The sequence below is a fragment of the Centroberyx affinis genome, unplaced genomic scaffold, assembly GCF_046629955.1.
Source record: "Centroberyx affinis isolate AG114_WGS23_722 - 3 ecotype Tasmania unplaced genomic scaffold, CSIRO-AGI_Caff_v1 ptg000511l_1, whole genome shotgun sequence".
Lineage (NCBI taxonomy): Eukaryota > Metazoa > Chordata > Actinopteri > Beryciformes > Berycidae > Centroberyx > Centroberyx affinis.
The window spans coordinates 42,355-114,443 of record NW_027279161.1 but is presented as its reverse complement, the minus strand read 5'-3'; the positions used below and the strand labels follow the sequence as shown (position 1 = coordinate 114,443).

Here is a 72,089-nt window from a genome sequence, read left to right as displayed (position 1 = left end):
TGCAGTGGAGCAAACAGATGGAACCTCTCCAAATGCTGCGATATGGCAACTTCGAGATGTCAGTTCTCCCTAAACAAACCTGAAGGCTTTCCACTGGGGCTGCCTTGTGTCACGCACAGCTCCAACCCATCAGCGTCACGCCCAAGTGCTCTTCTCTTCTCTTCTCTTCTCTTCTCTTCTCTTCTCTTCTCTCCTCTCCTCCGCCACCATCTGCTCCTAAGAACTGAATTACAAGTCAAATATTAGAGCATAACTTTGATCCAGACACATATTCCGTGCCAGCCCGGTGTCGTGAGCCAGCTAATCCCTGACACGCTAAATGAGTACCTGCTTTTCTAACCTTTGATCTGTTGGGGTTAGGACACGCACCGGTCCAATTAAAGCCCCGCTTTTATGAGAGGGCAACAACGTGCTCATTGAAAAGCACGGGGATTTAAGCTTTTTTTTATTACAATGTGAGGCTTGTTTCTCAGACAGCGTTCCTCAAGCATTGGGGATTAGGAATAAGGGGGGAAAATTGTGTTGGCCAGTTTTTAATGTACAGCCGCTTGTTGGCTCGGACTGCCCCGTAACATGCTTTAATTCTAACCCCTGGCCCTTGAGGACCCTAAAAACACACCACAGCCACCGCTAAGATTTCAGCCGCACTCTTTGAGGTTAATTTTGGCAAAGGGAACAGTCTTGTCTGTGAAAATAAGTTGTTAGATGCAGCCCCCGTAATAGAAATATACATTGTATTGTACAATATCTGAGATTATTCCTTGGTTAACGCTCTAAAATCATTTTGCTTGGATTGTAGCTACTGAGCACGCATAGCTGCACAGTTTTTTTTTTATTTGAGGTTTGAGGTTCAGAGTTTTTGGCAATGTGAGCAGTCTAGCATGTGAAAATATGTTATTAGCACACATATAGAACCATAAATGTAGGATATCAAACATACATATTCCAGTATAAGTATGCTTGGATTGTATAAACTGCCTGTGCAGGTCTGCTCCATACACAGCGCTCTGTCTTTGTGCTTTTCCTGCAGAATCAAGCAGCAACAGTTCCAGACCTCTGGTTAGGAGCCCCAAGGGAACACTGAGCCGTAATGGACAGAAAACTGATGAAACCTCCGTTCCCTGACAGCCCAGTGTTTAGTCGTATGTTGGGTAAGAAAGAGGAGGAGGAGGGCGGGGCGGGCCGCAAGTGTATGGATAACCGCTCACCAGGGCCTCAGTCAGGAGGACGAGATTCTAATAAGAAACCTCTCCATCCCCTCTGTTCACCATTTCAAACCAGCCCCTGCTTAACTGGTCACATTGGCGGAGATTAAAAAAAAAAAAAAAAGCAGCGAAGATCCAAAGGACCAATTTCATTTCAAAAACTCAATCCGCCAGCATATGGGATTTGCATAGCTAATTAGAGGCTGTCTTACCCTTTTTTTCTCCCCTCCTCTCGTCTCTCCTCCTCCTCTCCTCCTCCTCCTCGGCTCGGCTTTGTAGTGACAGCAAAGGGAGGCTGAGCCCCATGCAAAGACCTCTGAACCCAGCTTATCTGGCTAAACGAAACACCATGTTCCTAATGTAAACTATTTTGTAGCGCATCGCCCGGCGTCAATGTCAGCTTACGCTTCCTCGGGTGTTATTTTTGCTGAAAGTGCAGGGACGTTAGCCCTTAGGATCGGCCTACTTTTACAGCATAGGGAGGTTGTCGTCCTTTATGGCTTTATTTGGCTTGTGTAGTGCTATTCTCCCAGTGTGTTGAATGGTCTAAGGATTAGCGGTGTAGATTAGGCCATTCTCTTCTGCAGCGAGCTACATAGGGTGATTAGGAGACATCAGAGATAGGCGTTACATAGAGACATTCAACTGTATTTAATACTGCAGTGAATCTCTCTCACTCCTCAGAGAGAAACTCCCTCTCTCTCCCTCTTGTTCTCACTTTGACTTACACCATCCATCTTTTCCCGCTTTCTCTCTCTCTCTCTCTCTCTTTGTCTCCCTCTTTCTTTGTCTCTTCCTCAATCTCCCTCGCTCACTCCCTCTTCCTCTCCTCCTCCTCCTCCTCCTCCTCCTCCCCTCCTTTATCTTGGCGCCCGTATACACTGGAGGGGAGTATTAAAACACACAAGAAGTCACTGGAGACAGGTTAAATCGGCAGATGCGATGAAATGCACTGTACTTTCCCACTGAGAAATAACAAGGGAGGGGTAGGAAGGGGAGAAATAGAGAGAGACAGAGGCAGTGATGGGGAGGGGTGGGGAGAAACCGCAGCGATATGCAACCAAGTGTAATATTGCGAAGTCAAATGTGTATCACTCCATATAAGGCGTTTTTTCTGTAAAGCTTCACCCCTAATTAGACCTAAGTGCACTGTGGAACCGATGTGAGGCGAGGGTCTCATAATCGTAATAGAAATAATAATAGCCTGATGCATATGTAAATGATCAGAGGGAAGAATGATATTTGGATTGAGTGGAAAGGGATAACGAGGGTTCAGGAGTTCAGCGGGAGCATTAGAAAATAAAAATGGCTTCATGCTTATACCGCAGTGCCATTCCAAATGAACAATGGCTCTGCTATTGATTATCTATACTGTATTCTCGCGTAATGATGTTTTAACGATTCTAAGATTATAGATGAAGATAAATATTTGCCCTGATCTACTTCTCCATGTTAACTGTGTGTGTGTGTGTGTTGTTGTTTTTTTTTTTTTTTAAATCAGACACACAGGAATTCTGGGACTTCTGTGTGCGTCTCTGTCACCTATTACGTCACTGTAATCACCCATAATGGAAGTAATAGCTGCATTAAGGTACTTCTCTTAAAGTCTTTTAGTCCAGGTTTGTTGTCTCCATATCTGCCCCCCTTCCTCTCTCTCCCTCTCTCTCTCTCTCTCTCTCTCTCTCTCTCCCATTCCCTTTCTGTTTCGACCCCTCCAGTGCCTGGACTCCCCTCAGAATCTCCCGCGGCGCAGAGAGACTTTGCACTGTGTGTTTTCTTAATCATGTGCAAATTAGCCCCTCGTCGCCGATAAAATCCTCAAATCCCTTCGGCTTCCCCCGGTCCGTCCGGCCCGGGGAACGGGGCTCGTGCGAGCTGCAGCCGCTGGAAACTCCTGCCTCGCCGGCCCAATCGTTTATTTTCACTGTACCAGAGGAAAATACGCTCTGTTTGTGTTTGCGGATGTGTTTAAGGCCCTCGGTGTTTGGGTTGTAAACCCTCTTCTCTAGTCCGTTAATTCCGGGCCCAACATTGATTCGTGTAGCGGCTCCCGCTCTATGACTGTGTGTCTGTTTTGCTACATGTATCCTGAAGCCTGGTTTGTACAGTGGCTGCATGCTGCTGTATTGGTGTCTGTGTGGGCCTCCCCCTCTCTGTCTCGCACATCACAGCCGCTGGTTGTTCCTAGGCAAGCAGATCCCGAGTGAAGCCAGGTTGAAATAAATCACAGGCGGTTTTAATCAGAGTGAAGCAGCGCAGGCCAGGTCTATAAACGATGGGCCAAACTTAGTTCAACTTCCCCTCACCCTACTCCTCTCCCTGCTTTGCCTCCCTTCCATCTGTCTCTACCCCATTCCTTTTTCCCCTTTCTCTCTCTTTTAACAATGCCTTTCGCTCGCTCGTTCTCGCTTTCCCACTGTCACTTTCTCCCCTCCTCTCTCCACTATCTTACTCTCTCTCTCTCTCTTACTATCTCTGTGTCCTTGACTGCTGGGCTCCTCCTGTAAACAAGCCAGGAATCACATTTTGGCATTCCTGAAACAACTCTGGATTTGATTTTACAACCCAATTAAAGTCTGGCAGTAAATCAGCTGGGCCAAGCAACACTTCGTTATTCTTTTTCTTTTCTTTTTCTTTTTTTTTTTTTTGCAAGCACCTCAGGCAATATTTAGCGCTCCCTCGAGCCACAAGCCAATATGTGAACAGGTTCCCTTTAAAACCAATAAGGCAGAGAATAGGAGCTGTCTGATGAGGCTGTATACTGAGCGGAGACGCCACTGTGGGTGTCTCATCATGGCTTGGTGTGTCATGCTCATGCACACACACACACACACACACACACACACACACACAAACACTGATGCATGCATGATAAACACACTACCCGACGCATGCATGGTAAACACAATTAAACCATAGTGTACAGGCTTATGTATGCATACAATAATGATCATTGACATGCACTACTGTACACACACACACGCATGCATAAACAGATACACCCAGTCACAAACTTAAACAAACTTGCATATGTATGTACACATCTACAATCATTCATATGCACTGTACTCTCTCTGTCTCTCTCTCTCTCTCACACACACACACACAAAAACACGTACTCACACAGACTTGACTTGACTAGATATATGGTAAACCTGTCACTAAAAAGGAGGCATTTGATTCATCAGGAAAAAATCAATAGAGGAATATTCTCCACTCTGCCAGTCTCCCATTAATCTGCCGGTAGATTAAAATGTCACGCAGAGTAGCGAACGGGGGCTGCGGCAGAGTTGTTTTTCATGCGGCTCGTATGGCCCAGACAGTAATTGCATGCGCTAATCAATCAAAGGGATGTGCACGATTGTCATTTTTCATTACAGAGACAACAGGTTACGACAGCCTGTCAACTGTGCCGGAGAAATGTGTGTTAATGACTTATCAATAACTGGCGGCAGTATCTGTGACGTGCAGTGATTTGACAACGAATGACAGAGCGACGCCGTCACTCGCACTTCCAGGACTATTTACCTTATCGAGTCCGCTCACTGAAATGTATTCAGAAGGCTTTCTCGTTTCTATGAGGAGACCAGATCCAATGAAGTAACCAGAAATTGGATTTTCTGTCTACTGATTTTGGCTCATTGTTAAATATTTTCTGGCAAAGTGGGATACTTGCTGAATACATTTGTAAAGTATTTACAGTAAGTGGTGGAAGCAGAGCTCTGACTGGAAAACTCTGCAGACAGGGAAACATATAGGGGAAATCGCCCTGTGGTTTTAGATGAGCCAAATAAACTAATGTGATGATTCTGCTCAATATCTCAATAGCTGTCTTTCTCTCATGCACAGACACACACACACAAAACACACACACACATACACACACTCAGAGCCTAAAACACCCATATGCAAACAGCAGTTTGGCGTATATGCATGACGCCGTTATTAAGTGATGAATGTAGTGAGCACCTTACAAAGACTGGATGACAAAGTTAATTTGGCCCCAGCAGACATGTCAGAGCAATGAAGTTCCATTTTGCTGCCACTGCCTCACAAAGGCACCATTATATTGCGGCGAGACGTCGTTCATCCACAAGGCCGCTCACATGAAGGCTCCCAGCTCTTTTATTAAGTCTGTGGGACTCCTGTTGTAATGTTGGAGGCGTTACAGAGAGAGGTATGAGACTAATCAACCTCCAACTCAACTCCCAATGCCAAACAACTGCCACGGCTCTTTGACAAATAAAGGACGCAGCCTTGAAAAGTCCACAGGCTGGATTTGTGCTGTATCCATGTTTTTGCTTTGTTTGGGTTAAACAGCAAAAGTTACACGGGGAAAAATTAGAAATGGCAATTAGCGAAATAGAATGAGCACATATGGTCTGCTATGCATCATGATTTTTCTACCCCTGCTGAAAATTACCTCAAATGTTAAATGATGTGTCTCACTGCATAGTGTAGGTGTTGCGTGTTAAGAGTGGAATGTCCTGCCAAGGTCATTTTTGCATGGTCATTATGTCATGCTTCTCTCCGTCTCTCTGCAGTGCCTTTACCTTTAGCTGACGCTCCTCCTCAGGCCACACTTGGGATAAGACAGAGAGGGAGTGGAGTGGATAATACAACTAAGGTCAAAGGGCAAGAGGCGCCAGAGACTCTCGTGATTACATAGGTATCTCGACAATGTGCTGCTTTGTCTCCGCTGAAGGAGACCGATACAAGCGTGGAGTCAAAATAAGGTCACGTTTTTGGCATGGCTGAAATGATGGATAGCTGTCAAAGGGGGCCGATTCCACAACTGCTAGGGACCGAATCCACAGGGTCAAACCTGAGTGCCGCTTGTGATAACCCAGTCAACAGTTGTAGCCTGCGCAAATGCAGTGCTGTCACATGCCCGTGAAACACTCAATTCATTATGTTTTTGATGTGTTGTTTCAGCTGTGGCCTCCAGAATATTTCTACAAAGTAAACTCTGAGCGGAGAGGAGTCCCACCTGTAATAGTGAGAGTGCGACCTTTAAGGATTGTCTTGAATGGTTGATTTTTTTTTTACAGCTTTATAGAGTATAAAGAAATCCATTACACTCTACAACTTGTGCTGTTGTGTTAAGTTTGCACAAAATCGTTCAACGATGATCTGTTTGGGAGAGAATACCAGAAAGTTTATATTTGTACTCATGATTTCTAAAGCTTTCATCATTATTGCGAATTGTGATAACAACCATTACTGCCAGGCTGTACAGCTTGCTTGAGCTGCTTTCTATCAGCATATTTCATTATTTCCCTTCCCTGCTGTTTTTGATGCATAACTTACCAATCGACTATAGAGGACTTGTCAGATTTGTGCTCAAGAAATTGAACAAAATGAAAGCACAGAGCAGATCGTTGGGGCTACTGTGTGTAAAGGCAATTGCACTGCTGTTTTGCTAGCATTAAAATGTGTCATCACATCTGATACCACAACAGTCTATTAATGAGGAAATTAGGTGTAGTGTTTTTGATTCTCATGCACAAGTCAGACTTGTTCAAACTTGCCCCTGACCCTGAATTTGTAATATGAGCAGTTTTAATTATCTCAACTACTGTATACAGCCCCAATGGTTTTGTGAGGAAAGACCTATAAACTAAGGAAGAGAGAAAGGCAAAACAGGAGAGAAAGAGAGAGAAAGAGTATAGTTATCCAAGCAGCAGACATATATCCTATAATGAACTGCAATAAATCAGACAATGCATTGCAGTATGGGCTCATATTGAATCCATATGGTAACCATGAAGTTCTCCTAACGTCCCCCCTGATGTTGTCTCCAGCTGTGGACTGCTGTACCTGCCCAGTGGTGGTGGGACCTCCGCGTAGTAAGTAACATAATGGAGGTGGTGACTCATCAATGGGTGGCCCTTTCTTGTTGCCATATAACTCGGTGGTTTGAGCTACCTCCATTGGTGGCACTAAAACTCTCCTTATGATGGCCTTGTCAGCTGAAATCCCTGGGGAGAGCAGGAGTTAGCTGTGTGGCAGCGGGTCCACAGAGGCTGTAAAAAGGCTCTTGGGTCTGCAGGGGTTTGATGTGGTGGAGCAGAGGACGTAAAGGGCTTCTCAAGGCTCATCACAGACAGGCTGCTCCCACTGCATGCCCTTTCAAAACCACTTACAGATGCACACTTGCTCCCAGACTCCCTCATCATCTTGTAATCTGTGTAAGAGTGTGTGTGTATGTGTGTGTAGGGACGTTGGGGTTAAGAGTGCATCGCTAGCTATGCAATTCTTTGATACATGTGCTTCTCCAATTGATTCCCTGGAAAGGGATTTTAGTGTTGAAGTGTGTTCTGTAGCAGGAAATGAAGAGCACCCATGGGAGATGTTTTGGGCCTGAGTGAGAAGACTGCAAAGTTGAGCTAAAGATGCCATCTGGGATAGAGGGCAATTTAGTAGCAGACCACTCTTTCTCATTTAAATGCATGCAAAGTAAAGCCATGTGTTTATCTGCTTGTCAATAAAGTTTGAGTTTGACTGCACCATTGAACATAAGGGAAGCTATATTACATTTAGCACCTCAATGGGATGTTAGCATTGAATACACAACTTAAAAACTTCTAAGCTCTGTATTAACAGCACTTAAATCCCCCTTTCTCTGCTCTAATCCTTGCTTAGATTGTGCCTTGTGGAGGTTTAGGAGAACAAGCTCCTTGTTAGTATAACATGGGATTAAAGTGGGTGTGAAGTTGCTAAACCCTTTGGATTACAAAGTTTACTTTGACTTCATTCACACTGATATGCAACATTAGACTTTGCTTTTGTCTTGTCTAAAAGATTTAACTGGATCTAAGATCTGTCCTTTTATAAATTAAAAGAAACAGATAAAAGAGACTTAATTAGAGACTAATTATTTCTGCCTCATATAAATATTTGAATTCATATTTTTGGTCACATTTCCTCTTGTCAAAATGAGGACACAACCCATGTCTGTCTAGTTGTATGCTTCACAGAAGAAGCTTTTTTTCCCTCACTGGTTTGTTCTCACAAAAGATGACACTGCATTCCTGTGATTCCAGTTTCTCGACTGTCATGTAAGACAACCAACCAGGAATTTGTCGAAAAATGCACAAAGTGCAAAATATTTTAGCTGTCTGTAATTATTCTCCAATGGAAATTCTCTCTGTTCAAGGTCTCACCACAGAGTCACTTCCATCACAGAACAGCAACAAAAATGGAAGGAATGTGTGGGAATAAAAAAAAAACTAAAAAAAAAACTCACACAGGCACTTTCCAAAATAAAAATGTGCTACAAAGTGTCAACTCAAATACTACTAGCTGCAGCAGAGTGTGGGAGACCACAGTCTAAATATTATGCTAAGGCATCTGCGGGCAATGCCTGGCTGGCATTCCCTCAGAAATACCAGCAAAATGGTGTTATCAAAACAATGGTCTCATGGGATAATCCCCAGTCATTACTTATCCTCAACAGAGTGGAGAAGAGGAAAAATGGACATCATTCACTGAGGATGTACTGCAACCTGCAAACCTGCCTTGCCAATCATTAAAATAATTTGGACAAAATCTCTAATACTGCCAGGTGCTAAAAAACACATGCAGTCTTGATGCTGTAATGTGTGTCATATGATATCTCCTATTTCATATATAATACCGTTGAGATATCCTTTCCTTTTAAGTTGCAATGGCTGCGGCTGTTGAAAGTGAGGAGACAAGCATGCAAATAAAGCCATGGGGGGCATTTGAATATCGCTTCTCCTTCTTAACTGAACCCCTTGAGTCACCTTACATATGCAAACACAGGGGAGGACATGGCATACACACACACACACACACACACACACACACACACACACACACACACACACACACACACACACACACACACACACACACACACAGAAACACTACAGAACTGGGCAATATGCCAACTCCCATGGGCCTGATGCTCCTTGACCATAACACCCACACTTAACACCTCGGCCTGGTAAGCACACACCCTCAACAAAGACAAAGGCCAGCTGATACACCCCCTGTCTTCTTCATTTTGTCCATATCTGTCTGTCTTCCACCTCTGCCAATCTCCCCCTCTCAGGTCTGCTCTTCAAAAAGAACAAAATGATGATTAATGTGTTTACTCTAATTAATATACAGCTGTAGATTAGAAAGTACAGACTCGTCCCTCCAAAGGGATTTGGAGGGTAGGTAGTGTGTGTGTGTGTGTGTGTGTGTGTGTGTGTGTGTGTGAACAGAATGCGCAGGGGGATTCTGGTGGAGCTGTGTGAGGCAGACAGGTGGTGCTGATGGGGCTACGTGATTCACTTTGCTCCTTATTTGCATACATATGACAACCATCTGTGCTAATAGGCCCCTACGATGTCTCTATTAGGCTCCGTGCCACGTGGCTTTGCCTGAGCACCGCAGCGCTGTACCAACATTGTGCTCGTGTCCGTCGGCTTTATGCTCCACGCCAGCTGATGCCATCTAGTGAATGGAGCCGGGTAGGGGAGCTCTGATTTGGTGGGATACGAGTGCAGCAGGAAACCATATGGGCTCCAGACCTGGGTCAAATAGTATTTTTAGTGTTTGTTTGTAACAGCTTGCAGTACCAGATGAGTGGTGTTTGCCGCATAGGAAATTACAAAAAGTTTAGACCATTTGAAAGTCTATGTAGTGCACTTTTCTGTGACTAACAATTACGCTATCTGAGTTGTCTTGATGTCCAAAATCACCCATCCGATGTTACATGTAGATTAAAACAAATGGTAAGAATTATTATAAATACTATTGGCCAGGCTCTGTTTCACTTAAAACAAATGAGGAAAATATTTAACTGCCTTTAAAATAAATCCCCATTCTCTGCATGTATGTTGCTTTAGTATCGCAGGATTTTCACTGCTAGTTCCTCTTAGGCTGGAATAGTGCAGTGGGGCTGCAAGCATGTAAACAGTGTGACCTCTATGACTACCTTTGATTACATATTGTACCAGTTGTTGACTAAGAAACAATCTTTTGAGTGCCTGCCTTGCCTTGCATCACTGGAGTCCGTTACCTGAAAAAAAAAAAAAAAAAAAACACCTCCAAAGCCCCAATTAATTCCACAGTCCAACCTGTAAAAATAGAGCGAGTGAAGAGGTGGATACCCCAAACAATGATGAATTACTCTCAGGAAATTGACATGAAATTGCCCATAATGGTGTTTTAGCAACTCCGAGCAGCTTAAGTGCATGACAGTTCAGCTGGATGTGTCAGAATGGCACTGCTATTTCAAGGGTTTTCCATAAAGTGCTGTATTATTTTGTCCTTGACATGTGGCCTGGGAACATGATGGATGGTGAAAAGAGAACAGACATATCAGCTCAAGCGGGGCGTTGGTTCTTCAATTTTAGTTAATATGAGGGAATACTTTGATGTTTGCAATTACTGTGGGTTAGAAAAGTGTCTTCATCAGACACCTTTCACATGGTGGGGCAGTGTATATACATCTGCTCAGCTTTTTAAAAGGCTTATTAGCATTGTTCAGCTACCTGTGGACCTTGGTTTTAATGAAGAATGCAAACATTTCAAATTCCATTTAAAAGAAACAGAGGTACAAATGTAAAAAAAATGTAATGTAATTTGCTCCAAATGTGACATGGTTCTGATGAAGAGAAATAACCAACTGAATTCCAAATGTCAAAATATTCCCAGTGTAGACCGAGGCATCGCCGTCAAACAAGACCGACTGTTGGAGGTCCAAACACAATTATCTGTGGTCTGCAGTTGGAGAGGATAATTACCACCATTAAGACCACTGATGCGGTTTTGACATGGACCGACTCACTGAGCCTGTCAATCTGCCTGCATTGCTACTACATTGTTGTTTTATGAAAGTTGGGCGGTCAGTTTCACTCTAATTCTGGCTGTAAGGTTAATTCTACAGTTATTCAAAGTTGATTGTATTGAAAGTTGATTTACTTTTCTTCATTAATGTGTTTGGACTTCATTTGAGTTGTGGGTTTGACACCTTGAGATTACATTACAATACTGCAGGTGATAAATATGTAGCAGCACAGTGGATATAGGCTTATTCCAAACAGAAATGAGGAGATGAACTGTGCTAGAGGCCGCGGAGTAGTTTGGTGGGTAGACCAGAGGAAAAAATACGGGAAGTGATCCTCTTACAGTGAAATACAATCAAGGAGACAGTGAACATATTAGGCACAGAAAGAGATTGGTTGAGAAAGGGAAACCGGAGACAGAGAGAGAAAAAGAGCGAGAGAGAGAGTATCCGATGAGGGAAGACTGCCAACATCAGCACTCTATTTCACAGCAGAATCCAAGCTATTTTTCTCAGATTTTCCTCCAGCTTATATAAAGAAAACAATTCCGAGCTGTGTGTCTTGGAGATACATTAAAGTCGCTGAACTCGTTGAGTTGAAGTGGCGCCTCCAGAGGTCCGTCGCTGCACTTTGAGCAACTGTCTGCGTCTGTTCCATAAATTTCCTGCTAATGGAAAGAGAAAACAGAGGGGGCCAATGAAAGCACACTTGTTTTCTGCCATGATTCCTATATATTTACCCAGTCGAGAGACCTTGACCTTGAACAGAGGATTCACAAACTCTAACACCACAGTTACTGCACTGCACAATATAGCGATGATGATGAATATGATTAGTTAACTTGACCATCACGCCTTTTTTTGTTTTACCCTAATTTCTTCCTCTTAGTACCTGCCAATATACAGTCAATCATATATGATATGATACATATATTATACTGAAACATCTTACTGCAATTCAGACAGGGCAATTGTGTGTTTTGTCAAAATGATTGGAAGCATAGACCTTGATCACAGTATGTTGGTGTGATTTGTATTTTGTATTTTTTGTGTTGAAGCAAACAGATCCAGGATCATCAGGCTCCCTGCTTCCCTCATCCTGGGCATTTTACTGTAATCTTACACTCATGATGACTTCAGCAGAGGAGAGCTCCTTGATTGAGTATCTGGAAGACAGGAGTACTAAAATAACAAAAAAAAAACCCCACCTCTGACAAATTATCTTCCTCAGCCTTCTTCCTTCTCCTCCTACTCTTTCATTTTGTCTTCTCTCCTCCTCCACTTCATCTCTTCCCCTTTGTCTTCCTTCTCCTCCGGTTCCTCTTGTTGGTTACTAAAAGCCTGCGTAGGTGTGATGAGTTCAATTACCGTGGACCCATCATCTTAATATCATTTTCTCCCTCTCTTTTTCCTCCCTCCCTCTTCCTCCAATTTGACTCCTCATTTCCACCTTCCTCCTCCTCCTGCTGGCTACCGACAGCTTGCGTAGGTGTGATGAGTGAAAATACAGTGGGCTCCTGTTCTTGATATCACTTTGACTCCTCCTCCTCTTCCTCCTCCTCCTCCTCTTCCCTCCGCTCCTCCTGTTGATTAGTGACAGCTTGCGGAGGTGGGATGAGTTCCGTCTCCAGCTGCCCCTCTGGCCTCCTCCATCAGCGGTTTGGTCCGGCCAGCAGACTCCCAGGACGGTAATGACCACAGGACAGATGATGATAATAGCAGCCAGATTAAAGACATCTCATAGCTCATCCTCTTCTCACTTTCACTTTTCCTCTCTCTCTTCCCCCTCTCCCTCTCTCTCTGTCTCCCTCCATCCTAACCCCTAACATGTTTACGGCTCTACAATGGATGGGGCAAACACCGCTCGGCCTGGCAGGTCTCCCTTAATCAGCCGCTGAGGAGAATAAAGCCTTTTATTGGGGAGGGGAGGAGAGCGGTGCGGGCTAGGTGGCAAAATATACGGCATGGGGGTTAGAACAGGCTTACATGAGGCAGGGGAGTAAAGTTTCATGCTGTTGAGAGAAGCCGATAAACCAGCCGCCACTACTGGATCTTCCCAGTAACTTTGTTCATATACTTGCAAACTTCTTAGCCGTATCCTCAGGCGTACGCCAGCGATGCATATGAAAAGTGCAGACTGGAATAGGATTGAATATTATTAACTATAACCGGCGAACTCCACTCTGCCGAGAAGAGATTTAATTGGAGGTCTCCCCACCTACAACCGCAGGCGCCCCCGGGCCTCTCGTTGGCCCTAATCCTGTTGCGTAATGTTTTCTTGACGTTGTGCCCGGCTGAAAATCAATTAGCAAGCGCTGCAATCGCGGAGTGCAGGAAGACTCCTGGACACCGTCCAAGCCACTTAATTTGTTCCTGAACGGACAAGAATTATACTCTCCTCATAGTCCGCCGTGTTGGTTTTTCCTGTGTCAGTCTGTTGAATAGACACACTGTCTTCCATGCTGGTTGAACACCAGGTTATACCAAAAAATGTTTCCCCGGCCCCTTCCACCCGGATGATCTAATCAATGGTTGTTTTTCTCGGCTGGCTCGTCTTACACGGTGCGTTCAATCCCCCGAACGCCTCATAGTGTCTCCTCTTCCTACCGCCGCTCCTCTCCAATCTACTCCTCCTTGTCTTTGTTTTGCTTGGCCCAGGAGAACAGGCTGGGGAACGAGGGACTTGAGAGAGAAGGATGTTTGAGGAAAAAGTCGGCTAAAAGCCTATATTCTCTGTCCAAATGTGCCTGTCACTTACTGTATAGTGAAGGACGGACAGGAGCTAAATCATACACACCCAGCAGATTAATGTGGCCCTGTCTAGTTGAGAACAAGAGCCAAGGACATGGATACTTCCTTAGATTTACCCATCAATGGTGCTTCTGTTGGGAAATACTCATGTTTTGGTTTTTTAATTGTAATATGACAAATGAATGTGTGCTGTATGCAAATGAGGGAATTAGTGATTAAATAAGCAAAGCAGAACAGTGTGTAATGCACTGCAGTACAGAACTTCGTAACACTTAGTACAGAACGACAAACAGGCTAACACAGCCACAGGCACACACACACACACACGCACACATGCAAAGAGTTACACACTGTGTCACTGATGAGTCAAATGACCTCGCTGCCACGGGGGATGCTTATCTTGGAAGTGTCACTTTTATGAGCGAGGGGATGCAGCCATTAATAAAGGCAAGTGCCAGTGTCTCATTAGACTCGCAGTCCCAGTGCCAGCTCAACAGAGTGAGGGCAGCCATGCACAAGAACTAACAGGGTCATCAAACTGCGGGAGGACTCAGTCCCGACGCGCCGGGCTAACACTCAGGGAGAGTCCCGGCTGCTTAGCCTTCTCAGCTGTTTCTCAATGCACTCTCCCTGTGACAACGTTTCTATATCTGATGTCAATTTGGAGGAATAAAGGGTCAATTTGGAGGAATAAAACATAAAAGCTGTGGGGGAGTACTGTTCAGTTTCCAAATATTTGTTTCCCTGAGGACAGTTCAAGTTCTATTGGTCCTTTAAAAAGAAAGGCAAGTTTGCTCAATGTACAGTTCCAGAGAGAATTAGCTGGAAATGATGAACCCATTGATGGCTTTCTGAGTATGAGCTCTTTTTCTGGTTTAGAACAATTAGCTTGGTAATGGGGGGGAAAAGTTCAAAAGCTCCACAATGTGTATCTCACAATTTATTGCCAGTGGAGCGTCTCCAGACAATAGATCTTGATGACATCACCGATTAGAGCCTTGCTTCTGGAGTCTAGCTTGGAGGGTGAATTGGTCATATTCAGCGATAAGGTCACAGAAATAACATGTGAATTGTTGCATGTGAATTTCTGTCTAATGCCTTGAGATCTGGTGCAGCGACTGTAAGGAAGTCTGCTGTACGGCACGTCTGCACGACGGTGAGAGAGAGAGTGTTTATGTGAGTTTGATGCATGTGGGAAGCCCCCGCTTGCCAAATGTTTGGATTAATTAGGGGATCTCATCCCCCTGATGTCCTCTAGGAGGACGCGCTTTATCACTCTAGCCGCTGTCTGTTTACCAAAGGAGACTAACCAATCCAGGCTGAAAAATGTCAGGGCGACTGTTTTTCTTTGACATTTTTCCCCCTTCTCTCCTTCCTTAGCTTCTCACCAGAGTAATTGAGCAATTAAGAGTGATTGATTCATTGCGGAGGGTGAGAAGAGGGAAGTCTGCCCGAGGACATTGAGGGAATCCATACAGTAGCTTTAAATTAGTGAAGGAAATGGCCGGGCCGACTGAGGCAGCCAGACATCTGACTTAGGCTGGGGAGGTGCTGGTGGCTACAGCACAGAAGACAGATAGGGAAAATAAGACCGTGTGTTTAACGCTGCGTGTGTGTGTGTGTGTGTCCGCATGTGAGGGTGTGCTTGTGTGCATGCATGTTTGTGTGTGAGCATAGAGCTGCCTGTGAGAGGGAGATGGATGTGTGGTTTGGAAAAGAAAACGCTGGGAGAGGAGGAGGAGGAGGAGGAGGAAAAGGAGGAGAAGTGGCAGGGAAGAGAAAGTCTAATTAGCCTCTGAGTGATAGCAAAGTGGTGTCCAGACTCCTTCGTGTTTTCCCAGTAAAACTGCAAATACAGTGTGTGTTTCCATTTGACGCCACTGGAACCTGCTATTATTGAATTCACCGTGATACCAGATCAAAAGAATTGGCAGGAGACGATTTCCTTCCAGCTCAGCTGACCTTCTCCACTGTTATCCCTCTCCTTCCTGACTCCTTAAGGTCATTACTGATAAACAGCTGCAAGGAGCTTACAGTTCCATTTCTTTTTCATTTTTCCATATCTGTCATTGAATCAAATACAATGAGCAGACATGTCAGATACACAGTATTCCATCACTGTAAACACTTTTACATGTACACAGAAGGGATATATATATAGAAGAAGCACATCTATTTAGGAAGATCTTGTCTGCGATATTCTTTCCATTATCCCCAATCACCTTCATTTTCCTGTTAGGTTAAAGGTCACAGAGCAATAAATAATCTCATTGACCTCATGGTGAGCAAAGTTGCTCCCTGTTTAAAGGCAGTGGGGGTGCACAGTAACATTGGACATTTTATTGTGGCCTCAAAGAGGACCAATTGACCAGAGCTAAATGGGCTTTCAAATGAACACAAAGATTATCTTCAAGGCTCTGCCTGGGCCCCTGCCTGCACATATGGCACCCTTCCCCTTTATTTCCAGCCAATTATTGATATATGAGGGGTATTAAATATGACACCTGTGTCAGGGAAATCTCCCCCCCAGCGCTAGTTTGTCCGCCGCTGGTGGCAGCTGCGTGACAGAGATTACCTCGAGGTCCCCGGCCCACCCAAGCAGAACAATATCTTTACATTTGCCGCGTCTCCACTGCTGTGGCTACACACACACAAGCACACACACACACACACACACACACACAAAGACTAACCCTATTACCTAACCTTGCTTCTTTTTAAAACAAAACCAGGCAAAATGTCCTTTTTTATCTCCTCTTCAGGACATTTACAGTTGATAGGAATACAAGAACAAGAGTAAATGTGGAAGAACATATAGCTCACACACACAAGCACACACACACACACACACACACACACACACACACACACACACACACACACACACACAAGACTAACCCTATTACCTAACCTTGCTTCTTTTTAAAACAAAACCAGGCAAAATGTCCTTTTTTATCTCCTCTTCAGGACATTTACAGTTGATTAGAGTAAATGTGGAAGAACATATAGCTCACATACACACACACACACACATACATACACACCAGTTTGATAATTAGATCCAAGATATGATTCCAATGTGCCAAGAGAGATAGCATTCAGACTGCAGGTAGGAATATTCGTTGCTGACGGAGTTGTTTGGTTATGGCCACGCGTTAAACAGCAAACGCTTAATTTTCTTTCAAAGAGGTAATAAAAGTGTCATAAAAGCATAAAGCACGTGTCAACAACTTTCCTGAGATTGAATTAAACATGAGAAAAGCGGTTCAGTTATTCATGAGCCGGATGGAACAACTGAGAGGCTGAGACTCGCTGGCTGGAGATGTGCTGAGTGTTTAGCATGCGATGGCTTAACAGCATAATCGATATTTGACACAGTCAGCTCAAAAAGCAGACGCACGCATCCCGGGCATGTGGTGTGAAATCTTGTGAAATCTCAAATGGCGTCCGCTCCTCCTGTGTGAGAAGAGCATGCTGGCTGGAAAGAAGCTACGGGTGAGGCTATCTTCCCCCCAAGGACCGGGGAGAGATTTCAGCATGAATGGCTCCTGTTGTGCATTCACTCCCCTTGATTGTAGATTTCAGAGAAATATGTGCAGCACTGTCTGCCTTTCTGAGTTTGTGAAAAATACCTCCCTATGGGGTATGCTATATACTAGCTGCCTTTTCTGACAGATGAACTTCTTTTTACTGGCAGCAATCCTGTATCGTAACAGCTGAAGTGTCTCTCACAGTAACAGAGATATTTCAGTATCAATCCAATGGCTTTGAGATCAGATGTGAGTGGCCATATAGGGCTATCAGTGATGATGCTGGGTCTTCATTTCGTTTTAAAGAAGATTACCGGTGTTATTTAGACTTATAGCCCATTCATTACTGTCTACGTCTAGTTTACATATTCCCCAATCATTTTGCAATGCATGCTGTATGCAATTAGACTTTTTTTTAAAACTCACTCGTTTTCATCGTTATTAAAATACAAACGTCATCGTGTCAAACCTAGCTTGAAATTAACTGCTGTCCCAGCTAACAAAGACATCTCAAATGAGGAGACATCGATGCGACAATAAAGTTTTAGAGGCGACATGTTTTTGAGGGATTATTTCCTGGCAGAGACTTCCGCTTCTTCCTGTGGGTGTCAGCTGATTGACAGTATTGTAATGGGAACACTGATATGAAAACACTCAACTCGGGTACAATAAAATAGCAATAAAACAGAAACTTTGCCAGAACCAAATTAAGGCTTCATGATTACTGTGATGGATTGTCAAGCTCGGGAAATTTTCAAGCCTGCCAAGTTTCATACTGTACAAAAATCAGTGGCAGCAAGTGACTTCTTCTGAGGAAAGGAAGCCTGATATCTCTTCAGCTTCTACAGACTGTGTGCAGACAACACTAGGAATAATGTAAAGGAGAGGGGAAACCTAGATGATTGGCACAAACTTTAAAAAAACAAAAAACACTTGTATTATATTTAAAGAAGCTTTCCTGCCTAAAGGAGGCTCTCAGTGCAAGTAAGGGTACAATAACTGATCGGAGGGGAGAGGGAGAGTTTATGAGGCTCTTGGGTGGGAGGCTCAGTGACCACCAACTCTCATTCCTAACTTAAACGAAACTCACTCCCCCCAAACCCCTGTTTCCTTGACTGAACCTCTCCAGTCCTCCATCTGAACAGGATCCAAGCCACTGGCAGAGAATCCTCCGACACCTAATGATGGGAGTGTTTCCGGAACTCGCTGCACTGGAATTCCAGCTGCAGTCAAAGAGTGCACTGCCCAATTAAAAACACTAAGCTGTTTAGCGCCAAAGATACTCATTCATGAGGGAGTTTGCCCTCAGTCGGACCTTGTCTATTCACGATCTCCATCCATTACTGTTCCTGAACGCACGGTTAGTTGGCAAAAACGTCCGAAACAGGATATTATGCGGTCCTGGTAACCGATGCTTATATGAAGGCTGTTTTGTTTCACTGTCTTTCTGTGAGATACCACATGTAATCTCTCCCCGCTCTGTTCTCCAGAGTAAGAGGTGTGACCTTGGGGTAATTTTTCCTCTGGGCGTTTTGAGCTGGAAACGCTGCCAGTAAACACTTTGTTTATGAAAATCTCTTGGAAGCAGTGTGTTCAGCCATGGGAACCACTTCAAGCCAGGAAGTCTTTCTGTAAAGACTATGTAAAGACTATGTAATGAATGGACAAGCAAAAAATGCAGTTACTGTACGCACAAGATTGTCAACAGACTTCCACTACATCTTATCTTGCTTCTTTGAATGAAAAAAAAACAAAAAAAACAGACAAAACTAAACAAAAAGATGTTAATACATGCACAAATGTTGAAATGAACAAGCTTCACCTTGTCTTACCACTGAAAAAAAAATTGACCCATGAACAAATCCATGATTTCTCATGCATTTTCTGCTGGGTTACATAAAAAACAACAACAAGTGATGCTCTGGTGTGACTAGAAAACACACTTGGTTTGTCAAGAGAGAAAAAAAAAATCATTCCTCAAGGTGGTTGACTGATATCCCTCACACAGACAGCAGAGGTTAAAATAGTACTGCACAAAATATGAATGATTGTCTGTGGTTGGCTCCATCATTCCCAGAGGGGTTTGTGTACAGGCCAATAAAAAGTCCTTGGGGCACAGTTTCCCACACTCCCTCTGATGCGTCCCAGGAGATTGCACAGAAGACGGACAAGTTTTTGTTGTTGATTTTTGTAGGTTTGGCCATGGTGGACTCAGAATTTCATCAGCAAATTGAATTTCTTAGGAACAAAAGTAGCTTTCAGATTAGAGTGGAATGACTGAACACAGGTTGGCTACCTGCCACAGCGGCAAGTGGAGTTTACATGCCACAGCTAAAATGTACCACTATTTTCAAGCCCTTGGGATGCTGCAGTGCTTTGGGAAGGCGTGAGGTAGCAGCAGTGCATCCTGTATGAGCTCCTGTGTTGCATTTTTAAACAGTGAACACACAGCAGGGGTTGACTGCTTGACTGGTAATCATCAATTGATCATTTATCATTCTCCTTTTTTGCGGGAAAACGGCCCACAAGAAGAACAAAGATGAAGAAAAATCTCCAACATTATTCTTTCTCAACCTGTCAAATCTAAAGGGTGTAGAATTTTACACGGCAACAAAATGGCACGCAAAATAAAGGAGGGCATAAGAGGAATCCATCATAAACCGCAGCTACATTTTTGTTAATTAAAAAGGGAACGGCGAGAGAAGCGAAGCCCGGGGAAACGCAGGTGTTCCCAACCTGCTAGTGATTTTTCAAAGCCTGATGCTCAGCAAGTGTAACAAAAGCCCCAGACTATCAAAAGTGCCTGTATCTTGCTAAAAGGTAACCAGCTGGCGATGATGTGTCATTGTTAAAAAAAAAAAAAAAAGATGGCTGCTCAACCTGGCTACCAGGTCCAGCACAGCCGTTTTTAATTCAGGGGTCAGAACATGTTTCCATTTCAGTTCAAATCGAATTAGCCCGGCACATTTTACAGGCTCTTCAAAGTGTGCACACGCCTCAATCTGGACAACAGACATTCTTAACCTAAACACCCACCTAGTTACACACACAGACACTAACACACTCATACATTCACAGCACATTCTATCACATGCTGTAGATGAGATGCGTTCACTGACTTTCTAGGCCTTGACGTAGATTCGCTTAGACACACACACACACACACACACACACACACACATTATTTGACATACAGTACGTGTGCATAGGTCATCTCCTTCCTGCGTCGTGATGACATGCTGTAATTTGTAAAAGAAGAAGAATGCCTCTTCTCCCCAGCTGGAATTGTAGACATCCTTCCCTTACTTGCTCCAGCAGCTTTAGGACAGCATCTATTTCTGAGACAAACAGATGCGGCGTGTCGTCCTTGCGGGGATACTGACGGCGGCTAAACGTATATTCACCGCGCAGGAGACTGTCACAGCAGCTCTCAGGCCCTATAAAATATCCTGGCATTCCTCAGTACGGAATGTCCATCTACTCCTCTTGTCTGCCTCCCGTCCAAGTAGCTGTCCGGCGAGTACCAGATAATGACTATTCCACCTGGCACGCTTGTGTTAAAAAGAAACAGAATCAAGTATGGGAAGGGAAAAAAACAAATCAGTGCGATCAGTTCTGCTGAGACTGACATTGCGTATATACACGCCTTAAGAGGCTTCATATGGATCTGTCTTGAGTTCTGGTAAAGTGATGTGTCTGAGCTGAGAGGGCAACACGGTCAGGAGGGGGTGATTTGGGTAAAGGAAGGAGAAAAACAAGATGACAGAGTGGCTATTTTCCATCCAAAGCCGCAGGCGTTTGACTGACACCTCAGTACATACATGCTCACACACCGTCAATGTTTTCGCCCCAACACTTGCGCACTGAAAGGCTCGTTTAATATTCTTAAGTACCCAAGTAAACACTTGGCATAAGGAAGCACTTGATTCAGCCGGGACGATTCAAGTCTCTGGACTCAGGATGGGGAGGCGACATGAAAGAGGCCCTTCATCGATCCAACCGGCCTCAGGGTCAAGTTTCAAACAACCGCCTCATCCTACACACACACACACACACACACACACACACACACACATACACGCATGCACATGTACACACATTCATGGACACACAAATGCATTCACACAAAACACACACGCCACTTAAAAATGTGTGTAAAATGTCTGTAGTGTGGAGACAAGCGTCCAAGAACGCCAGGCAATTGATAGTTTATTGTAAAAGCGCAGGAATCCGGCCTAATGAAAGCTTTAAGGCTCTGTAAATGAGGTGAAATGAACCTAAAGGTCTTTTGAAAGACAAAGACCAGCAGGGAGACAGACCACTGACACCGCCTCTGGCTGACCAGCTAATGATATATCACAGCGGATATAAAGAATGCAGACACATGCAGCCTTTTGGGTAGTACGTGTTTGGCTGCTGATGCGGGATATCTCCCCAAAGTTCAGCTTCAACTTTTGTGACAACAACACACAAGTGAGGAGATAAGGTGACCATGGGCAAGATTTACAGATGTATGGCCTGGTCATGGAAAACAAATGGACATGTGTGCACGGATCTTGTTGATCATCTTGTCTGAATAGATTTGTGAGCCTGTGTCTCACTGTGCTGCCTGTTGCTGGGAGGTCGTTCAGCTATTTTGTCCAGAAAAATAGTTGAGTGTATTTTTTCACTCTAAGATTAATTTTCCAATAGTACAGATACGGTAGGTCTTTCACCATCCTATCTGCAACTATTGTAAATGTGTTCTTGGATTCAATCAAGCCCTTTCAGTATAAAAGTATCACAGACCTTAAATTGTCCACTTCATGGGACAGTGAAGGGAAATATCACTCAAGGGCAAGTACCATTTTAAAGAATTCACATCTGCTATTGCCCTAACCTAAGACAGAGACAGTTCAACACATTTTGTGAACACAAACAACTCTTTCTGAGCCAGAAATCACAGAACCAAGACTCGAATCTGTGGTGTTATGAAAATGTCATTGACAACAAATAAAAGCTGAATTTATGGACTCAGAATATTTGCTTGATCTATTGCAATCAAATAAGCGTCATTTTATAGATTTGATAACTGATCGGTCCAGAAAATGATGCTACTGTTCCCCAGAAAATCTCCCTTGCTACTTTCACAGTCACCTTTTCCATCTTTTTTGATTCATCAGTATGACATCGCTGATTAAGGGGTGGGACATAAACCTCTGTCCCTCTTTTTCCGTATTAGGAGACTGTGGTGAATGCCCACTAGTACCAGCTGAACTGTCCTGTGGCGTAGAAATGGTATTCCCCTTGAAGTCTTGAATCTGGAGGGCAGACTGCGGCGCTGCTCTGCCATTTATTACAGCAGGAGAAGAAAAATTAGGAGGAGAGGGAGAGAGAGCACAACATGAAAGCTGATTTCAACCACCTGTACCCTCGTCCGCCGTGCACATTCTTCCTCAGTGACACATGGTGCACAGATAATTCCCACTATGCAAATGTTTTTGGTTAAAAAGAAATTATTGACCGTAGTTCAGAGAAATGTGGTGCCATACAGGAAAGACAGAGGAGCGGTGAGGAGGCGAGGGGGAAGTTTAAATGAGAAAAGCGGAATGAATTATGCAAGTCTCTCACATATCCACCTTTTCCTCATTACGTGGAGCCATCTGAGTGGTAATTAAATTCATGCACTGATAGGATTCCCTCGTTTTCTGCCACCGTGCTTCTCTTATGCACTTTGTCATTCTGGCACTTTGCACAGGAGGGGGGTCGGAGTCGGGAGGCTGCTGTAACGACGGGAGCACTTACTTTCAAAATGTAATTCCTTGAAAGATTATGGATTACTTGCTTCAAAATTGCAATCAGTAACGTAATTCAATGGCATACTCAATGGGGTGTAATCTGATTTCATTCAGTTACTTTTGGTTTACTTTCTCTCCAACATAGGCAGTTTACGAAACAGGCAGTTCCACTAACAACTTATTCCAATATGTATATGTTATAATTTGAATAGTGTTATCAACATCATCATCATCATCATTTGTGTTTATACAGTAACAAACGGATTACAGTTACTGTTATTTTGTAGTCAGAGTCTTGTAATGCCATCACATGTGATTCGTTACTCCTCCACTCTGTATGGGTGTGTGTGTGTGGGTGAGTGGGTGGACTGGGTGTGGGTGGGTGGGGGTTGGGTAGATGATGTAGAGGGGAGCAGACCACCGGCACAGGCGGCCCAGACTGTCGGGGGTAATGTGTGGAACAGCTTTGTCCCCACAGATAAGAGCAGCATCCAGGAATGTTCCATATCTGTCCGCCTTACAGGACCCTTTGGACCGCAGCTGCCAAGAGTCTGTCATAGGACCAGCCATGCACACTGACCTGCAGGCAGGAGAGGCTCTCCGGCCCGCAGGCGATCACACAGCACCGTGTGGAAAACGAGCTGCTCTCCATCGGGATTATGGAACATTTTCTTAGAGAGTAAGGGGTTGTTCGCAGTCATTACCGCAAGTGTATAACACAGAGATATTAAAGGTTAAACTGGTTCAGACCAATTTATACAGCAAAGAGACTATAATCAAGTTGCAGGTATCTTTCAATAAAGGGTGCAATAGCAATTCTGGGGAGGATATAAAGACTATAGTGTCAAGTGTACAATTGACCCAAAATCTTTTTGTACTTCTATTGCCAGGAGCGTTTTAATTGGATTCTATCTCTGGACCATACATACTGAAATTTGAGAACTCTGATGACTTATAACTGTACATAGTAAAATTGTCAATGTTAATTTAACTCTGAAAGTGTTCAAATCAACACTGCCAGTGTTCAGAGTCCAATCAATACCTCGTAACAGATATTATAAAATGAAGTTTAGTTTTATTTTGCAACTTATTTAAACAACCAGTTGTATTATGTTTTGTCATAAAAGGGAATTTAGATTCCTGGGAACGTGAAACGGGGTTACAGTGAATCCAAACTGTATAGAGTAGGATTAGGTTATGGTTTATGATTGGGTCAACGGGAAATTATCTCCTTCTTGAACCAATAAATGTCAGACAAACTGGGGATAACTCCTCAATAAAAATGACATTTTACAACAGGGTCTGTTTTTGTGTCCGTGCATTCACCATGTCTGCACATTCTGTTTCTCTTGCCTAAGGGGGCCAGAGAGGACAGGCACGCCTCTGCGTTTTCCATGTACTGTACTTGACTGAAAGCTTCAGTTGTTATTAAGTTTACAACCGCGGTAGAGAAATTGTTCAGCCCTGCAATCAAAACAATTTAGCTTTGTTTACACACAACTACTTCATTTCAAGACTTTTAGCTTCAAAATATAAAATCCAAGCATTAATTGACCTTGGGCTTGCATGTTGTTCCCATTAATTCATAGAGCTATGATTCCAGCTACAGCGACCGAGCTACAAATCTGCATGCGATGGTAAAAAATTGCTTCAAAACCCAACATTATTTCAGCGGGGAGGAAGAGACAGTCCATTTTGCAAATTGACTCTTTCAGGAGACTGCGGTCTTGCAATATCCTCGCCTCCCCCATGTACTCCTCTGCTGGGAGAGATACACAAAGCAGGAAACCGATTCTCCGAAGACGGCCATGGATTTATGACATAGAGGCAAGTGCGACTGAACAAGGCCTATTCCCATCTGGGCTGGGAGCCACTGCCGCTCCTTGAGATTTATGACAAGGATGACACAGCTGATTACTCTCGGTTACTGAAGAGAATTGGACACGGACTGGATTCAGCTTTGTTTTGTGTGTGCATGTGTGTGTGTGTGTGTCTTTTTCACGGGGCAACTGGAACCGTACTCACCCTGCTTTGTTTGGGGTTCTCTCCTCCTCATGAGACAAGTGACGTGATCTCAACCAAACCTCCAATGCCCTCCAGCACCAAATTTTCCCATGGACAAATACCGGCCGGCTTGGACTTGTTGTGGTGAATAAATAAATAAATAAATGAGTGAATAAGTAAATAACACATCCAGACTAATGGAAAAACCACATTGAGGATTGCACATGCTGTCTCTGGATGTGAAGAAATGTGGAGACTTTGCTGTGACCCCAGAAACCGCATGTGCTGTGGACTTTTCCTTATTCCTTTTGACAAATTTGTGGGCTCTGCGTTTTGCTGTGGCCAAACCCTGGACTTTGAGAGTTCAGCCAAACCAAATAAAGGCTGTACAATGGCTGTGGATTTGTAATGACCCCTTCGACCCGGTCTGGGCCATGCTTCTGGATTATGGTCCTGGACTCACTGAACCAGCAGCCTTGCAGACTGTCACCTTGTCCCATGCCACATGAAATGGCCCTCCGCCCACTTGCCAGGCGCTGCCACCAAACCAAGATAATAAAGTGAAATGAAAGAAATGCTCTCATTCTCACCCAGCCAATAAATCACAGAGAGTTCAAGTTCAAGTGAAAACAGCAAATAAGGAACAGATTGAAGACAGATGGCAATTCATTTTCCTTGAACTGCCATTTAACGGATGTTATGACATTCAATCTAGATGGCAAAATTACATTTAGTATATGGATAAGACAGAATGTAGCGCAGTCTGAGCCTCTTGAGCGCTGCTAAACAACTGTCCATTCCCCACTGTCTTGCTCCTCAATGATATCTCCCATGCTTCTAATGGGAAAAACTGGGGTGACACATCTCCTATAGATTTTAGGGTTGGGGGGGGGGGACTATCATGTCAGGAGAGACAAAGAACAGATGGACACATTGGTTGACCTCAGCTTGGAATAAGTGTGGTTTTCTCACAAACCGCTTGCCCCTCCCAAGGCCTACTTTTAGGCCTTTGGGAGGCATAGAGTCCATTCCACGGGTCTCATTCCTCTTAGCTGTTTGGATGAGACTTTGGGTGAAAGGGGTTGCTCTGTGAGATTGATGAGCCATGGCCAATTAGAGGCTTAGCCTTGGAGGCCCACAAAGACACCATGATCTCAGACATAAACATTGGCGGCCATAGGGCCTGAGAATACCTGTTGTCCATGGATAGAGGGCATGCCTCAGGCCAGCTGGGGAGGACACCAGCTCCACTCTGGAGGCTTCAGATGCTTCACCAACTCAAAATGCCTTCAAACAGAAGTCGGCTTGTGTTTTAGAGGAGAACAAGAGTCTGTCCCACAGGCTAATTCCATGGGTGATCTCAGTATTCCAGTATGGTGCCACTGCCATCCCAGTGGAGGCAGTGTGTGTGTGTGTGTGTGTGGGTGTGTGTGCGGGGGGGTGGCCAATGGCTGTTCCATCTGACACCCTGCGGTTGACGAGCAACAGGGCGCCAGCCAGGGGCTTGTTAGACAAACTCTGACAACAAGACGCTGCCCTTGAAAATCAATTATAAACAGGAGAGCGTCTCTGCATCTGTTTCTGCTTGGAGTTATGCAGCAGTGTCTGTCCTTCTCTTTCTTTTTTTTGGGAGGTCTGACTCCTCAGACATTCAAATGGCCATCCCTGTGGGATTAGTGATGGCACTAAAGCCTCTGGGACAGTGCTTGTAAATCAGAGCGGATGAACTGGGGCGATGACAGGTCTGGGAGGCCTCTGTTATTTGACTAGGCCATTTATTGGGGCTTCTTGGGAGGGGGTGTCTCATTATAGGCGCTTAGTGCTTTCCCCAGTGTGGGGCATGTAAAACAAGAATAAAAAATGATTTGGCCATTTGGTGAGGGCCATATGCGGGCAGCATGCAGTCTGTATGGAGTAAGAGGGCCTTTCTTATTAATGTCTATTAATGGCCCTTCAGCACTTTGCTTACACAACCTGGAGCCCATGTTACCTTCAATTGATTCAACATGTCACCTTTTCACCAGCAAGCGCCAGGAATCTGTTTAAAATAGCAAATGGAGTAAATTCTTGGCCCCTTGAAATTGCTAAAGAGACCCCCTTTCCTCTTGCCACAGTAAACTAGACAGCCATAGAGACCCTAACACTGTGCTAGCCCATCAATCTTTCTAACGTCTGCTTTCCCCTTTAGAATGAACTGTGTTTGTTCACCTTGAATCCAGATTATGCAATTGTATTTTATATAAAAGTGAAAACATTTGGCCAAGGTCTATCACATAGTAATACCTAGATATGGATATGTTTTTACAAAATAACTACTTCTTGTTCTTTTGTAAAAACATATCTGTATCTAGGTATTACTATTGCCTCCAGTGTGCTGCTCAGATAGTGTTGCAATATTATTCAATAAATGTTAAAATAATATAGCAATTTCAATGTTACTTGCCAAAATTATTCCAAACCTATGCAAATTATTTTAGTAGTTAGTCAGTGTAAAAAAAAGAGATGAATGAGTAGTTGTATGTGAGACAGGAGGAGCAGTATTTAGTTTAGCATTTAAATTGACATGTTTTTTTTCTATGAGTTTTCCCTGTAATTCACATTCCATTGTTATTCCAAATACACAAACTCATTCTGCAACAGGAGCATAACCTTTCAGTGTTTGCACTAGCTGTACTGTATTTTCTCTTTAAAATCGAACATTCCCTTGCTGACACCAACCTGCTTTACTCTTGTAAACTATACGTCATCGACCCGCAACAATACATGCTCTGACTCCTTTTGTGTCTTTGTTTCTCTCTGGAGAGGATGTTTACAGCCTTTTTTATTTTGTCAAGATGCAGCGAAAGCAGTGTGATAAAAGGCCCTCATACCGGGACCACCACCAGAGATAGAAAAACTGTAAAGGGCTTTTGAAAAACCCCTAGGGTTGAACAGACCTCACCAACTCCTCCTATTGTTACTGAGCCATTCCACCCCATTTTGTCCATCTGTTCCTCAGGTCCTGTCTTTTTGTCCACCTTATGGACAGAAGGAATTAAAGGCATGTCTGGGTTTGTGACCTCCACACTGCTTCTGTCTTTACTCATTGGATCATATATCACAAGTGGAGCTACCTGATTTCAGGAGAAGAATTTGACAAAAACCTAAAGAGCAGAGGTTGAATAAAAAGATGTTGGCAATATGTTTAATTCACAGCAAACCTTCAATAACAAACATTATTTTCTGCCTAAAAAGAAAAAAATGATATACTAGTCATCCACACATGCATAATAGGACCAACACCAAATTATATAGTAGCCTAAATACATCAGACCTAAACCACAAGGCTGCCTGCTTAATGGTCAGGCGGAGGGATAAGGAGAGCTGATTCCCTGGAATTCATTCCCCTGAGGTAGTCCGACTCCCATTCACTGGCAGAGGATGAACTATTCCTTAATGCTATAAACAAATATTATTCCATCCCGGTCTGGAGGAGGCGGGGCGGCAGCATACTCATGAATGAGTCTGTTTGTTAATATGCGAGGCCCTGACGTTGTGTTAGGGCTGTCAGTCATCTCCAGTATGGTAGTTTACAGATTGCTATACAGGAGATTATGGTTTGAAGCAGCGCGCTATACATCCATAAACTTGGCAGATTTGATCCCCGCCTCAACAACTGCATTCCTGCAATCCTGGAGACGCAATATGAAAAAAAAAGAATATTGAAATTCCACAACAGCACTCTAGAAATAGAAGGTATTGGGTAAAACAAAGCAATAAACCCCCTTTTTAGCACTGACATCAAAAAACTGACACAACGAGGTTGACCGGGTCACTGGGGAATGAAATCTTGTAGAACAGCACATAATGGTTATCTCCTGCAATAAAGGTGCTCTTGTGCTGGCTCTGGGATGGCCTTGTGGGTATTGTTGGCATTCATCAGCCCTGCATCTTGATGGAGCAAGAAGATTACACCATGTAATCTTGCCAGGGAAGGACGGGCTGGCAGTGGGCTGGAATGAATGAGATGAATCAGGAGAATGGGAGGCCCGGCTTGTGGATCGCAGTGGGATTTGTGTTCATTGACAGCACCTGCGATTAGAAAGGATATCTGCATCGCTCACGGCCATTCATGAAACATGTCATACACATGTGTGGACTATATCCTATACCAACAACACATGTTTACAATACAAAAACACTGACAACATTAGATCGCCTTGAATAATCGTATCTCTAATTATTGATTACATAAAGATTTATTTTTCTTTATACAGAATATGACCTCTACAATCAGACCAATATGAGCTTATAGCAACTCTCATGGGTCACTAAAATGTTTTAAAATCTTTCCAGCAAATGAAAAACAGCATTGAAAATTTGCCTCATTATGATAACAGAAAGCAACCAATTCTATTGTTTTTGTTTTCAACCATCTTTGTTTGAGTAGTGAAGTGAGGCTGCAGAGTGAAAGCAGGGGAGAGGGTATTAATCAGAAGGTCCCACTGGCAGCCAGGGCCATCAAGATGATCACACACATAAATAACAGGCCAAACAGCGGGGCTAGGCAGAGGACACACAAGGGCAGGAGGCAAAAGGCCAGACATTGAATTAGAAGGCAATTTAGAGTTAAATGAATCCCATCTGCAACTCAGATTTATTGGTCAGCGACAGTGGTTTTCCTGGTAACCTGACTTCCGACAAAATGAAAATCCAACTGATGTTTGTTACTCTAACTTAACATGATATTTCACATCAGCTGGACTGAGTGAGGAGATGTTCTTTAGGCACAATGACAAATTTACTCACAGTGGAGCCTTGCAGTTACTAAACGCTTTCCATGGAGCAAAAAGTGAAGATTGATGGCATGTCACCACACAATGCCATTAGAAAAATAGACTTGAAATACTCAGTTGCTTCTTTTTGAAACTATAAGATCATTCCTTTAATCATCCCAGTGAGAAACTGCTACAGACAGCATCAATCATACAAGACAGATAGAATGGAATGATCCACTGACATAGAACACTATATTCAGTAGTCTGTTTTTCCCTGTACCTGAGAATAGTTAAATGTTCAATTGTGAACTAACATTCACTACTATACCTATAGACCGCAATTATCAATTAATTAAGCCCTCAGAGGGGCCCTACATGGTTGCAGGGTATTTCTCTATTTTGAACAATGTCCCTTTAACAAGTGCAACCTTTTACAAATGCCATAACCAAAAAGACAAGAGGGCAGCAGAAGGAGGCAAATAAAATGAGTACCAGGGTGCATATAATTTGAATGAGAATAGAGAAAATAACAGTTTCATTATGAAGATGTTATGCAGATATTATGAATCCACGCCATTTATGTGCAATATTGCAGTGTTTTGTCAGGAAACTGGACAGCCTTATGAAAGTAAACCCTAGTGAAACATCACTACAATATTCCTATGGGCCTATAGGGACTTATAGTGTGTCTATGCTACTCAGTAGTGAGTTTATGGTGACTGCATCATACCCATGGTATTAGCTACTATTATATTCACCTAATACGATATCCTAATATTTCTATAGGGTCTTATAAAGTGTGTGTTGTAGGCCACTCAGTAGTGTGTTTATCGTGATGTAGTGTGTTTATCATGATCTTATCATCCTTTATGGAACTATTTATCACATGGCATGTGGTATCTCTATATTATTCCTATAATATTTCTGTACAGTTTATAGTTTTGCTGTGATATTCGTGTAATATCCTTCTAAAATTTACCAGAGCATCACTGTAGTCATTTTTAGTTAGGGATTACACTACATGAGACTTGATATGTCGACAAAAAAATATAAAAAGAAAAGAAAAAAAACAAATGATTATGTATGTGCTGATTATGCTTCTTACTAGCACCTGTCACACGACCGTGCAGCATGCAGGTTATGTGTTACGAGACGTAGCTCTAGTCCACGCTCTCGAGGGAGTTGACGTTTCACAATCTGTGCCCCGGAAGTGATTCTCTTTACCTAACGAGGTCAGAATGGCGGCTCGCTGCATGTGAAGGGGACGAAACGGCAACCGGCTTTATGCTTCGAGAACATGTTTAAAACGCCATGCTGCAGACTGTCGGGTAACAGCAATATGTGATTTCGTTTGACATGCTGTTGTATTTTAAAATCACTTTTAATGTGCGCCTGCTGAAAACACCCCGTCAAGCTAACGCGGCGGCTAGCTAACTTAGCATATAGTCAGCTAGCCCAGTCATATGAGAAGTGTTTGGCAGCTGGCTAGCAGTGACCTTAGACAGGAGTCAACTGCATCTGCACAGAGCACCCTCAGTTAGGAAACTGATTTGACTGATTTGACTGTCACCACAGCCTGTGTAATTGTTGATTCTTTTATTGTCAACCGTTTGTAATTAAACAAATGCCAGACACCAAAAAGCTAGCTTACTAAGTAATGTTTGTGTCATATTGGTGGGGAAGACGTGTAAGTTCAGCATAATGAGGATGCTATCGATAGCCCACCACATAAATTACATCATGTGCATAGTGTATCTGTCATATAACTCGGTGGATACTTATTTCGTAATCTATATAAGGTTTAAATTCCTCCGACAGCTCTTGTTATCATAGTAGTTATTTTATTGACTTATAATTGTCTTTTACGTTTATTTTAGGTCTGGTTGGTGCCAGTGTGAACCAGAAATTAGTGAGAAATGTCCCTAGAAGTAACCAGAGCACTCGCAGCCTTATCCAGCTGTACAGGAGAGATCCATCAAACTGGATCACGTACCAGCATCTGAACTTCCTGAAACGCCAGGTACCATTCATGGGTCACAGTATATGAACATTTCTGTGTGCTTTGATGGTTGAAAACACGGAAATACTTGGCATTTATATCTGTAGCATGCATGCAAAATGCTTATTAACAATTTTCTTATTTGCATTTGAAAACTTGTTATCGCTTATTACTAATGTATTCTCCACAACTGTATCTTGCTTGATTCACAAGGTCTAATGATTCTATGCTCTGTACATTCCTGCCAACAGTTTTATTGTGACAACAGTAAATTATTCCGTGTGTCTTTCCATTCATCAACTTTTCAACCTATTTTCTTTCCAGTATGTGGGAAAGAGCAACAGTGAGCTTCACCAACGAGCCATCCCTAAACGGGCACCTGTCCTGACCATCGTGGATGAGAGAGATGACAGTGTGGTGAGGCAGGTGCAGCAAGTACCAACTATTGATGCTGTGGTCACAGACCCCATGCCACAGTCAGAGGATGTCACCAGTGAAGCGGTGACACAACCTGCGATATCCACCCTAAAGCCCACTCCAGGAAAGACTGTATTACAGACAAAGTCTGTGTCTAATGTCATTGCGACCTCGGATGAGACTCCCCATGTGCACGTGGAGACCAGTGAGGCCAGGGAGGCACGTCTGGACAGACTGTGGAAGGAGCTGAGGGTTGATTTAGCTGAGTTACCGGATGTCTACGCCAGACTCGCCAAAATCAAACTCACAGGTAGAGAACATAAGGGGCCTCAGCGGATATCTTAGATTATATTGGATAAGATGAAACATCTACAGATCCAGATGATCGGAGGCTGAAAGTGCTTCATGGATGCATCAGCTCATCATAGAGAGGGTGGAAAGCATTGTCCAAGATAGTGTTCAGGTTGTACCTCATCCTCCCCTCTGCCACTGTCCTGTCTCATCCCGATGACGGAGCTAGCCTTTTTACTAGTTTGTTGAGGCTGCTGACAACAAAGTATTGCTTGGTGTAAGAAATTGATATTGATGTTTGGTGTGTGATATTGAGAAGTGTAGTGTAATGTCAGACTTGCCTAAATTAAACTCTGGTAGATAACCACGTTTTCTGCCGTCATAGTTTTGATATTGGAATAACCCATTGCACAATGTAAAGCACTGTCACCTTATACGGTTTGGGACATTAGTCCACACCTATTGCACATATTCTGTTCAATAGGTTAATAAATGTTTAAGGGGGAAAGCCAATTATGCTCAGCCAAATATAGGTAATACAGGTAATTTTAGGTTCTTTTTCTTTGTCAAAAATCATACTAGTAGTCATAAAATTCCATGTCTTGTTTTGTTCTAACGACCATTTTTGTCTGGTGGTTTCAGCACTGGTGGTTGTGACTGCAGCAGCTGGCTATGCAATGGCTCCAGTACCCTTTGACCCAGCCATGTTCTTCGTGTCTTCTCTGGGAACTGGGCTAGCTTCTTGTACTGCCAATTCAATCAACCAGGTCGGTTACCTCAGAACTAGGTCAAACAAGGCCATGTCTGTCTGTTTCTGTGTCTGTATGAATGTGTTTTGTGAACACAATAACTCAAGAGCAATACATGATAGAACCTTCATACTTACACCACAGGTATAGGGGCGATGATCTGATAAAATTTTGCTCAATAAATCTGTATATTGATAAGGAAAAATGAGGGGGCATCAGGCAGCTTCTGTGCCTCTTGTTTTAACAACAGGTAGTATTTTATTTTTATGACAGCTCACCTTTGTCATTGCAATAATTTTTATGACGTTGTAGAAGTTTTGTTTTTAGTGCTGGTGGACTTTTGATTTCGTACATCAAAGTTGCATCACAACAGTCAAAAGTAGGGGCATGTCAAGTTCAGTCTCAGGGCATCATAAAAAGCTTGTTGTTAGGGATGCAAATTTTCAGAAATTTCCTTAATTGATAGTCAGTCACGTTAATGACCAATTAATCGATTAATCGTTATGTAAAAACCAGCTTTTGACATAGAAAATACAAAATGTGTGTTTTTACACCTGTCTTTAGGCCTACTCAAGAAGTTACTCAACCAAGCATAATTCAAAAAAGTCGGGACCCCCGACAGCAGACATCAGTGTTTCCCACAGGCTGAAAATGTGCTTTCTTTAGGGTTAATTACTTTAAATTGTCTTTACATTGTGTCCAACGGAACCCAACAGGTGGAATATGCAATGAAGTCTCTGCACTGCACTCATGTTAACTTTCTGTGTTGAGCAACGTTAGAATTGTCCGATTGAAAAGTATAAAGTTACTCTTTACCGTTACAACACATTCGAGTTTGGAGAAATTTTGGAATTTTATATTTTTTACGAACGTTTTCAGAACGGGAGACGGACTGTCAGGTTGAGTACAGAGCTACTGCATCGCCAAATGACATGATGTGATGTGCACATTAGACGCATTACAGAGGGATTTAGATCAATTTCTATACATTGATTAACTTTTTATGTTGTGCCGGCCGTGCTGATATTGTGGCGCTGCCACAGTTTATGTATTGGAAACAATGGCACGACAATCTACTGGTTTATTTAAGAATAAGAGCGTATCTACGTGGTCAGGGATGAGTCCAGTGCGCAGCTTGGTGACAGTCAGTCCATCCGCTGAAACACACGCTCCGGGGGAACAGTTGTCCCGGGTCGGGAGGCACAAATAGTGTCGCGCCAACTTCGCCAGCCGGGGGAACGCACTCTCTTTCATTGTGCTTAGAGCCTGTATTTCAACTTTGTATTACAATGTTTACAGTGAACACTGTTGTCTTCTGCCCGCCAAGCAAGCCCGCTTGCTTGGCTTTCTTCTTCCTCTGTATAGGTGGCGAAAGTTAAATTGCGCCCTTGTGGCGGTAAATCATTTCCGAAAAAAATGAGAAATAGCACGTAACGTACAGTATCAATTAATCAAATTGTTAACAGTGATTAATCGATTGTCATTAACATCCCTACTTGTTGTACAACAACCCCCCACCCCCCAATCCTAACCCATGAAGTCGTCACATAATACTAGTCCCATAGGGATTTTCTAAGTAAATGGCTAAAATCTAGGCCTAGTACTTTTCAGTTCAAATTTAAATGGAGATATAAAATGAATGATTAACCACAGCTCATTTAATCATAAACTACAAAGATCTTAAAATATTAAACACATGGCCTTGGTAATTGTTTCAAGAATTGCAGTAAACAGTACAGATGTTGCAATTATCTAATCTAATCTAGTTTTTAACTTGGCTTATTCCACCGTTTGAATGCAGCAATTGGCCTTTAATCTGTTTATTTTTTTATTATGTACAATTTTCCTTTTGGAAGGAAAATGAGGACTCATCTCAGAGCTGGCAAGATGTCTGATGGTCTTGTAATGCATAATAGATTTTTTGTTGCATGTTATACAAACATGAACTTGCATGTTGACAGACACTTGCATCCAGAGTTGTCCCACTCAGTGCTGCCCATGTTGTTGTAGAAAATACTGAAGGAGCCAGCACAGCCTCTTGTTTGACCTGCACTACATTCCTCTTTTGCTACGCATCTCAAAAAAGCATTGAGAGGACTGTAATGCTGTTATTATTTCCCTGCTGAAAGCTTTTTTCGTAACTATAAATAAAGAAGAGCTATTGCGCCTGGACACTTAGAATGCTTGGAATAATTAGGGCCTCCCTCTGTTGCCTAGTGTTGACGTTGTGCGTAGGAATTCGCTCCGTGACTTAAGAATATTAGTTTAATGGGTGACCTCTCCCTCAGCCCTGGATTGAACTCCACTTAGCGGCGTCCTTGGCCTGTAATTTGGCAAGGGCCCTGATTACACTGCAGGTTCCTGTCCTCAGGGCCAAAAAGCAGCCCCCCAGCCAGCCCTCAACAGCCAAGTTCCAAGGACCGCCTCCCTTGTTCAAAACTAGAATGGAGTACTCAACCAGGTCAAACAAACTTAGTTTGTTCCAACACTCATCTTCTTGGACCTGAACTTACATTCAGTCATGTAGTTATTTTCCCCTGTGTGTCATCTCAAGGGGTGACGTCTATGAATATGATTGTACAAACGTTTGCGTAGTTTTGTTTTTGTGGTCAGGTTTGAATAGTGTCAATCAATCCATCTCTTGAGTTCAAATTGCATTGTCTCCTCAGTGGCAGGGAACTGAGTTCTTCTCCTTCTCCTCTGTGTACCTGTACCTCACACTGGAGCAGGTGTGTAAATATCCTTCAGGTATGTGAAAAATGTCCCCCTCTCCTCAGGCAATAGAGGGTAGCCCAGACTCCAGCTCCAAGAAGTTCAGAGTGTTGAGAGATGTGAGAGGCAGCAGCCACTGTTCCTACCCTGGGTGTCCCTTTTATATATGGGCCTACCCTCATGTCAATCCTGTCAGTCTTCATTTTCTCCACTGACTCAGCCTGAGGCTAGGATACGATATGGCTTCATATTTCATTGAGACAATGTAATTTGCCTTTCAACGTCTCTCTTTTGGCCTCCCCTAGCCAGGTCTAGTTTCAAACTTAGGGTGAAGGGATAGCTTGGGCAAAGGTGAAGTTCAGAGCAGACATGGGTCAAACGGTAGTTGCAAATGAGACAAGTATTTGTTTAAATCTGCTGGGAGTACCAAATGGGTGGGATTATCTGTCACAACCCCAAGACAATTTTGATAGTGTTAGCTATGTTGTCTGTCACAGAAAGTTTACTTTGAAACACTTTCTTGTGATTGTCTAAACTTTCTGGCATTCATTGTATTGCACTATGTAGCAAAGGCCAACCTCCCATTACCTACAGTAAGAAGGATTAAACAAACTTTAAAAAAGTATTTGAATTTACTGGTCCAGAGAGGCTTGCTGTTGGGTTAGGGTTAGTTTAAGTAGGGCTTTGGGTGGGTGCAGTCAGTTTTGAGACAGGCAATGTTGAACATTTAGACCAAACACTAGGGCTAGAGTGATGAGGTAGTATTACAGTGAAGAAAGACAAATGGGCATCCTGTTGATTTGTTGTTTGAAGTGCTTTTGCTTTGAAGTCTTAATGGTTAGAAACCTTAAAGGTTGGTTGGTGTGCTTCAGCTTACATTTATTCTGTAAAGATGTACAAAGCAAGAGGCAGGTCAAATGTTAATGTCTGTAAGCAGACAAAATGCCATATTGTAATGATATCCAGGAGGCTTTGTTAAGGGATTTTGGGTGTCAGAAACAAAGTTTTTTTTATTAAAGATGTGGATGAAAAGCGTCAGAATCCAAGGTATTGTTGCAATGCCTCAAATGGTTTCTGTAAGTAAACATTCAGTGAACTGTAAAGAGATCTGGTGGAATATTACTTCAACATTTCTCTCTCCTCACACGGATGGCCTTGTGTTTCTTAGGCTTTATAAAAGCAAAGCCTGAGATTCATCAGTGCTTACACTGTATTTGAGAACAGAATCTTTTTGAGGCCAGGGGCTCCCTTTTTTGTGGCTAGTAGTTGGCATGTGGGCCCAAGGCTTCACTCCGCACAAGTCAGATTCATTCTGCTGCCATGTCCCTTGTTCTCTATGTCCCTCTGTGGTGACAGATCTGTGTGCATGTCATCATAGTCTTAATTGGCAAGAGCGGGAGATTGGATTAAATAAAACGGCCACCTGTCTTCAAGTGAGGCCAGCTTTGAAGTAGGATATCGGGCAAAGACGACCAACGGTTCCAGATTGTTTTTCTTTTAAATACTTTGACAGAATTTATTTGTATTTTTTCAGTTACAAGATTGTTAAAAGGATACGCAACATTAGAAAAGCAAACTGATGTGTAGCTGGTAGTGTCTCCCTCCAGTTGTCTGGTTACATACCCCTGTACATATGATGTGCTAGTAGTTGTTGGTTTTGCTTTGTTTGGAGGAGAATGTAATTTTCGTCAGTGTAATTATACACACAGAAGAACAGGAGATGTCATGTGTGACACATAATCACCCGTTGCACTGCCTCTGTGGCGACACACTGTGCCTCGTTGCATCGTCTTGACAGACTCAGGATCCTCTGTCGGCTCTTTGTCTTTTAAAAGAGGCACACCCTCACCTGTGTGTAATTGATCTCAACACTTTGGTCATCCATTTGGTTTTCATAATACTGAAAAGAAAAAAATGGGAAATGGAGAGGGAAAAAAAATCATACCTTTAGATCTGGTGCCAGCTTTTTTCTATGTCTCTTTTTACTCCCTTTCATCTTGAAAAAGTGTTGCTATAGCATCAGTGTGGTTAGGTGTGATCAAAGCTAGGGGGGCTTTTTATATGAATAATCAAACAAAAGCTTGACAAACAAATCAAAGCAGAGAAAGATCCCAGTCAAGAGCACTTCCTATGGATTCTTCTGGTCCGCCCTAATCCCTTAATGCTTGGCATCTGAAGAGGCAGAGGGGTGTGCAAGTATGTGACCACACAACTGTTGAATTACCTTGAGGAAAGGGAGAAAATGTCTCGAGGGAGAGAAAAATACTTTGGCTCTTGGAAGTAGCAGCCAGACCTTCAGTGGTGCTGTCAAAAGCCAAGGCTGCTCTTTGTCCCATCGGGAAGTGCCCGTAGGGCACACAGAAATGTTGTGGTTTCTTTTTAAAATGTTACCCCATTTAGGAAACTGACGGAAGGGTGTAAGCACTTGGAGTCACGTAACAATGGCATGTCACCATCTGGAGTTTCTCACCACAGTCAAAAGACTTATTGCTGTCATGTCTATCTTATTGCATTCAGAGAAGACAGCCAGCTCCAGTAGCGGAGGGCTGTAATTATTTGAGTTTCCAATTCAACTAGGTCTCATGGGTTGGCAATTCTGGACTCCTATTTGTATACACTTGGACACAGTTTAACATTTCATGTCATGTCTTGCTTGGACCTCCATTTTGCTGCTTGTAAATCCACTGAAGCTGGCTTTAAGGAGTTCATTAACCAGGTGGCGGTAGTATTTTATAGAGAACCTACTCTATGGTGAGGTCTCTTGTCCATGGTGGGACAGGTGAGACTTTGGGCAGGCTCAGGTGTTTCTCTAAATGCTCCCTCTGCCTCCAACAGCCAGAGTTATCCAGAGCCTCCAACAGGGTTAGCAGAAAGTCCTGGAGGTGGTCTGGCCTTCCAAACCCCTGGGCCTCACACCAGGCACCACCTCTCCGGGTGTTCCAGCCGTCATCACCCTCCAGTCTGGCCACTACTTCAACTAATTGGATAATTGGGTCAGAAGAGAGTTTCAAGCTGGAGCCTAAAAGACCCTGAGGTCCCCAGCAGTGCACACAAGACCTGATATGGCCTTTTACTGTCAAAATAGGATTGTTGGACTATTTTGACAGCGGCTATAGTGTAAGTCACACCATGTCGGCATGCGTGTTTGTTTTGATGAAAATACAAGTTGGCTTGTTTTGCGGCTGTCTAGTGTCATTTCTGCTTTCGTGACCATGACAGTGAGTCTTCTTTTGTGTCTGTGTGTCTCCTGCGGTGAGCTGTCTGAGGCTGGCACGCACAAGCGAGCCCCCACAAGCCCCCGGCCCATCCACTCCTACCACTCCAAGCTACGCCCTTTTGCGCTTGTCCTGTGGAGGCATGTATTATTTACCCTCCTACCTCCTTCTGTGTGCATCTTGGGGAGCTTCTTCAAGCGTATGGGGACATGGCTTAACATGGGGAATAGGTTATGCAGACAACTGTGCCAGCTCAGGGTTACACATGTTACGATGGCGTGTTTGTTTTACGTTTTTAAACCACTTTAAAAGCTGCTTTAGGTAGTTTTGGTAAAACAAAAATATCATAATCATTTGGAAATCAATACAATTATGAAAAAAAATAACCTTTTGCAGCAAAGTAAACCTAGAAGATGCGTTTTTGTGTTGAAACTGTGGTGGGAGGGTAGGACCACGGCAGTTGAGCAATTACTTTGTAGCGTCAGTGCTCCATTTATTCTTTTAGGACACTTTATTTATTCAGTACAAAGCTATATCAAGAACGTTTTTGACATCACTGATTCAAATTCTTTCTAAAGCCAAATAGAGCTGCTTTGTAATCAGCAGAACAATGGGACAATGATGCACAGGTCTAACTGATGGGAGAGCATATCCTGACCATGATTCCACATAATGCAAGTTTTTTACCAGGACATTTTTTTTTTAATTAGTATCCACAATGGATTGTCATCTTATAGACCTACCTTTTCTAGTGGAAGCACATGCTTTTAACTTTACGAACATTGTAATGTCCATCATAATCTAGTGACACCAATGTATATTATTTCAGGCCCATACTATTAAGAGGCAGGCATGTTCTGATAGTTGAGCTTTTTCTCTCACCTACCAACATTATAGGCTATTTATAGTGGCGTCAATCATCTTGTTAATCATGTTTATCCAAACATTTGGAGGTCAGATTGGTGTGCTCTGAAATGAGCCTGGAATTTCCCTTCATCATGATCAGACGTATTGAACCCCCCCTTGAGGCTTATCACTCAATGCATGAATCTGTGTGTGTTTTCAAGCCATACTGATGCAAATTTAAAAGCTGGTCCCAATGAAAGTCAATGTGATTTGATAAATCACATTTGCGTAATTTGGGTAACATCACCGTAGCAGAATTGTGTAATAATTATATCACATAGGCTTCCTAAAGAACAACATTTGTGCAAATTTTACATCTACTCTATATTTGTGCTTCTCATTTTTACTGTTTCAGTGTAATGTGACCTATACAGTTCCTCTTTCATAAAGCCATTATATTGAAACCATTAATAAACGCTTTCAAAACCCTTTCCAAACCCCTCCAAAGTGCAGCTTGACCTTCTAAATATCTTTGGAGCAGAGTATGATCCAAACTATTGAAGTAGTCAACCATAATTGGATAACATTAAGCCAACGATTAGGTTTTTCCTTGAAACACTTATGGGACTCCCTGCTCTCTTGTCACCTGTTAGGTAGGTACAGAATGAGGGTTGTGTCCCCGTACGTTCCAGTGCAGTTTTAAAGACGCCATTTGCATGCATAGGGAGCATCATCAGAGGCAATGTACTGAGACGCAAAGTGAGAGTGTAGGGAAGACTGAGCAAGTACAGGCTCTTTTAGGACAGTCATTCATTTTGCTCTGGGTGTGTGAATGTGTTGCTCATTAAAATTGAAATTAATCGTTTTCAGTTTTTCTACATGGCTAATAAATTTCCACCACGATGCCTGGTAAAGTCACATAATTATACAAATATGGAAATTACTTTTTTGGGAGGTGGAAGGTGATAAATCAGCCCTGTGCCAGTCTTGTATACAACAAATACAAGAAGTAATTTGACCCTGTAGGTTATTATACTACACTGTTCTACATTTGATAATAGACTCCATACAGTTCCAGAATAGTTGCCGTTGACTGCAGTGATACAAACTCAATGCAGGGTGTAGTGCTCTATCAACAGTGCAATAGGTAGTAATAACCTCCCCAGGCTGGGCTGGCTGCACCACCACTGGGCCCCAACTCTCAAGGTTGCCCCAACAATTTTCTAGAATTTGGCTCCTGTCATTGTAGTTTGGGGTACGTCACATAACACTGTACCTCCTTGAGAGGATCATTAGCTGTAACAAGACCTCATAGCCGCTCGGTTAAAGCCCCACCAACCACTGCATCTTCAAAGACAATGACACCCCTCCACCCTGGATTTGTATCTGTCCCCTGCTGAGAGGTAGTAACAGAAGATACGGTTTCAAACAGGCACCGTAGAATACCTCTAACATGATGACATCGCTACCCTTTCTGTGCAATTTTTTTTTGTTCTGTTTGAAAATTGCCCCCCCACCTCCTTCATACCACAGTCCACTTGAAGAATTGCATCAAATACATCGTTTCAAAATAACCCCCATGCTGAGGTCATACTGTATTTGTTTTTCTTGAATATCCATTTTGCGTGAAAGGCTTCAAAGAGATCATAAGACAGATGGAGTGCTAGTAGTAGGAATCAATCCATCAGAACTAGTCATATTAGTTCCACTGTGAGTGTGTAATTGACTGTTTAAGACTGTTTTGTCTGTCACAGGATAGTGTTTCGGGTGTTTTTGTGGGGCGCTTTTTGGAGGTAAAGGTCTAACACATCAGAAGCCTGGCCAAAGGAGTGATTTAACACGAACTTGATCCCTTCCTCAGCACAGATGCTGCTCCTAAGATCTTGTTTTCCAGCAGCTTTGTTAAAACAAAACAGCAAGCTGACCTTTGCCATCGGTAGCTTTAGATGTTTGCATTGCCGTTTTCCACCAAGCTGTCAGTTGACCCAGGGAGAAGGGATGGAAATTCTCTTAATCGCCTGGCAAGATGGCACGAGAGTGACTCGATGGGTGTCTTTCATTCGGTGCTGGATTAAAATGAATTTTTAACTAGACAGCCCTGTTTAATAGTTAATTTCCTTGAAGTCTTTGTCTCTGTCAACCACAGGGTGCCAATCCATTTCAAACTGTACAAATGGATCTCTTGTAGCCTCAGACAGGAGACAGATGCTCTCCTCTATTAATATGATGAAGGATAACTCCACCTATTATATTTCCCCAAGAAAAATGCCTGAGGGGGAGTAAGAACAAATACGCTGCAAGTAAAATGATGGTGATAATATTCTGATGTCCAATAAATAGCCTATATCAAGTATTGGTTTTGTTTAGCAAAGTTTACTAGAGTGTCACTGAGAATATAGATAAATATTGGCATCAATAAGTGATATTGATAATGGTATCAGTATCAATACAATTTTAACAATAGCCAACCCTAGTTTGCACCTAAAAGGAATCTCTACAAAATGTACACTCTGTGCATCTTATTTGACTTACTCACCAGCCAGTAGACTTAATGTACTTGCATTACTGTCAGTTGTAGAATATATGCAGTGAGGCAGTCCAGCGTACAAGTCCATTGAAATCAGTCCAGGAACACGTTTTTTTTTATGCTTAATGAATTAAATATATGAATCCATCGTAGATGTGAAATGTTGATTTTTCTTCTTGTGAAGGGGAATTGCAGGCAAAATGCAGCCTTCGTGATTAGAACATGTTTCATGTCTGGGCAATGTTAGTCTGAGCTAGGAGAAATCTAGTATTGTCCATCATGCCCACTGCATGCATGTGTGCTCATTGATTAAATCATCATTACTTAGTTAGCAGGCAGCAGGATATAAAGAGGCACGCTCTCACGAAACAAATTCCAGTTATTTTTGGTTCTATGCCTCAGAGGCCAACTACTTTTATATGATACATATATTAAGCCCTGGAGCAGTTTATATTTTGCTAGCTCAAATGGTTGATTTCAACATATGAAGACTTTTTTTCTTCCAGCCCCAACAGCCCTTTTTTCTCTTTGATCCTATTACAGCCAAATAGTGGCAAGCAAAGACAGGTGACTCTCTATCTGATAGGAGGATGAAGTGTGCGTGACTTGAGTAATAATCAGTAATAGGCGTTCTTTAAAAATGTGTCAGTCAGCTGAAGATGCCTTCATTGAAAAGAAGAGGAAAACATGGCCTCTCATGGGAGTTGCCCACAACACGTCATCTTTTGTGACCTGAAATCATCCTCAGACGCACCTCTACTCACACGCAAGGTGTCTCGCGGGGCCGCAGCTTGTTTGAGCAAACACACCTCACCACAATAGAGTTGCTGTCATCTGTGGAGAAGAACATGACTGACTGATGGGCAGGTGGAACCCTTCCTCTCCACCTTCTTGCTCCTCCTTTGGGTTTTGACAAAATGCTGTGATTACGGGCTTCAGTGACCAACAAGATGAGTGGTAGACACCATCAAGACCTGAGACCTGAGTCAGAGGGGGAAACCACCCACTACAACAGTGTCTGTCATCAGGGAATCCTTCTCCACCTCCCACTGCGGTCTGCCTGGCCGACAGCGTGCAAGCAAAGTAAATACAACTACAGCAACCAGCACACTCCATCTGCTATATCAATGTTCTCTTTTTCCTATTACCCCTCGTTGCACCCCTGTGCTTTTTTCAGCAAATTAAAACTGGAGTCTGACCGATTACAAAGATTCAGCAGGGTATGACCAGATTGCTCTCAACGCGTATCTGAACAGCCACCTTAAATACCTGCACTGAAAGCAGTTTCTTGAACTCTATTTAGTAAACTGTGTCTGTGCCGTCAGTGTCTCAATTTCAGTTTCTTCAGTGTCCATTCTGAACCCCCTTGCCCACTGAAACAGATAATGGCATGTCAGCACCACCAAGATGCATTGGGGAGGTATCAGTTAATGAAGGCAGTCAGTGAAGAGGCCCCTGTATGTCTAGAGGACAGACTGTTCCTCTGGCACTTGTGTCACACTGAACCAGATTGCGGACTGTGATAATGGGTTGCTGAAGATGCACTCATTTTAGAAGTGGCCCTCTCTCCTTGTCATCAACCCTTTGCACTGCTGAACATTAACAGATTGAGGCCAGAGGTTCACATGCCTATTTAATGGACAGATATCACTGTGTATTAAGAGGCTTTACATTTTAGTGAATTTCATTTACTGACCGCTATCTGAAGGTTGTAGCATTATTGAAAGTCATGACTTGGACCGTCTTATGTGATTAGGTGTTTATTGCCAATATCAGTGTTGAAAGTGGCCTGCTGTAAATGTGGTAAGACTATTTGGGTGCATAAAATAGCTTTTTGTCTGTCTGCATTTGTAATTTATATCAGAGCAAAGTAGACCCTCATTGTTCAGCTATGAAACATTCCTCTAGTAAATCAGCCCAAGCCAAGCCTTAGCCCAAATGTTTGGGCTTTTTTTGTTGAGCAGCCTAAAATTACCCTGTTGTGCAATGAAATGACAGAAAAAAATAATAACTTGAGCACTGATGCAGAACTTTCTATTATCACACTAGGGTGAGCCAAGATTAATACATATGTGTTTCATGTGCAGCACCATATTGCATTAAAATCAGTGATGGAAAAGAGGATAAGAAATTCATAAAATGACTTAATGTTTTCTCTTAGCATTGAAGGATTATTATTTATTTAGCTATTTTTTTCTTTGGCCTTCCTTTTGGGTTAGTGATCAAATTAATTCACTGGGTTGTCAGGCATATCTGCAAAATTAAAGCTTTCTTCTACCAAGCATTGTAAGCTACATGCTCAAAGGGTGAGCATGTAGCTTCAGCAGATCGAGCTAGTGTAATGTAAGCTTGATTTTGTATTGTAGTATAATATTTGACACATTATTTATAGTATAATAATAAATACTTTTTTTTCGTATGGCCCAAGGCAGAAAAAATTAATGAAACTTTGTTCTGTTTGAGAATCATAAACTTGACATTTTTGTACGTGGAAGTTTCTGGGTTTAGTAGCAATCAAAAAGGAGCAAATGGAAAACTGATTGTGTTAAGTCCCTGTATCTAGGCCATCTACTTCTTTAACAGATCTCTCTTTTAGTATTTGTGTACAGTTGATATTTTTTCCCCCTGAATCTCAAGTTTGCCCTCTCTATTTGAAGGTAACACAGCCAAAGGCAAGCAGGAACACTCTATTTAATGCTGAGATCCGTGGATAATTAACAAAAGCAGCCCTGTTTATGGCATGCCCGTGAGCCAATGCTGCATGCTAATTTGATTCAAACCGAGAAGCAAGGGGCAAGGGCATCACTGTTGGAAAACGATGGTTACCAACATGCACCAAGGCTGTCCCCAAGCCTTGGTTGCACCTCATGCCCTCTGAAGCTTGGTTTAGCAATGTCATCTGGCTATTAGGCACTATCTATGTTAACAGGTTCCCTTGAAACAAAAGCCATTATGGGGTGTTCATTTATTTATTTATTACAGCAGATGCTAAGAGATAGACCTGTTATAACATGACTCACTAATTTTTTGTTTAATGGTTTTTACCATATGGCTTTCCTTGCCATTTGGTAAAAACCCTTAGAGGCATGCATTTGTTTGATGTTTGCTAGTGCCAGTATTAAGTAAGCCCATATTAGCATTTATGTGGTGAACTGTTTCTGACACCATTTTGACATGTAAAGGGCATGTTACAGGCTTTTTCTCTTTTTTATAACATTGATTGATTTGAAACATGTCATCCTCCATCACTTTGCTTTTTTTAAGCCCCTCCAGGAGCAGCAACTCTGGACAAGTAAGCATTACATTGCACTTAGTCTGTTGACAAAAATTCCCTAGAGATCTTTTTGCTGAATTCTTGTAAAGTGCTCTGTATCGGGCGAATGCCATGAAGACATCATGTTATTACCTGGCACCATAGGGAATTACACTCAGCCATTTGTCACTACTCTGTGGTTTGAGAAACTCTATCAATAGTTTCAGCTTATGCTCTTTAATACTTGAAATATGAAAAGGCATCTAGGCCTATTTTCCAGGACTCCAATGACTGTTATTCAAACTGTATTTCCTAAATCCTGTTGCCACCCAAGTTCTCAGTCCCTCCATATGTAATTGCACCACATATCCTTAACAATCTAAAAAGCTACAGGTGACATTTAGCATACCTTAAAGAGTATACTTTGCATGGCCAAGGCTTTTTGATTTGGCCAGTAGTAGTTATTTTCTAAAAGCAGGAATATAGCTAGCTGACACTGTCTGTGTCTGGCTGGGCATAGCATTGATTGTTTTCTGTCTTCTTGTTAGTCCATCCGTTCTCCTCCAGTGTTCTTTCTCTCAGCTGGGGCAGACCTACCTGCTGGGTTGGGTGTGGACCGGGGCCCCTGTTTGGCTCAGTCTCTATTTCTCTGGACACACTGCAGGTGGTCTGAAGGAATCCACTGTTGGATCTACAGCTGTGTGATGCCTTGGCAGTCTGTCAGAGGCTGTCATGTAGTAACTATTGATTACTGTTCACATGACAGACCAGAGTGTGTATGTTTATGTTCCTGCGTGTGACGTGTGCATGCATGCTTGCTCATGTTCTGATGTCTTCAGCTGTGTACCCTGTCCTCCTCCTTACGGTAGGGAATACATTTTGCTCCGTGGCTAACCCCTCCTGGAGGGTACAAAGGGAGTATAATACCACACTTTGTTTTCCTTCTTTCTTCATGCCTACAGCATAAAATTACATTAGCCCTCCATACAGTACTGCTTAATAACTGTTTTCTCTCATTTCCATGGCTCACCTGCAAGCCAGCTCTTTGAAACTTTGCCGCACTTGTCAACCCACAACAAAACAGGCTTATCTACTGGAAGTGTGGCCACAGCACTTTACTCTGCTTTGAAGGGGCTTCTATTATTAAGCTTGTGGTGTTTTATACAATGAGTAAACTAGTGGCTAAACATGCACTGCAGCTTTTTTCCTCCTCATGAACCTTTGGCATGTGATAAAAGACCTCTTCTATAATCAAGCAGGTCCAATTCAGCAGCGAGTCATGCTCCTCTCATCCTTGCTGGCATTATCTGCCTAACTACATGCCTCTAACTGCCATGATTACACAAAAAAGGCCTCCACCCCCAACACACACATACCTGCTTTTACCCTGACCACCATTAATGTTGCTGCACAGTCATTCATTCAAATAGAAGGAAGTAGCCACTATTCTGTTCCCATTCATTTTCCACCCACACAACTGTAGCCAGTTTCAGAATAACACTGCTGTGTGTGTGTGTGTGTGTGTGTGTGTGTTGGAACTTGTTTGTTTCAGTTACCCAAATCCTGGGGGTTAACCATTTCCACTATCTGCCTATCAGGTGGTGTGTGTGTGGGGGGTGGTGGTCTGCGCTTTTGCTGTCTGTCTTGTCATCTTTCTTGCCTGCAGACCTTTTATATGAAACCTCCTCCTGTAATAATTGCTTAACGAGACACGTGGTGGGTAGGGGAAAAGTGGCTCCAATTTAAACAGCCCATAGTGTTAATGGCACTTTACCACTCTGAAATCACTTCCTTTGTTTAAAAGGTACAACCTATGCTGTTTTATAGGAAATGATAGCGGAATCATGGTAGTGCGCTGTACTGTAGACAAGGAAATGTATCCCTCAGTTTTTCTGTTGTTTGCTTTAAGAAAGCTGACAGTACTTTGGTTAACCTTTCAAACAGCATGCTCACCTTCTACATTCTTTTACCTTATATAAATGTGATAAGTCTAACTAAATAAACCTGTACATTATATAATTACATGATTTTGGACATTATGTCAGTTCTTCAGTTGGAAGATTTTAACATTGTGTACATTTTCCAGTGGCCTGATGTTAATGTAGACTAAAACCCTAGTTTGGTGGCCATTGCTGTGATTTCCCCCTGGTGTCCTCTCAGAACTGCCCCAGTGCAATCACTTCCCCCCATCCAGCCACATGGAAGCGGTGACGTGCCACGTCCTGACAGAAAGCATTTTTGTTACATTCAGGGGACAGATGGTTGACAACTCACTCCTAGAACCTGTCAAGAAGCTAACTGGATTCCTTTCCACTTGAGGGGACAGTGAGAAGCGAGGGAATACAGAGAGTATGGCAGAGGGAAGGATGGGTCTCAGGGGCGCAGCTCCTGGCAGTGGAGCGGGGCAGACTCTGACAGGAACTTTGTTACCCTATTCACACAGTCTTCTCCCATTTGCTCCAGCAAACAGGATTGAAACTCATGGATAAATTATTTATTCCTGCTTTTTTTTTTTTGCCACAGCTCACTGTCTGGTTCTGTGTGTTGGGTTTACCAGCAAATATACCCCCCCCCCCCCCCCCATGCAAGCATAAATTGAATCTTTTCCTCATTCTGTTTCCTGTCACTCAAAAGCGTGAAACTAATAAAGGGGGTTAGTGGGCTAGAAGTGCTGTCCTTTAGCCTCCACATATGGCTGAAAACCACATCTTTTTTCTGGTTTATAATTAGAGATCCAATAGTGGGAGGCCATTTTTTTTAATTCATCTCCAGCCCCATGTGATGGTTGAAGAGTGCTCCCTCCCACTCTTGCAGGCCAGTTCAGAGCAGCCCCCTGATATTAACCATGTGCTCTCTGGCACCATGCTTTACTACACTGTCTTTTCCTGTTTGGCAAAAAGTAGAGTGTGTTGCATTTCAGTTTTAAAAATTTCCAGCCTGTAAATGTTGTACACTGAAAATATTTCCATATTTGTATTAGGTTTTGGGAGAATGTTGTAGTCTGTCTGGTTTTCCCTCTGCCTTGTTCCTGAGCCCACCCGTTCTGCACTCTACCGAGTTGAGCTGCATGTGTGTTATCAGAAGTCTAGTTTACAGAACATGCTGGCCAGGAGAAAGAGAGGGAGAAGAAAGGTTGTCCTGATTGTGGAATGTACAGGTTGTGTCAGGTCTCTTTGTTGGATCGCGAGGCTGTTTTCAGAAGCAGCCTTACCTTGGAGAAAAAGCAGAGGCCTGTAAGAGGCCTGTGACCCATGTCCCAGCATGCTGAAGTGCTTACCGCAAGCCAGAGATAAAAAAAAAGAACAAAGTTAAGAAACAGGAAAATTTTAACAGTTTTTCATTTGCTTTGCTTACAAATGTGGGGAAAAGAACAACAGAATGCATGTATGTGTTTCTCATAGATGGAGGAATCAGGTGGATTATCTTAACCAAACGACCCTTTGCTTCCACTCTTGAGTATCTGTAGGAAGAGAAACGGATGGTTATTTCTTTTCATTGCCAGCGGTCACAAACACAAGCACTGAAAATTACTGTTGACTAATGTGCTCTGTACATGTCATGACAGGCATCGTGTGGTATTCCTCACGATATAGCTTAGCTGAATTGTTTTGCTGTCAGGTTGACTGGTTTGAGTAATAGCAATTTGACCTCATCCAGTTTCCTTGTGAAATCAGAATTTAAAGATAGACCCTTAAAAGGGAACGCCATGAGTGATCGAGGAAAAAAAACGCAGCGAATTAGAGTTGTGTCTGTGATGCAGTCTTCTCAGAGGTCCTCATCATCCTGATTTGAAAGGCTTGATGAATGAGCCTGTCCGGAGGAGTGGATTTGGCCGTGGGTCGCTGGTGCCCACGGCTTCAACACAAACCTGCCAGAGGTGCTGATGGCTCCTGTCACATTTTTGAGAGAACAGTGAGGGCCTTCACATGTTTGACACGCGCTGCCTCCTTCGTCCACTGCTAATCACTTCTAATCCCCAAGGGGGTGAGGATGGGGGGTCCTCAAGACCTTCGGGGCAAACCATATCGGAGTGGTATTTAGGCCGAGCCCCTCGTACAGTCTCTTCATGGTCAGACACAGCTGTGGAAGAAGAATATAATCTAAACACTCGCATTCTCTCAAACATACACACAGTCATGCACATGCCTCTTTTTCAACCGCACCAAACTGTTGAGAGGCTTTCAAACTGCATGTCACGTCTCTCACACCCTCAGTTATTTGCAAATGCCCAATGATGGCGGAAAAGACTGTTTATTTCCCTTTAAACAAGTATCTTGACCACACACAGCCTAAGTTATGTATTCATCCCTCACTGTTGTATCGGCCCACTATTCCACCCTATGTAAGGCTGAATAGAGTCCAGTCCAGTGTGGACAGTTAACAGTTATCAGGAACTGGAGTGAAATGCCCTCGTTAGTAAGAATGTTAACTTATCAGGCTGAGACTAGAGATATGGCTGGCTAGCACTCAAACAAAGGAATTTGTCCTATTAGTACAACTGATGTGTTGTGAAGTGAAAATAAATGTGTCAGCCAGCGTGGCCCGATGTTTAGTTTTCTGGTTAGTTTGGCTGCAATCTAAAGGGAGGAAGTGGTTCATAGTGTGGAGTTATGTGGCGAATGGTACCAAACCACTTCGTAGAAGTCAAAATAAAGATTTGAAACACTTAAAATTTGTTAAAATTGAATCATTCCACTGAAGTCCAAGTCCAAATGTCCCAGATTTGATTATAACAGTTTAACAGTAGGATGCATATTTTGACTTGAGTGGGGAATTTATGAATGAAGGTCTTGGGTCATTAGTGGAAGGTGTAAGTACTCTTTTTGTGACATTAAACAAACATGACCTGTAATGAAATACCTCCCTCTGAGATAGAGGGATCTCTAGATCCTAGAGATTTGCTGTAATAATCGTCCCCAGTGCCATCCACTGAGAGTTTAGCCTGTAACCTGAGCCCTCCTTCACAGTAGGAGGCGCTGTGGCCTGGTCACGGCACCGCATAAACGATGAGCATAGTGATATGATATGACACACAAGGCATGTATGATGAACTAGTGCGTCGCTCCTCAATGCAGGACACATATTCCCCCAGGCCCCCTGCCATAGCAGCTTAAGACAGTCTCCTACGCAGATCCAAAATAGACACACTCATCTAGTTTGAGTCACGTACCACAAAAAATATCCTTTGTTGTCTATTGAGTTACAGCAGATGCTGTGAAGCCTTCTGTGATCAGAAGGGTTAGAAGAAAACCAGCAAGAAATCTTCCACTTAATTATAGCTGTTTCTCTTTTCTCTTCCATTTCTAGCTTTATCCCCTTGTCCCATTACTCCTTCCCTCTCTCCTGGGTCCCTGCAGCGAGGGTACAGCATGCCTCTGCCCTGCAGTAAGCTTTCCCAGATCCTGCCCATATCATCACAGCCAAAGGGACTGATTATCGGCAGGGCAGAGGTAATGCAGCTCTGCTCAGCATTAATTGGCTGATTAACATGAAGACAGTTTAGCACTTCACTGTCCCACACTCAGGCCATTAATCAAGAGAGTGGCTGTGCCAGCTGAACTCCTGCCAACAGCTCTAAACAGAGCACCATAAAGAGAGAAGAGGTGTGGGTATAGCCCAGCACGCACAGCCGAAAGGGAGACGTGATCCACTCTTTGGCTAGACAAAGTACTGCAGTCTTGAACAGTGGTGCCTAGGAACACCCAAATGAGACTTTAGTGCACAGCAGCAGTATAATGCACTTCCGTGGTTGACGGATTTAGTAGACCAGGAGAGATTGCAACTTGGCTAGCTACATCTGTTTGGGGGTCTGAGGCTAAACATAAAATGGTTCACTACATGCATCTGTTGCCGTGAGGACCTCTGAAAATAGGGGGAGATGTCTGGTTCAAAGGTTATGTGGTTTTGTTGGTCCCCTTTTCTCTAGATTTCTCCTATGTAGCCCAGGGTGCAAACAACTCAGGCTTTTCATGTCCGGATCACACCAAGTGATCCCCTATCATTTCATCACGTCTTAGGATCAGAGGGGCTGGACTAGGAACCACCGAAACATCTGCCAGCTGTCCACATGCAGCATTCCAGGCCGAGACGCCTGTCTCCTGTTTTATCTCTCACCCCCCTACTGCAGATAGTGTGAAATAAATATTGTCCTTTTCTCAGCGACAGGGATGAAGTGAGGGAGATGTAATCAACACTCTTTCTCTAACTACCTCAATGTCAGATTTGTGTTTCCAGGCATAATTGTGAAGGACTATGACAGTTCATTGGAAAAACCTAGATCAATGAGAACAAGTAGGATAAGTTAAAATATCAGTTTATTATTTCTCAGATGTTTTAGCTTGCAGATACCATGTTGAAGTTTGCACTGTGTGTTTGTGTGAGCTGCAACCAGGCGATATACTCTCTCCCTGTCCAAATGTCAGCTTGCCAGGATGATGCTAAAGGCCCTAGAGGTGTTTCATATCACACTGCACAGTCTCTTTGTCTGCATCCAACCTCCCTGCCTCCCCTCTCTGCACCCTCCTCTCCCTTGATCTCTTCTGCCCTCTCACCCGTTCTTCCTCCTTTCCCCTTCCCATGTCCATTCTTCCTACTTCACCCGTATCTCCTCTGTTACTTGCTCTCTCTCCTTTTCTCTCTTCCTTCTTCCATCCTTTCTCACTTTCCCCACATCCCTTTACTCTCCACACCTCTGTTTCTCACATTTCCTTCGGTGCTCTCTTGGTTTTGTATTAAACACCTCACGAATGACAACCCCTACCCCCCGCCCCCGCTACTTGTTCACAGTTTAATAAGCACTTTGGAAGACTGGTAAACAGGTTCTTCAAGGCACTAGTGTAAAACCACAGCATTGCTCACACAGCTCCAAGACTATTCACTTGACTCAAAAGACATCAACAGCCCATCTATGACAGCGCAGCAACTGGATTTCTGCACTAGGAACACCTTGATATAACCTTGATCTGTCTCATCAGTGGTTTAGTGTCGTGACTCGTCACGTTGCATGTCTGGGCTGTTTTTTTTCCCCATTTCTTTTCTTTCATTTGGCTTCAGAACATCTTGTACGTTTGCCAGAGCCATTGAATTGACTGCGGAAAGCTTAATCTATGTAAATCTTTGGTTGTTTGTGTTGATCAGAGAGAGTTCACAGTCGGGTTTGAAGCAGGCTTTTGAGAGCTCTCGTGTGCTTTCTTAAGTAGACCTGGCTAGCATGCATGGGAGCACCGCCCACCACTGTGGATGTTTGAGCCTGCCATTCAGCTCCAGTGTGCAAACAGGTGACATTCTGACAAGTGATGACTTGGTCTTTTTGTTGGGTTTAGCCAGTGCACCTGGGTTTCCCTCGGCAGAGCGAGAGAGACACGATGTTTAGGCCAGCTGATGTCCTGTGAGCCAAAGCTGTACAGCTGCTCAGCTGTGTGTGTTCTTGTACTTGTATGTAGGCACACTCTTGCCTCTCGAGTAAACACAGTAAATGGCGGGTGTATAGTTACCATATCGCTCTTCTCCTCCGACCTTCACTGCCTTCCCGTTATTGTTTGTGCAGGCGGCCTGGAGGTGTGTTTGTCATGTGGGGTTGGTAGGGCAACCCTTTTCCCAAGGGGAGTGCAAGGAGCGACTGGTGCGCAATGAAACACAAGTACGAGGTTGGATGCTCAACACTGTACCAAATAATAGGGAGGGGCCCATCCCTTCTTTACAGTGTTTTGTTGAGTCTGTGCACATGGAGGAGTCATATTCTTGTCCATTCTCCTTACTAAAATGGTTGTACAGGCCAGCTCCTTTAAAAGAGTCATGACAGCTACTCAGTCGCATTAAACATTTTACACACTTTGTCATAACGGCACTTCAGTCAAATCCTACAGCCTCTGTGTTTAATATTAAAACTGTCTAACAGACACATTCTGTGTAGTTTCACATCACTATAAATTATATCATGGTACAAAGCCCAGTTATCTTCCTCAGCTTCCACACAGGAACAGGAAATGCCTGCCTGCAGCCTGTTATCAATTGAGCCCTGGTGGTTGGCTGGTGGATCACGTTCTGTCTTTGATAGCCCTGAGGATCTGGCAGCTGTACCCCCCCCCCCTCCTCCTCTGCTTCTCACTTTGGTCTCGCCTGTTTTCCGTCCTCATCATCTGGCAGATAATTGTCCCTACAGTTATGGGTTTTGTGTGTGTGTGTTTGTGTTCATAATTGAAAGCAGAAGCCAGCCTCTCCATTACTTCCGGTTTTCAGTAGCAATGTTCAATGAAGTGCTCCACCAGCTTGGATCATTAGCCATTATTGTTTCGTAGATTGTGACGTACTACTGAATACTATTATACTAAAACATATGAAAATGTGACTTATTTAAGCTTCTGACATTGAAATGTATTAGCATTTAACACATTTGGGGATGTGTATAATTTTTTACTTTGGTTAGATTTCAGGCTTTTTGAGTTGAAAGATTAAGAATATATTTACTGGCCTTCTTGAGCACAAAAGGCTGTGGGTATGAATATTGACAGCAACACCTAATATGTAGCTCTCATCTTTGCTTTATGGTGTATTTGGTAGTTAATTTTTGTCACAATTTGACTGATATAACTGGTTTACCTGTCAAGCCAGGATTTAGTAGTGGGATTCTCTAGCTTCCGTTCTTGTCTGCATTCTTTCTTGGAGGAAGACAGGAAGTGGACAATCTGTGGTCTTTAGTTTCTACATGAGCCATTTTCCCAACATAGGGCCAACTCATCATGGTAATAACACAATATTGAAAGCATCATTTGTTTAGTTGAAACTGTAGCCTTGCTCAAAAATGTGGGAAATTGAGTAACATGAATAATGAGTTAACCTTGGCTGGCCCTGTTGGACCCTGCTGCCCACAGTGGAAACCAGATTGTCAGATCTCAATTGCAGGACTGTAAGACGAGTATCTTCTAGTGAAGGTTTGCTCTAAAGAGCTGATGTGGCAGTCCATCAGTTTAATAACCAGATGCACTCTGAACCATGGCAACCTGTAGACCTACCTGTGGTAACACACACACACATACACACACACACACACACACACACACACACACACACACACACACACACACATACAAATGGCCCAATCATTTTAATGCCATCATTGCAACACATGGTAGTGTTGGGCGGAAATAATGACATGGGCTGAGAGGGCCGCTGATGCAAACCAGATGAGGCACTCTGACTTAAAAGGGGGAGAGGGAGGAAAGAGAGCAGAACCGGACAAACTGTGAAATGACGACACAGCACACGCCGTGGGTTCGCTGAGTGACTGTGACATCCACATCAAATCAAAGGTACACACGGGACAGGCCCAGTCCAAACAGTCTGGGAGATGAACACTGCCGATTGTGTGTGCTGAGGCACTCTCTCTTCCCTGCTCAGCTCTCTCTTTTGCTCTCTCTCTTATTTACCCCCTGTAGTGGTACCTTATAGGTCTGCAGGGGCAAAGTGCATGGAGCACTGCTATGCACAGTATCGTTTTTTTTTTCACGTGCAGGATGGTGTTATTGGAAACTAAGTGGATTCTTGTTTTTTATGTGACCAGTGGTGCAGCGAGCTTAGCCCTGGCCCTGCCTGAGGCCTGGTTCAACACTGCTCTGCTCTGGCCTGGCCACAAACTGCATTTCTCTCTCCCGCGGCCCCTGACCTCCTGACGCGTTTCCTGACCCAGGAAATAGAATTAACACCTCAGCCCGGGCCTCGGGGTCCCACAGCCGCAGACACAGCTGTGCATCAGCCTGGCCCAGTCAGGTCAGACCCAGCTAGCTAGCGCTCCACTACGGCTGGAGCTAAGGAGGAAAGGGGAAGCGGAGGAATTTCTTTTGAGCACATGGAGAGAGCCTATTCCACCGCCAACTTTTATCACTTTGGGTGGTTTGGGGGTTTTAGTTCCACTACAATCCCAGAAGTAACTGGAACCAAATGAGGAGACATCATATTTACCCGCATTTCTAGGTGCTGTAGGCATGACTATCAAAGAGGCCCTCTTCCTCTCTCTCTCTTTTCTAATGCTAATGTTATATTCAGACTAGTAGAATGGGATTTTTTTGGAAAGCTGTGCCGTTCTCAAAATGACCACAGGTGAACTTTGCACTGTTACACAACTGCACTTTGACTGAAGACATTTTCAAGGCGGTTTTAGCTTTCCTAAGTAGCCGTAGCGGTCACTATGATCCATTTCAGGCCAGGTTCCCTGCAAGGGCTCACCAATGGCTCAGGCAAACAAGGCTCACACCACAGTCACACTTAATGCTGAGACTGACTCCCCCGCAGTGCAACTTAGTGGTACAGCCCACTCCCCAAGGTTCTTCAAAATATAAATGGATACAGTATTAAATGTATTACCATCCACAAGGTTTTTTTTTTTTTTTTTTTAATATGAAGGCTTTCCGATGTCAAGTGGGCAGTAAATTCGGAAAGTGGGGGTTGAAGAAGAGAGAAGTGGATTATCTGTTTATTAGATATTTTATGTGTGCTATATATCAGGAGTTATGGATCTTGATATTCTCCAGTCTGAGTGCTTTATCTGTTTTCTTCATTAGTCAAAGGCTCTTATGCAGGCAAACAGATACACACATGTCTCTACATACATACTCACTCTCTCACACACACACACACACACACACACACACACACACACACACACACACACACACACACACACTCCCAGATTAGCTGGTTCCTGCGTTTAAGCACCCCATGTGTTTGCATTTTAGTCACACATTGCCAATCTCATGGGGGCACTTTGAAGCATACTCCTCCAGAGCAGATCATAAAACAGGAGAATAAGTAGTTTTTCACATAGTTGTAACCCAGAACACCCCCACCACCACCTTCCAGCCCACTCCTCACTGCCCCCACCTTCCACTTCCAGTCCACTTACTCCACAAGTGCAGGGTGAGCGGAGATTTGCTATGGCAAGGCATGGCCATAGCAAATCTCTGCTCACCCTGCACCACTTCAGTCTCCGAGCTGCTCCCCTCACGTTGTCTCTCTCCACATTTTGCATAGGAAGACGAAGCAGCTAGTGTAGAAGTCCCCGTCTTGCATCTACCATGCATATAGCCTTCGTTTAGTACTGTTGTGGCCATTATAGATGCATCCAGTTGATACAAGACCTGCAACCTAACAACTTTCGGGGTACAACTACCTCACTAGTGATGCTATCAGTCTTGTTATTAATTCAATTCTTATCATTTCTGATAAGCCAAATGCGTAAAGGTTGACAGGACTAACATAGACCATACAAGTTAGGAAATAGGCAAAATAGGTCATAAAGTTTGTTCATTGGCAATCTAAAATTACTTGTGTAGTGTGTTTTTTATTTTTTCCCTCACTGACACCTTCCTTGCTATTTGTATCTTCAGACAGCTCTGTCAAAATATTGTAACACAAAACTCTACTAATCTGTCTACTAGTCTATACTAGTCTGTCTAACTCAATGTCAGTCCATTCTTTGTACCTTAAAATGGCTCAAAATAAAAGACAAAATTTGAATTTTCCAAACCACCTCTGTGCCTTTGAGTAGCAGTGCAGGGATACACATGAAAAAGTGAGACTTAAACTATAGTGATGCTGCATGTCTACATAAATACTGCATGAAAACCCATCATGATGAATTCTCACTGCTGCCAACAGTATGGGGGGATATTATCTTACAAGACTTTGATATGGAGATGTCATGCCTCAGCTTTATGCTTCATTCTGAAAGTGACAGTGAGCAGCAGTAGAGGCAGTGTTGGGTTGTGTGGCTCTGTGTCTGCGAGGAGGGTTGAGAGAGGAGACTCTGGGAATGATGGCCGGCTGACAGGATTATTGGTTACAGAGCTGACTTGCCCTGGCCGCCTCCGGCTTTGAAGATGAGACTATGTGTGTGTGTGTGCATGGCGAGAGAGAGAAACAGTGTCTGTCCCTGTTTTTGTCTGATTGGCTCTTGTGTCTCTGTGACTATGCGTGTCATTGTATTTGTGTCTGTGTGCCTCTTGCAGTAACAAACTCTTTCCTCTGTCTCCACAGTACTTTGAGGTGCCCTTTGACTCCAACATGAACCGCACAAAGAACCGTCCACTCGTCAGAGGACAGATCAGGTACAGTTTGCTGTCTTTCTGCTTATTTAACATCTGCCCCTTTTTCTCATGCAGCTCTTTTTATGAAAGAAGAGTTGGCAATGTACCTTCAGCACTTTTATTAGTTTATGGAGACAATGAAGAATGACTGGAGAGAACACAGGAGGAGAGAGATACAACAGCATAGCATGAGCTGGGGTTCAACTCCATGCAGAAGCAGCAACATGGTATTGCCAGCACAGCACACTACATGACAGAGACACTCAGCTACCGAAGCTGCCTTTTATATAATTCTTACTGGAGGAATGAGTGAATAAGTTCTCTACTGTTGTCTTGCCTACTGTCCTTATCTAGTCTTGCTGAGTGACATTTTTCCAGTGGTGAAACATGAGCTAACCACTCTGTAATAACAGCCTATGCGTATTTGCAGGTGATATTATAATGAAGAGTACACCGTAAATAAAACAGTAGTGCTGAGCACACATCCCAGATCAATTTACACTCCTCCATTCCACCATTAGTTATTATGGTGAACAGACCAATAGCTGTGTATTTAGAGTAGAGGCAGCGAGGGAAGTCACAGCTGCCAATAACAGAAATAGCATGCCAGCAGTGCTGATCCTCCCCTCCACACCTGTCAGGTGTAATGCGAGCTTGTTGCCAGGTTGGGAGGAAGGAGGGTATGGACCAATGGGGGGTGGGGTGGGGGGGTGTGTGTGTGTGTAGTGTACCTGACCTCCTCTACTCTGCTAACTCCACTGTTTAGATGACTGATAACCTCCCTATTGGCGCTCAGTGAACTGCTTGCATTGCCACGCTCCTCTAAATCTGACTCAGTAACTGGATATGCTCGTTTCTACCTGCCCCTGTGGAAGACTGCCACCCTTGAGCGGCAGGCAGACACACAAATATTCATGAACACATGCACACCAACCACACATCCTCTCCACCCATTGTCAGTACCAGGAAACCACCTCCTTTTGCACTTCATTCTTACTGGAAAAAGGGTCACCTAAGCTCCCTGTCTCTCCTTTCCTTTTTATCTTGGATGAACAAAGGCAAATGATTTGTTGATAGAATAGGATGGAATGCCTTCCACTATCAATCCAATCCAAACAAGATTAAACTAGAAAAAGCATATTGCCTCTGTTGCCTACTGTCCCAACATACGCTAGCAACGTAACCGCTTGAGGGCTGAATAGCCGTAAGTCTCATGCCATAATGCTGAAGAGATGCTAGGCGCTGGAACTTGATCTGCAGCTATCTCCGCCTAGCTTCAGGAATTCTCCATTGACATGCTGTTTAAAAGTGGACACTCGTGCTGTTGAGTTGGTGATTGAGGGTGTTCTCTCATTGACTAAACAGCCTCTTTTCTCTGGTGTTCAGCCAGTCCCTGGCTGTTGACATGACAGAATGAACTGTGTGTGTGTGTGTGTGTGTGTGTAAGTGAAAGGATAGGACACAGATACACTATCTCTCTCGCTCTTTGTTTCTCTCTGTCTCCCTCTTTCTCTCTCACACACACACACACACAACCTGTGTAGAGACAGAGAGCAGCTGGGAGGCTGGACTGCCCTGTCAAACAAGCCATCAGAAGCCCACATTCTACACATTCTCCATATCTTCTCCAGGATGAGTCTTTGTGTAGGCTAAATGATGTTCCTTAGCCAAGTCTGTCCTTACTCAGGGAGGGAGTCTATCTGCCTTGTATAATGTCAGCATCGGAAATGGATTATAATCGCATATCAGCAGGACAGAGTATCATCTCTTCCATCTTTACTGTCTTTTGATTAAGGCAATGCAGACAACGAGCTTTTGGTGAAATCTGGATGACAGGAACTCATTCTTTGTTGTGGTAGGATGTTGAACATAGTTTGAAGTCGCAGCATGTGATGATGCTGGATAGTTCTGAACTTGTAATAGTATTCTATTACAGAGTTCAGAACTTCAGAAAGAGCAGTTGATCAGTTTTATTCTCCCAACACCGACCAGCCCCTGAAACTATTGTGTTTCAATCCATGTGGGACATTCCTTTGGCAGTGAAATCTTGGTGCACATATTTGTAAAGTTGTAGTAGTTGTTTCCCACAGTTTCCTGTCACCTTGCCCTCTCTGACCACTTGGGTATTTCACAGGTAACTAAGTTTTCGTTGTAGATGAATTCTGTTTCTTTAACATAATTGGTAAATCCCTCATGTTTTACATTTTAGAGTCCTGGCCTTGATTGTGGCTTAACCAGATGGCCACATCTTCAGCTTTTTGTGTTGACATTACCCACCTGACGTTATGACTGCGGCTGTGTCAAACTGTAAGCAAAGGACAGTAACCTCACCTCAGGCTGTGTGACGCACACCCTGCCCTGACCCCCACTGAGCCAGCCACAGTCAGACTGTAGACAGCCCATAGCCAGCCTGCACGGCCCCACCTCAGCCCACATAAAACAGACATAACACCACTAATCACATTAATGCACCAATCTCCCTGCCCGGCCACACCACCAAAATAAAAGCCCTGTTTGCTTTTTGAAGAAAAGGCCTGCGTTTGGTCAAGATTTTAATCTCCCCTCTCTTTAATTTATGGAGCATTTACTGGCGAATTTGAACCAGACCTCGCCATCACTGCTTTCAATAAAAGATGAGGGGAGGAGGAGGAGGAGGAGGAAGTCTTCATCCGGCTAAAAGCCTGAGCCGCTGTGGTTTTCCTCAGCTAGTTTTGATCTCCGTCGTGTGCACATGCTCTTTGTCTTGCAGGGCTACTTTTATCCCTGACAAACTCTTATCAGATGAGCTTCCTCTAAGCCTCCCGTTTTGAGACTCAGCCATGCTCGGCTGCTGACTGAGTGTGCGGCCCCCATGGGGGGGCCGCATGTGTGTGTCTTCAGCATGTGGAGCTATCATCGTCTTATCTGTACTCTGCACAAGCCCACATAAGTTTATCATACCATAATTCCCATGTTGGTGATGGATTGCCGATATACTTACTGTGCATTTTAACTTGTATTTTATTTAAAAAATGTCTATCATCTGTACCTCCTCTTACACTTGCCTTTGTCTTTTGTTTTTCTTTCTTTTCTTTCTCTCATTCTTTCTCCATCTGCCTCTGTTTTTTGTTTTGTTTTTTATTTTTTCTCTCTTCCTTTTCTATCTCTCTTTCTTCCCTTCAGTCCCCTCCATGCAGTGTCCTTTGCTCTTGCCTGTGGAGTTCCTGGGATCGCCCTGCTCACGCTGGTGGTCAACCCCCTGACGGGCTTCCTGGGCACTCTCAACATCCTCCTCTACACCTGCTGCTACACGCCCCTCAAGAGGCTCAGCATCACCAATACCTGGGTGGGGGCAGTGGTGGGTGCCATACCCCCCGTCATGGGCTGGACGGCTGCCACAGGCACTCTGGATCCAGGTACGACCCACCAGCTGGGCCATGGGGTCTCAGCAGACACATGCATACACACACAAACACAGATATCACATTCACAGACACTCTTGAGCCCAGGTACGGGTTGCATTCAGGTCTACATGCACACACCCACGTGCACGCACACTATCACAATCATGATTCACTCGATCGCAGGTTTCATATTGTATAATGTGATAGAAATCCAGCATGTTAGTGGGGAAATTCAGCAGAGAGAACTGATGCACCCATGTTTTCTTTGCAGTCTCCAGACCATTTGTAGGTCAAAGAGCTGCCGTAATGTGTTAGAAGGTTCATATATCCATATTTGGCTCCCTAGACTGCAGTGGTATTTGGGTTTGTGGTGAAGTCACACTGATAAACTTCAACAGCAACTCAAGATATTCTAGCCAGCCACTGGGTATGGTAATCAAATCAAAAAATGCATGGTCACTGCTCAGAAGTGCTGTTTGATATTATTAAGCAGAACTTGTATTCGTATTATGTGTAATCCAGAATTAACGTGATTTTTTTCTTTGATGGCCAGTTTTACAACTTCATAAGTCAATCAGAGTTCAGTATGCCTGCAGTAGGCTGCTGGATCACAAATCCAGTATGAGGCTTAGGCCAAATCACATCATTTTGTTTCTTTACTAACCTCTAGTTAACATTTTTGTGTGAGCCATGTTGCACTTCACTTGGTTCACCAGAACCCCTCTGACCAGGCCTGACCCCGCACTACATAAAGCTTTATTTACATACGGCCCAGAGTCCTGCTGCGCTGTTAGCGAGGAGACAGAAGTGGAGAAGGAAGACTGAGGGGGGTCTCCAGCTTGTTTGGTAGACATGTTAAGTGTTCTGTTATGGCAACTGTGAAATGTGTTTCAGCATGTTACTGCCATGTCTGAGAAATGCACACACCAGTTTACATTTATGCTGCCAATATTTTGTGAGCTTTCTCAACAAAAAGTTAATCATGAATCTATGGGCTTTTCATGTGTGAAATGAAAGCAGCTCTATAGCCATTGAACTTCCACTTATTTTTAGAGGGCCGCTGAATCCATAGCAACTCATGCTATTCATACCACTTTCTAAAAAATCTGGCCTATACTGTGCCTCTGCCTTGGACAGAGGAACATGCCCTCTGAATGAACTGGGGGTTATCAAAAGATTTAGCCTAGATGAATACAGTGAATGCATCCATACAAGCCCTCTTAAACCACCCTACCCTCAGCAGACTGTCCTCTCCCAGGTCCTCTCAATGGCCTCTTAAAATTTCACTCCCCAGGCTCCTTGGAGCAGTGTGTTTAGGTTATGCTGAGGTTTCCAGTCGCAGCGCCATGCCAAAGCCTTGCCACACTGTTGTTTTCCTAAGGGATTTTATGCACATGTTTGCTAAATGCAAGACAAGCACAGTAAGACAAAAGAAAACCTGTATGTGACGCTCTGCTGGCGGCTCTGTGTTGTGGGGTCTCCTGTTACGGCTAGTGCTGGCTCACTCTGATTAGCACTTGCAATGAGCACAAGCCCACAGGCCTGTTTGTTGCCCCCACACAGGATGTGAAACACAAGCTACAGTCACTGGAAACAAAGCGCTGTGTCTTGGCTTCCTGTCAGTTTATATAGGGTAAACGTCCCTATTAAGCCCACGTACCATATAAGCCCACTTGCAACTTGTGAGTCTTACTTGTTCTTCTCTGACTCAACTGGACTATCAAATTAGGCATTTTTATTTTTACCTAATGACATGATGCCTCTGTGAAATTGTAGGTGGAGAGGAAATGGCTAAGATGTTCAGTGACAGTTTGTTTTAGCCAAATCATGGCCCTTCTCCATTCTTTTCTCTGTTTCTCCTTCTCTCCCTCTAGGTGCTTTGTTGCTGGGGGGTTTCCTGTACAGTTGGCAGTTCCCCCACTTCAACGCCCTAAGCTGGAACCTGAGGGAGGACTATTCCCGCGGCGGCTACCGCATGATGTCAGTCACGCACCCTGGCATGTGCAAGAGGGTGGCTCTGCGCCACAGCCTGGGCCTGATCGGGCTGTCGGCCTTGGGGCCCGTGCTGGACGTCACCACCTGGACCTTCCCCATGGTCTCCCTCCCCATCAACCTGTACATCAGCTACCTGGCCCTCCGCTTCTACCGCAAGGGAGACCGCAGCAGCGCCCGCAAGCTCTTCTTCTGCAGCCTCTGGCACCTGCCCATGCTGCTGCTCCTGGCGCTCACTTGCAAGAAGAGCCGCAAGGACCAGGAGGCCTCGACTCCGGCTGCTGCTTCCCTGCCCCTCGCTCTGCAGAGCTAACTGGATTCATAAGATGCCTCCGAGACCTCCAGACACACCCACCCTTATTTTAATGGAGATATTCCTTCAGTGTCTCCCCCTACCACTGGTAGCGTGATTGCAGGGTGGGAGATGGACACATTATTTGACCTGTGTACGAGTGTGTTTTAGTTGAACCTATGGTGCTCACTGCAGATCAGGGAGTGGGTTGGAATTGGCTTGGCTGAAAATAGTTGATTACAGAAAACACACTGAATTATTAAATCCCTGAGTTACATCAGGTTGTAATCATTTCAATGTGTGTACATATTCTATATTTATTTATATAGGTGCCCGCTAGTCCCTGTCCATGTTGTACATGACTGATGTTAAATAACGTTGTACAGTGTAAATTGCTGCTATGGATCTGCACAGGGGCCAAAATCTGCAAGCAACCCTGATGCATTGTGTAAATGCAGAATGATCTTAAGAACAGAAGGACATCCGATGGACCTTAAGATGTTATGTAATGGAAAGATAACAGTATGTTGATTCAAGGTTTGTCAGTCGGTTCATGAAAATAAAACAAATATGAACGAATTCATAAGCAGCTCAGGCACTGCACTGAATATCTGTAACGATTGTATAACATTGCTTGACTTTCACGTGATCCATGTTACTTGACTGTATCTATAGCTAACAGGCCTCATTGTATTTTGCTACTCTGCAAACTCACTGATGGATTTCATTCATTTGTGTAATGGTTTAATTCAACACGGTTCATCTGCACCAAAACAAGAGAATAGTTAACCCCTGTAAGAAACACAAGGGCAAATGTTCTCTGGCAATAAACGTCTCATGATTACACTGTTGTCTTTATTGTCATCATTTACTTGATTGTTTAGACTCTTTCCATTGCTCGTTTGCCTTTTCCATACTCCCTTAAAACCCAATTTAGAAGCGTTATAAATTATGCATGGATGGCTGTGTACTTGATGTAAAGACCTCACTCCGATTATGCTCTAGATTTCAGTCACTTGCACACACACTGCCCACTATCACACCTCATTAGATGTAGGTGCTGACTCAGCATACACTTAATGTATGGATTTAAGTTGCAATTATAGCCTTAGTGGACACGCTCGCGTTAAGCACAGATGACCATCCGTCCAATAAGCTCTATTTAGCAAAGCACCTCTGCACCTGTCAGTCAACATATGCTCCCCTTCCGCTCCTTACCCCTAGTTTTGGTATTTGGTTACATTTCCATCACCGCGTCCATAGAAACAAGCCCGCTTTCCCCCACGCTGCCATCCTCCCTTCATAAAAGGGGCTATGGGATTTAGCCAAGGCTGGGAGACCTGAAACGGCTAACATCCTCGTAAAGAGTCCGACCGGATACAGTGTTTCATATCAGAGGGTGAAAGGGGAGGGATTGAGCCAGCTGTTACAGTTTGGAGAATGGGAGGGGGTGAGCACACACCCAACCTGTGTGGAGATTGAATGTCAATGCCAACCTCCAGGGTTCAGCATGATGGCCTGTCATGGTTTACGACATCCGCTCCTATAGGGGCGCAATGGTGGCGGTGCTGTCTTGAAAGCGGCTCCACGCTCTTTTTTTTTTACCTCGCTGAAGCTCTTCCCTTTGGGCATATTTCCAGTTCTGATGCTGAGGACTGAGCATAAGAATTATAGTAAGTATTTGTTATATTAGATGCATCATTAAAGCTAGGCCTTGGTCAGCATTAACCTGTTGCTTGGTTCGTTAGGCCTGAACCTATACAGAGACTGAAGGTCTCAGGTGATGGAACCACTCCTCCTCACCTGCTGTCCCTGCTGAAAGGTAAAGTCCTGCTTTGAAAATTGAAAATTATTCATATTTGCCATGAAATTCACAGTGTGAAGATGTCACTAAATCTTAGTTGGACTGGCTATTCTCAGATTAGGACATCACACAAAATCACACAACTATCACTTTAAAAAGTATTTTTTTAAAGTAAATGTGATGGTTTTTAAAAAGTTAAGTAGGTCTATAGCAGTAATTCCGTCCAGGGAGACATCAGGATCCTGTGATAGATTGCCTTGAACTAACACATAAAGGTGATTTAGAGAGAGCTGACAATTAAATCATTAGACCTTTTATACTAAAGATTTATCACTTTTACCCTTATCTAGGGTGAGGGAAAGCTTCAAAAAGTCTAGTATTATTATTTCATAAACTAACAATATTTCATGAGTAAGTGGTCCCTTATTTCATCCCTTTGCATGCATAAAAAATGTCATTGCACGCAATGACATCAGGCATTAAATCATTCATTTTATTTGCCTGTTCTAATGTGAGACTGAGCTTTCATGCCAGAGTCAACAACTGAAGAGCGAAATATGCATCTGTAAACACAGAAAATCCCCAAACAGCAATCTACACTGAACTCCAATACTAGTTTTTTATGTCCAGAGTGACCCCAACATCTGGGGTCTCACATCTCAGGGAATTAGAAAGAAATAAAAGCTCAAATTCCACTACTATACAAACCAAGTTGATACTGCAGTGAAATCTAAGGACGATGGATGACCTTTGGTCTCCCTTATAAGTCTGAGTTGTTACAAAACAGATCACTCATTTTCAACCTGAAAAAGAACTATAGTAATCCTAAAATAAGTTTTAGACTTATATACAACTATCACAAACTATCTCTATAGTTCCTATGGGAATATTAGAGTAATATCACCGTGATATCATAAGAAAATACCATTAAGTGCGATAAGGTCACTATAAACTCACTATAAAGCAACACAGACACAAGCACGAGAGACGAGTCCTTATAGGAATATTACTGTGATATTTCGTTGGGGACTTGGGCAATTTGCTAAATGACGATAAACAGATGATGTGTTCTTAAAATGAGACAGTTTGGAAATGAGAGTTTGGAAATGGGTTTTGAAAAAAAACTATAGTTTGGAAATAGATTTGCGGTGTGTAGTCCATTTTTTTTATCAGATTATCTGTCCATTTATCACAAGTCGACTCTTACAATAACAAACAAGGACATTAGGCCGTTCGTCCAGCTTTGGCTCGACGATAGCAACATTTAAAATATAAATGGCCTCAAACACAAGACAGGCCTGTGTTAGGGCTGTCGTGCCGATTTTATTCTATCTGTGCGCTATTAGACCGTCTGCCAATGTTCGTTTTTAAAGCATAAAAAACGGTCTGTCAGTAGGCCTGGTTCATACGCGGCTTAGGTTCCGAGGTTAAAGTTACAGATCTGTTTTGAGTCATCTCCATTCTCCCATCTAATGTTTTCGCAGAGCCTCGTCTTTTACTTTGCTGCAACTTGTTTTAATTAGAAACTAAAGCTACATATTCTCGAGGTTAAGCTTTTTATTCTGATGGTTTGTTAAGATGTTCAAGTGCTCTCACATATCTCAAGTCGTCTTCCCTCTTGTAATACCTAATTAAGCTCATATTTTACAACTTTAATATCCTCAACATAATTATTTCACTCACTTCAAATATTTAATTTGTGAATAAATACATGTATTGGCTTTTTCTGGTAATTGGCCGCCTATTGACGAATTAAAGACTGTTCAGCTCATTTTTTAAGAATAGGCCATTTTCTCACAGCAGACTGGATAACACAACGGGGGCTATAGGGGCGGGCATCATTTCTATACAGCCTATTTTCTATTATAAAACACAATTTATCTCTAAAGAAATAGGGAATGGCTTTCTGCAGGAGCACAGAAATGAATTTAACCTGTTGAATGGAATATTTCAACATTTCGAAAGCACTCATTTTCGTGTTATTGCTTCTGTTACTTTATTTTGACATGAAGCTTACAGTAGGCTATAGCACCTAGTGTAAAACGGCTTGTGTATAACGGACTTACTTGGTCTTATTAGTAAGGACACAGCCGCTAAAGGAAGACATAGAGTATAGAGAAAAATAGTGAAAGAAAACTAAAAGTAGTCCGGATTGCTCTTTTGTCAGACATCTATTATTATTAAGTTATTATTATTATTAGGTTCTTATTATTATTATTATTACTATTATTATTCATAGGCTATTATTATTATTATTATTATTATTATCATTATTGTTAGGCTATTATTATTTGGCAATCATTATTAGGCAATTATTATTATTATTATTTCTTCAGACATTCAGCCTAAATTTTCAGATTAACAATTACAACACCCTCATCAGAAAATTAATTATTATGTATTTAGATCCTTAGATCATTGTAATTCCAGTCATTATTTAGTTATTAACGACCTGTTTTACCTTTGGTCTTTCCCGTTTAAATTTACGTTTAATAATATCGTGGGCTGACAATATGTGACCTTTCATTTTCTCCACATTCAGACTCGGCATTAAGGTCAAACTATAGTATGACTATGTAAACTAAAGTTAGTGGTTCATTCACACGAGACTGATTACATCGATTATGTATTTGTTTATTGTTTTTTGTGTCGTTTTTCTTCTTTAGAGGTCCTGATGAAACTGAGTCAAACTTTATTTTGTTGACTGGCGAAATGGGAACTCGGAGGAAAAACTATGTCCAACAAAAGAGCTGGGATGCTGAGACTTTGTCAGAATAAGCCTGCAGGAAACATATAAAGTCGTCTCAACTCATTTGGACAATATGTCTGCACCAGTCATGAAAAACAACAGTTAATTGGCCTCTATGCCCAATAAGAAAGTTTTCCAAACTCTCAGTAGAGTCCTGCACGCAGGTTCATCTCCATACTGAGGATCCCACGCGTGGCACCTCCCACACTCTCCTCTAATTGGTCCGTTTCTATCAACAAACGACTACTCATTTATCTTCAGCACAACTATTGGCTCCTGCTGCCGTCGCTCTCGCGCCTTTGACCGCCCCCCTCTCTCTCTATAAGGTCTGGCGCTCGGCTGGCAGCTTCAACAAGCCTGAGATGCGCTTGGAGCAGCACCGTGGTGCGTCTGTCGCAGCCCAACAATTTCCCAAGTCTCAGCTACAATTATGGTTAAGAATTCCTCAATGACTTCTCATTCCTGGATATATCATCCGCGCAGATTACATTAGTTTTTTGTTTTTTTCTGCTGTTTTATTTATTTCAGTTTCTAGCATGTGCGTAATTTTGCGAGGATTGCCGAGGTGCCACCGGGAGTGAGTGCGTTTTGGCAATATGCGCCGCTGGGATATGGTTTGCAATCGCAAGGCTTATGGAATATAGCCTGGTTTGTCACAGTCTGTATGCCTTCTGGTCTAGCCCCGTGAAGAAGAAACTAATATTGCTCAGCATCATGTTTTTAGTCTGGGTATACATGCTGTACTCCTGCGTGGGCTACTGCTCCACCATGCCAAGTTTGGTGGTGGATAGTTACCGGGGCAAGGAGACGGGGTCCGCGGTGGGCAAAAGGACAGAGAGCGGCAGGGCGGACCTGATGTCCAGACTGCTGGCCAAACCGCAGACATGGGTGGATATAGAGGCCGACTATGACGAGCCGTCCATCAGGACCGCTGCTTCCAGAGACCTGCTCAATAACGAGGTGGAGATGGACCGAGCCGACGACTGGGACGAGATGAGGGGCGAGCAGCAGAGACCGGAGCCCAGTGCCATGTCCAGCTTCTCCAACGGGTCGGGAAGCAAGAAGCTGCCGCAGGCGATCATCATCGGGGTGAAGAAAGGAGGGACCCGGGCTCTGCTGGAGTTTCTCCGGGTTCATCCCGACATCAGAGCCGTGGGAGCGGAGCCGCACTTCTTCGACCGCAACTATGAGAATGGACTGGAGTGGTACAGGTAAAAACACTTTATTTGGCTCTTTCAGTTTATAGCCTGCGTTTTTTGAAGATGATTGGATATGAGCAGAAAACAGCATATAGTTTAGAGACGTTGGATTGCATTTGAGTCCATACCTATCCATGATTATGTAGACCTATCCATGATTACTTAGGCCTATCCAGGATTGTGTAGACCTATTCATGATTATGTATAAGCGAACTGACGCTGCAGTGCTGCAAAACAGTCATGGTCACATTGATCAGTGGGCCTGTATTCTGCTCATGGGTCAAAGATTATGTATCTTAGATTTTGATTTATGACTTGGCTTTGATAGAGAATTTTGCAGACCTATTCATACTTTTTTATTTATGTTTTTTTATTTTTATTTTTTGCAAAATTAAGACCGTTACCACACAGACTAACAAATTAATTAACTTTTTAACCTTTGCCTACTTTACCAGAAGACTAATTTGGATGTCATTAAAAGTAGACCTAATTCCGATTTTTTTCTGTTGAATAATCCATTAAATTTAAGATTTATTCAAAATAAAAGCAACCATAGAACGTAAGTCTAAATAAACACTTCAGCCATTGACAACACTTCGGTTTTGACCCTATTTGTTTCATGGGCTGTAGGCTATTGTATTATGTGTCCATACACGCATTTGATTACGCACGCACATGTCATGCTTTGTAACTGAGTTCGTTATTTTAGAGAACTGTTAACGGCAAGAGTTATTTTAATGTAGACCTATACTGTTTTTTATTATTTGTTTGTGTCATAATTTGCAATAGTGTGAGGAGATTGCAGCCAGGCTGCCTGTTTCTGCGATGTGCAGTGATCTCTATTGGACACAGCGCAGCACTGCAAGCTGACGCTGCCTTCACTTCAGATTTCCCTACCAATTTAAAATTTGAATTAAATTTAGTAGGATTATAAACTACGTTATTTTGATTTGATCCGACTTCATATATTACGACACATTATTAATTAAATCAGACTCATTAGAAATAGGCTATTACTACCACTATAACGGATGTGAGTCAGCCATTAATTGTTCTATTTGAATGAGCGCCTCTATGCTACGTGCAAACCTGTTTAATAGTGTATTAAATTGTTTTAGGAGGCCTGTAGCGGAGCTATAGCACGAATCTGTATGAAACACCATTTGTCTAATTGGCTTACACGCAGTCAAGACCCGAATCAAAGACATTCCCTAAACTTTTTTTCTGAGCAGACAATCTTCTCATTCACAATTGGGAAAAATAATTAGCCAAAAAGACTATTCCTGTAAACCTGCTGCTACAGGCTTGTGTATTTAATGGTGTTTATCTTAGAAATGATAAGTTGTAAGAAGTTCTGACTGCATGTCAGTGGTCTCCAGGCCTGTAAGGAGGCTGCAGTGGAAGAAACAGTGATCTGCAAGACAAAAAGTGGATCCTCTCAGAACAAAACCATTTAACATCCTCAGAGGTTGGCTAACTAACATTATCCTTGTCATTTACATCACGAAGAATATGCTAATGTGATGAGTTGATGTCGTCCTAAATGACTGAACTACAGGCTCAGCCTAACAGCTCACAATTTACTACAGACTGCTGTTAAAAAAGTCAAAGAAAAAAGCAACTTCATAACCTCAGGAGAAAAACTTTTAGCTGTTTGTTTTTTTATCTAAATTATATAAAAGCTGGCAGATTAGGTTGCTTATTTGTTTGTTTTTTATTTATTTATTTCACCACGAATTAACAGTGTAAAGATATCAATGAAGCCTAAGCTATTGCCTTTGGTCCAATCAATTTATCGATGTGATCTTGGTATTCCACTTAAAACTCACTGGAGGGGAATGTGGATCAGGATTATTTTCAACCATTTACGGACCTTCAAATCGGATATGCTCTAAAATACCAAGACTTTTGCTTCTGTTGAGAATCACACGGCGGTTTCACAAGGTTTTATCTCTCATGAGCTAAAAGAGCAGAACTAAAAGCTCGTCTGACAAGTTGATAAAAAAGCGCTTCTGGATTGCGTGGCCGTCTGAATAAACGGATTTGGTCCACTGTCTGAAGAGTTACCCGTTAAATATGCAAGGCCTCGGAGGGGCCCCTATAAAGTGGAGCAAAATGAAAAAAAAAAAAAAAAAAAAAAAAAGGCCGAATGGGAAACCCGGGTGTTGGCAGCATTCAAAATAAAGACACTGGCCCTTGATTTATTCAGGGTTTCAGGCTGAATCCGTGGACTGGCTTTGATAGTAGCACAGATTTACTTGAAGTCTTTTAGTTGGAGTTTGTAGGAATGGCTGCTGTTTATGTGGAACACGACTCGCACCTAATTCCAGCCTTATTTTTGGACAAAATTGGATGAAAGCTGCGAGGCATTGGAGCTATACCGCTTGGTTGCTGTTCTGCTGCTTTTAAATCCATGTAAAGAAATCATGACTCAAGGTTTTCTGTTGGCAGAGATGAAATAAGTTTATGCATCAGCATTATTTGGAGCTTAGATTCAATTTTTATTTTTCACGTTTTCCTTCCTCACACACACACACACACACACCCACACACACACACACACAATGGCCATTGGCTAGATGGTTTTTATTAAACAAATATGTCGGTCATTATTATTTTTCATTCTGGATTTCAAACAAATATAATTTCAGAATAATAAGTGCATTTTATCCTGCCCACTTCAGGATATCATAGACCTTTTCTGAAGTTCTCATGCACTCCAGATGATTTTTGTAAGAAGAGACATTTTATA

At 43.1% G+C, this 72,089-nt stretch overlaps 2 protein-coding genes across 4 annotated transcripts in view; both read left to right on the top strand.

Moving 5' to 3' along the window:
* The first annotated feature begins 31,061 nt into the window (after positions 1-31,061).
* Positions 31,062-64,417, top strand: cox10 (cytochrome c oxidase assembly factor heme A:farnesyltransferase COX10). Of its 2 annotated transcripts, XM_071517664.1 has the most exons (8): positions 31,062-31,157; positions 31,707-31,849; positions 32,153-32,278; positions 32,393-32,555; positions 33,179-33,303; positions 57,869-57,939; positions 61,081-61,313; positions 63,176-64,417. In XM_071517664.1, the coding sequence occupies exons 1-8, from the start codon at positions 31,127-31,129 to the stop codon at positions 63,604-63,606; spliced, it is 1,323 nt and encodes a 440-aa protein (XP_071373765.1). In that variant the 5' UTR covers positions 31,062-31,126; the 3' UTR covers positions 63,607-64,417. The 2 variants fall into 2 exon arrangements, with proteins under 2 accessions (XP_071373765.1, XP_071373766.1); XM_071517665.1 differs by having other exon boundaries at positions 31,112-31,157; positions 32,153-32,555.
* A 4,194-nt stretch (positions 64,418-68,611) lies between these two features.
* hs3st3b1b (heparan sulfate (glucosamine) 3-O-sulfotransferase 3B1b) overlaps positions 68,612-72,089 on the top strand; it is a 21,028-nt gene continuing 17,550 nt past the window's right edge. Inside the window, exons 1-2 of one of the 2 annotated variants that reach the window (XM_071517655.1) lie at positions 68,612-68,957; positions 69,039-69,349. In XM_071517655.1, the coding sequence (XP_071373756.1) occupies positions 68,772-68,957; positions 69,039-69,349 (497 nt within the window). In that variant the 5' untranslated portion in view covers positions 68,612-68,771. Of the gene's footprint in view, positions 69,350-72,089 lie in introns of both variants that reach the window. The other variant, XM_071517654.1, reaches the window with a different exon arrangement.

What these genes read in the sequence shown, in the direction of transcription:
- cox10 (XM_071517665.1), top strand. Translation starts at nt 31,127, where the DNA reads ATGTTTAAAACGCCATGCTGCAGACTGTCGG. An exon ending in TGAACTTCCTGAAACGCCAG is followed by an intron (nt 31,850 to 32,152) that starts GTACCATTCATG and finishes TTTTCTTTCCAG; the next exon opens with TATGTGGGAAAGAGCAACAG. An exon ending in CACAGGCACTCTGGATCCAG is followed by an intron (nt 61,314 to 63,175) that starts GTACGACCCACC and finishes CTCTCCCTCTAG; the next exon opens with GTGCTTTGTTGCTGGGGGGT.